General features: G+C 38.7%; 7 protein-coding genes, 1 long non-coding RNA gene and 1 pseudogene across 15 annotated transcripts in view; 6 read left to right on the top strand and 3 right to left on the bottom strand.

Annotated features, from left to right (window-relative positions):
* The window catches only part of LOC131328999 (uncharacterized), a 20,813-nt gene extending 17,884 nt beyond the window's left edge, over positions 1-2,929 (top strand). The window contains exons 3-7 of one of the 4 annotated variants that reach the window (XM_058362007.1): positions 47-85; positions 199-231; positions 1,360-1,538; positions 1,569-1,910; positions 2,025-2,929. In XM_058362007.1, coding sequence (XP_058217990.1) covers positions 47-85; positions 199-231; positions 1,360-1,538; positions 1,569-1,910; positions 2,025-2,726 — 1,295 coding nt within the window. In that variant the 3' untranslated portion in view covers positions 2,727-2,929. Of the gene's footprint in view, positions 1-46; positions 86-198; positions 232-1,359; positions 1,911-2,024 lie in introns of all 4 variants that reach the window. The other 3 variants (XM_058362005.1, XM_058362008.1, XM_058362006.1) reach the window with 3 other exon arrangements.
* Positions 2,930-23,056: 20,127 nt separating this feature from the next.
* Positions 23,057-25,775, top strand: LOC131328998 (ethylene-responsive transcription factor ERF053-like). The gene has a single exon (XM_058362004.1). It carries the CDS (start codon positions 23,780-23,782, stop codon positions 24,995-24,997), a length of 1,218 nt encoding a protein of 405 aa, XP_058217987.1. The 5' UTR covers positions 23,057-23,779; the 3' UTR covers positions 24,998-25,775.
* Positions 25,776-28,771: 2,996 nt separating this feature from the next.
* LOC131328997 (protochlorophyllide reductase, chloroplastic) lies at positions 28,772-32,934 on the top strand. Of its 4 annotated transcripts, none has more exons than XM_058361999.1 (5): positions 28,772-28,979; positions 29,072-29,167; positions 30,598-31,129; positions 31,975-32,333; positions 32,598-32,934. In XM_058361999.1, the coding sequence occupies exons 1-5, from the start codon at positions 28,926-28,928 to the stop codon at positions 32,751-32,753; spliced, it is 1,197 nt and encodes a 398-aa protein (XP_058217982.1). In that variant the 5' UTR covers positions 28,772-28,925; the 3' UTR covers positions 32,754-32,934. The 4 variants fall into 4 exon arrangements, with proteins under 4 accessions (XP_058217982.1, XP_058217983.1, XP_058217985.1 ...); XM_058362000.1 differs by having other exon boundaries at positions 28,828-28,979; positions 29,052-29,167; XM_058362002.1 differs by lacking the exon at positions 28,772-28,979 and having other exon boundaries at positions 29,066-29,167; positions 30,584-31,129.
* Positions 32,935-37,773: 4,839 nt separating this feature from the next.
* Positions 37,774-41,162, bottom strand: LOC131328995 (protein STABILIZED1-like). The gene has a single exon (XM_058361998.1). The coding sequence runs from the start codon at positions 41,063-41,065 to the stop codon at positions 37,994-37,996; it is 3,072 nt and encodes a 1,023-aa protein (XP_058217981.1). The 5' UTR covers positions 41,066-41,162; the 3' UTR covers positions 37,774-37,993.
* Positions 41,163-44,429: 3,267 nt separating this feature from the next.
* Positions 44,430-47,729, top strand: LOC131328994 (probable polyol transporter 4). The gene is made up of 2 exons (XM_058361997.1): positions 44,430-44,861; positions 46,060-47,729. Exons 1-2 carry the CDS (start codon positions 44,630-44,632, stop codon positions 47,424-47,426), a joined length of 1,599 nt encoding a protein of 532 aa, XP_058217980.1. The 5' UTR covers positions 44,430-44,629; the 3' UTR covers positions 47,427-47,729.
* A 2,413-nt stretch (positions 47,730-50,142) lies between these two features.
* On the top strand, positions 50,143-53,815 carry LOC131328993 (uncharacterized). The gene is made up of 5 exons (XM_058361996.1): positions 50,143-50,429; positions 50,850-51,061; positions 52,390-52,560; positions 52,661-52,896; positions 53,480-53,815. The coding sequence occupies exons 1-5, from the start codon at positions 50,360-50,362 to the stop codon at positions 53,724-53,726; spliced, it is 936 nt and encodes a 311-aa protein (XP_058217979.1). The 5' UTR covers positions 50,143-50,359; the 3' UTR covers positions 53,727-53,815.
* Positions 53,816-55,587: 1,772 nt separating this feature from the next.
* Positions 55,588-61,622, bottom strand: LOC131328991 (lanC-like protein GCL2). 2 transcript variants are annotated; one of them, XM_058361994.1, is made up of 6 exons: positions 61,402-61,622; positions 57,548-57,741; positions 57,300-57,411; positions 57,088-57,204; positions 56,651-56,965; positions 55,588-56,064 (listed from the first exon to the last, which is right to left on the bottom strand). In XM_058361994.1, exons 1-6 carry the CDS (start codon positions 61,558-61,560, stop codon positions 55,726-55,728), a joined length of 1,236 nt encoding a protein of 411 aa, XP_058217977.1. In that variant the 5' UTR covers positions 61,561-61,622; the 3' UTR covers positions 55,588-55,725. The 2 variants fall into 2 exon arrangements, with proteins under 2 accessions (XP_058217977.1, XP_058217978.1); XM_058361995.1 differs by having other exon boundaries at positions 57,300-57,440; positions 57,535-57,741; positions 61,402-61,603.
* LOC131328992 (uncharacterized) lies at positions 55,600-56,266 on the top strand. The gene is made up of 2 exons (XR_009200591.1): positions 55,600-55,680; positions 55,715-56,266. It is a non-coding gene; the product is annotated as an uncharacterized LOC131328992 (long non-coding RNA).
* A 3,009-nt stretch (positions 61,623-64,631) lies between the features above and the next one.
* Positions 64,632-69,971, bottom strand: LOC131328990 (disease resistance protein RUN1-like; annotated as a pseudogene).
* Between the last annotated feature and the right edge of the window lie 739 nt (positions 69,972-70,710).

The following is a 70,710-nucleotide window of genomic DNA, read 5'->3' as shown; positions in this document are numbered from 1 at the left end:
TTTCTAGCATGTATCAGAAAGTAAAAACATACTGGTTGCTTTTCAGGTGTCTTGACTGAAGAAATGTCTACTGCTGCCGGTGAAGGTATAATGGGACATTTTAGTATGCATGCATTAGCAACCTTGCTTGTTCAACTATTTTTGTCAACACATTGCGTTTCCACCTGTTTTCTGATAGAAGAATTGGTTGCTTTTCAGCTGAGTTAACTGAAGATATAACTGAGACAAAAGGTAATGGGACATATGTGTTTATATATATACATATACATATACTTTTGCTTTTCAAGTATTTATACATATACTGCTGGTTGTATATTGTCTACTCTTATTCAAAGATCTCTAGCCGAAATAGCATACATCTGAGAACATTCTTACATTTTATATACGTATAGTTACATACATGTATACGTATACTACCAATATTTTTCTGTTTTATGTATAGGCCAGTGCTTGAATACAAGTCATGGCCAGTAACATGCGTACTAGAATTGTCTTTGTGAGGATGCATTTGTCCTTAACTAAGAAGCACAGACACTTATAAGAAGCTTGTGTGTCCGTGTCTGACACGTGCCGGACACAGACACTCTTCGGACACGTATCCCTTACTATCTCTTTTTGTGTCCATAACTAAAAATCAAAATCTTAATTCGGACACATATCTGACACTCTTTGTGCATTATGTCCTACTCTTCTTTGGTGTCTATGACTAAGAAATAAACATGTGATAGGATGATTCTGTTGACACTTGCTAAGTTGTGCCTACCAAAGATATCGAAATTTGACATATCACTACGATATACAAAGTTGGAAAAAGTAGTAATTGTTCCAAGTTATACCATCTTAAAGTCAATTGGAATTTGTTAAGGATTTCTATATTTCGAGTCCCATGTCAACTAGATTCTTCATTACTTATTGTAACTTTTTATGCTTTTGATGAACATGTACTTATGGTGATATATTCACATAACAATGTGTTTAGGTACATATAATTGGACATATCGTCAACGTGCCCGTGGCCTATAGTTAGAGAATAATGTATTCGCGTGTCCTTGTCAAGTCGTATCTATGTCTCGTGTCCGTATCGGTGCTACTAGGTCCTTAGGTATGTTCAATACCTTTGACCCTGGAGGTGATATGCAGATGGTAGTTCTACTTATCCGCATTTGACACCAAATCTGATCGGATTGTCCTTTTTTCTTTGCAAACAAAAGCAATTAAAGAACACAGCCTAACATGCTGAAACTCCAAACATTTTTTTCATGTTATGGGTTTACATCACCGACCCATCTCAAATTCATTCCATTGAGATGCCTAATTAGATCGTGTATTAATAATATTTAGAGTTGTGGTAAGTTGCAGCTGGGTGTTGGAGAGTGCCTTATTGGGAAACAATCCAGGAGGAGAGGGAAACATATGAATGGGCTGTGAAGCTTGCCAAGTTCTTAATAAAAGAAGATAGATCATGGATAACAACTAAAGCAGTGGAAACCCGGAAGCGCCCGAAGCACCACCACTATGAGATTAAAGATTCCTCCTCAGTTCCCTCTGAGAAGAAAGAGAACGAGCAGAAACCGGTACCAAGTGCTGTAATTGCCGAAACGCCATTGTTTCTGGCGACCAAAAATGGCTGTTTGGAGATAGTTAAGGAAATACTCAGAGTGTACCCCTGGGCAGTTGAACACATTGATCATCAGGGCAGAACTATTCTGCACGTAGCAATAAAGTACCGCCAAATGAAGGTTCTTGATCTTGTGGAGCAAATGGGGCTGTTGGTGAAGCGGCTGGAGCGAAAGGTCGATGAGAAGTCCAACACCATACTACATATGGTTGGAGAGAAGACAGAAGATTGTATTGCTCCCGAGGTGCGAAGCCCTGCTTTCGAATTGCAAGAGAACTTGCTCTTGTATGAGGTGAGTGCTAGCCCTTTAAAATTCATGCTCAATTCAAACTGGTTCTTGATTGCTTCAATCTATCTGAAAACAGTTTTTCTTAAGGTGGGAGCTTTATGTTTGCTTAATTTGCAGCGCGTGTGGGACATATGCCCTGGCAGTTTACTAAATACACTCAACAAAGACAAGAAGACTGCTCGAAAGCTGTTTGAGGAGGAGAATGAACCTCTTCGAAAAAAGGCCAAAGAATGGCTCCAACGTACAGCAGAACACTGCTCCCTTGTGGCGGTGCTCATTGCCACAGTGGCCTTTGCTGCAGCCTACACAATACCGGGAGGTCCCAACCAGAGTACCGGTTTCCCAATCCTCCTCAACCGGCCTTTCTTTGTTGTTTTCACCTTGACTGATGTCCTTTCCCTTACATTTGCTTTGACATCAGTGATTATTTTCCTTCGAATCCTCACATCCCCATTTCGCTTAAAAGACTTCAAGCAGTCTCTTCCGCAAATCCTAATGCTAGGTGTTACGCTTCTGATTTTATCTGTGTCGATGATGATGTTTGCATTTGCCGCGACTGTGATCCTTATGATAAACAAGAGGGAGGAGTGGACGAAAGTTGCCCTATACACTGCTTCATTCCTCCCGGTCACCATCTTCGCACTCTCCTACATGCCTCTTTATTTATCCCTCATGAAAACTTTCATCTACTCACTCAAGAAAGTGGCAACAATCTTTCCCAGATTCACTGGTTACCCCCATAAATCTGAGCCCAAAAAACTTGAAACCTCAAATTCTACACACCCACCAAAACCTCAAGCCGCCCCCAACGTAGTTTAAATGGCTGGATCATGAGAGTGTTAAGAGTTTGTTTTCCCCCTGAACTACCTCGTGAAAATATGTTATAAGTAAATATTGTTACTAAGAATAGCAGTAATGGTGTCGTGGTTCATGATAAAAAGAATGATGGTTATGGTGTCATGGTTCATGTAACAGGAGCCAGATTTGTTGGCTATTCAAATTGGAAGCTAAACTATTTGTTTCATTGCCAGCACATGCTAATGTTGCATCGTGATATCATTGCACAGAGCTTATGGCAGATGCCGGCGTTAGTGTTTCTCGGATGCAACCCAGATTATGATTATAATTGGCTTGCTACCGGCATGACCCAATTAATAGGCCTTACCTGTAAGTTATTTTTCGTCATTTTCGACCAAATTCATACTATAGAGTTTCCCATGTAAAGGGATATTTGCCGGTTCTAGGGTTACGACAAGAGAGATACGGGATACAACTGACTCATTATATTCTCCTCTTGCATAATTAGATCGATTAGCATGAAAATTTATGGTCTAATTTGTGATGTGTTATTCTCATTGTCTAGTTGGTAGAGCTGTACATTGAACTTGTTTTCAACGTGTTCTGCAGTGGATGGTAATGATTATCTTTATCTTAGGAATGGGGGCTAGACATCCTGGCTCAAAAAAGGGATCCGAACCGGTCTTTTTATTTTCAGCTCGTCAAGTACATCGCTTATGGCGGATCAAAAAAAAAAGAAAGTACATCGCTTATGCAAAAAAAAAAAAAAATCACTTTAATCGCACGTTGATATCAACTTAAACGAAACACGTTTGTCTCGAAAAAAATCTCCTATTTTTGTTCATTCCCTAACCATATCTACTTTTGGAATTTATTCGGTTTTGCGCTATCAATCGCTTATTCAATTCACTGTTTCCTGCTCTTCCAAACTCTTGGAGACGGAGTACAATTTGGATTCCTTGTTTGACTAATACATCCATCTACATGGAGAAAGCTGCAATTTGTCATGTATCTTTCTGTAGTGGGCTGGAATATCAATCATAGCCCAATGGGCTTGTTGGGCCCATGGTCCCTTGAGACTACATGTATCGGATAAGAATAAAGAGCATAGGGATTCCCTATCGGTTTAGGGGACATCCGGGTCGGAGCCATGGCCCGGGTCATGTCCAGAGACTACAGTGAACCTCAGGTGCTCCAGCACAGAACATATCGGCTCGGCCACGTGGTACCAATCTGGTTCGGTCACGTGGCATGGACAAATAGTAAACAACGAGCTTGCTGCACAGTACATGTTCGGTCCGGCCACGCGTCATCACCCAACACCAACATAGCAACATGTGGCGTGGTCCCCGATTGGACCATGGTACGACTTTCAGCGGTTGTCGGTAGAAGCGCACTGGTCCAACTTGATGTGACCACGTAGCTCGACAATGCGCCGGCCGACAAGCTCAAGGGTGGACTACAACCTGGCTTTGCGTCGAGGCAAGGTAATGGTGGTCGGTGAAGTCACTTTAGCACGCGTGGAGCGTGCTCCCCCTACAACTTGGCCCCCAAAGCAGGTACTTCTCTATATATACTACAGTGATAAACTCTACCAGGTATGCTCTCTTCTTTTCTACTAGGATTGATTTTTCTCTTCTTGAGTTGGAACTTAGTCAATGGAGTGCCTGTCGCCCACTAACCATTTGCTACTTGTGCAGTGAACAATAGAGAGAGAAGTGGGCTAGTAGATCAAACCACTGAGAGAGTAAGGCCTAGTATAGGAGAGTGATCACCCCTCACTTTCCTATCTTTTTTCCCCTTCAGTAAGAGGGTAGAGGAGACGCAAGTCCCTATAGATGTGCACCGCCCCACCGAGGCCGGAGAAGGTAATAGGCAGATCATGAGAGTCAAATAGTAGCGAGGGGGCGTTGGCACGCCTCAAATCCATGGCCACACGAGAGCCACATCCAATGGAAGTAACACATTTGCCATCTTGGCCACCACCTCAGGTGGTCAATTTGTGATGCATCCACTACAAACAAAAAAAAAAAAGGCATAATTAATGAGATGATGATAACGATGATGTTAATCTGTCATCAAAACAAATCTGAGGTTGACTCCTTATCTGTCCCAACCGGCCATTAAGGTTAAGTTCAGGAAGTTTAATTTAGTTTATTCATATGATTGGTTTCGACAAATCCTAATCCGCTAATTATCTCTATGTCCAAAGTCAACCTATGGCTGCACGACATCTTCGCGACTCTTTCAAAGCATGCTCTTTAAGCTTTAACTAATCAGGCTCTTATCTAATCATTATCCAGTTCTTCCAATGAGTTTTTATTCTTATATTGGATTCCCCGTTCTTATGACAGAGATTACTAACACACAACACTACACTTCTCTACGCCGAACACGCTTTGTGTCCGGAGCAGTGTCTCGAATTTAACCCGCTAGATACTTATTACTTACAATCGGTTATCCAACCCGTATACTAGTTCCACTAGTAGTAGTTTTCGACCCGATTAGTAAATCTAATGGTTTTTCCATATGTAGTAGTATTTGGGGACTCTAGAGTTGGATCTTGTGAAAGCTACAGGAAATTTCATATCTCGTTCAGGTCAGTAATTGCTTGAAATATGTGGATCTGATGTACTGGGGGATTAGTCGGGGCAGAATATTCTTGTATTCTGCGTGATTATTCTATTCTTCAGTTTTCTCGATTTTGGTTTTCGCTTTAACCCTTTGTTTCTTTATGATTTTTTTTTCCTGTTATTTGTCTGATGATGATCCCCAGGACTAGATGGGTTCTGTTGTTTTGTGTCGTTTGATGATGATGCTCTAGGTGCCATCAACACAACTGAATATGACCCTTTGACTTTGTTTAAATGGGATGAACATTAAATAATCAGATTACTTTAATTCGATGGAGTTTGGTAATGGATTGCAAATAGACCAATGCATGTGAAGTAAACCAATAACAGCACGACAGCTCAAGCTTCTTAATTATAATCACTGAATAAATAAATAAATAATGCAATCTCTTTTTAAGTTTTAACATTATTAGAGTGGCTTAAGTGCTGGCGTGATTGTCACATACTATGTGCTTGGAATCATTGCTTTTGCTATAATAGCAACCTTATCTTGATAGAGAATGTTGTTAACTACACAATAGATGGTACAATTAAAAAGCAATTCAACCTTAAAAAAAAAAAAAAAAAAGTTCAACCCCTAATTTACTTTTTAAACATGCACGATCGAGGGAAAAATTTTCAGTGTCGGGTGGGTACCACGTGGTCCCGCTCAGTACATCCGAGCCGTCCATTGCGTTTTTGAACTGCTCGGATTTGGAGACAGAAAAAAGGAGAGAGAGAGTTTCAATCTAAGCCGTCCAAAAGTGTATTGGATTGCCCGGATGTGCCGAGCGAATACCACGTGGGATATACTCACCTAGCACCGAAAAATTTCTCACGATTAAGAGATCCAATTCGGATATATTCAGTGGCAGACACAAGGGATGCGGGTGGGTGCCTAGACTCCTTCACAACTCCAAATATCCGTACTAATTGTACCAAATTTTCAAGTTAATTTAGAAAAGTTTTATGAGAATTGGGCCTTGCAAGTTACATGGGTGAAAAATCCTTTAAAAAAATTGTATAGATGCTTGGGGAAAAAAACTCTAAAATTTTAAGTTGTTAACTATCCCTCCGTCCCTTTTTAAGAGTCCTATTTCGTAAATTCAACTTTTTACGGAGATATTCTTATTACACTTTAAAAGTTATACCAACTTTCCAAATTCACCATCTATGAAAACATCATTATTACACTTTTATCTACTAACTTTACAAAATGGACAATTATTAAGGGACAATTTCAAATGAAATACTGGATTCTTAAAAGGGGATAGGGGGAGTATATATATTTTTTATAGTCGGCAATTGGCATGAATGTACAATCGAACCTAACAAGTAATAACATGTACAAAGTGCAAACGGAATAGATTTTTTTTTTCTTTGTTTTAACATATAATCTATGTCTTGAAATATACGGATGCAAATTTCACTACATGTGGTTCGGATCCCTGCTAATTGCGATTCGTGCCTCATTCACCGTGGACAACATTTACTAGCGTATGGAATTTCATGGCAGATTTGGGGGGGAAAGTGAAATCAATTACAAACCCACTTTTTAACTTCTCTGAACATTAGGAATTTAGTTAACATTTATGTAGGTTTTTTCCCCTTGGCCGCATGAAAAACGGATCCGGGGGTGCTGTAGTGCACCCATGTGTAGTGCGCCTATAGGATAGCCCACAGCCGTCAATCTCATCAATTAACGGTTCAGATTAAAAACAAACTTTTCTAGAGAAGAGTTAAACTCTTCCGGAGAAGAGTTTGTTTTTAATCTGAACCGTTGAAAACACTTTTGGACGGCTACAATGCCGCACTACAGCATTTTCTAATCCATGAAAAACAGCACCTCTAGTTAATTCTCTGTGTGACAAATTATGAAACTAAGAATGATAGTGATTTTCACCCTTCTTTTTCTTCATATTCGCACTTTCTTTATTATCTTGATGTACTCATGTAAAACTATAATAATACCCTTTTTATTAGTGTACTTTTTCAAACTTATATGCGAGATTAATATAGTATATTTACTTGAATAATGTCGATAAAAAGTACATATGGTGAAATGGAGAGTGCGACAATTATTTTCAAAGTAAGAAAGAAAGAAAAAAAATAAGGACACGGAATGAAGGATGTGTTGTATAGTTTAATTGTGTATGGTTAGTCTACGTTCACAAGATAAGATTCCCAATGAAATTATTATGAATAAAGAAAATACAATGGGCTGTGAATTTGTATCTATCGCGCAAGATAAATTCTTAGGACTATAAAAGGGAAAAAAAAATTACACACATTTTATGTAGGAAAATTCTAAAATACAAATCTCATTGAAATTACCATAATAGTGAAGGAGACGGACCTAGTGGCTATTTGCTGATTAATTCGTGGGGCCGTCGGCCAAGTGGGTCATGAACGGCTTACGAACTTCAAACGGGTTTAAAATTGAAGACATCTTTCGCAACATTACTTCAAGCAAATTTAGTAGAGTGATCACTGATCATGGATCACATAGTTCGCCTACTTTCCAACATTACTCGAGGAGAGGCTGCGCGTTGAGCTATTAAAACCAACAAACCAATCTCTACCTCTAGGGTGGAGCTATGTAGGGACCCGAAGGGCGAAGGACATCCTCTACTTACTTCTCTTTTGCTTAATATATAATATACAGTAGATATTAACAAAACTTTCATTTCAAACAATGAGGATAGTGGAGTGATTATTTATATAGAGTTTGTTCGGGTAAAGGGATATAGATGAACAAAGGCATTCCCCAGTAATTAACAATGGCTTCTTCATAAATAATGACTTTTCTAAAAATAGAAGCTGGACGTGAATGGCCCAAACTTTTGCACAGGTGTGAGAGTGGCTCTGTCACACCCCAGTTGCTCTATATGCAGGGTTGGTTTACAGGATAGGCTAGAGAAGCATGCGCTTCGGGCCCCAAAAAAGAGGCTATATACAAAGACGGAATCAGAATTTTACCTTAGTAGTGGCAGAATGTATACTAAAAAAATCTAGTGGTGGCGAGACTATATAATATATACACACACACACACTGAGGATCAGGTTAGGATGCCCTAATTTAGTGTTAGGTCCGGACTTTTGATCTCAGCAATTGGATTGTGTTTTCAATGGTCCGAATCTACGGAAAGTTTATAACCGGTCACAATTAACTTTTCCTCGGAAAAGTTTCATTAAAATCCGAACCATTGAAAACACGATCCAACGGCGGAGTGGTGGTCCGAACCTAAGCTCCGGTCAGGACGCCCTGATAGGAACCGAACTGTGTGTGTGTGTGTGTGTATATGTATGTGGCCCCCAAAAAAATTGCTCTAAGTCTCATTTACACAAAATAGGCACATTTGAAATTTAGGAGCCACAAAATAAGCCCAACTGTGGAATACACTGATTATCAACTCTCATAGGTCATAACCAATTAGGGTACGTTTGGTTCGATAGAATGGAATAGACAATGAAATGGAATTGAGAAGATTAATTCTCAAATGATGAATTTTGAGATATTGTAATAGTTGCATTTTTTTGGATAACTATATACTTATATTTTGTAATATATATATATATATATATGTATGTATGTATGTATGTATGTATGTATATGTGGCCCCCAAAAAATTTGCTCTAAGTCATTTGCACAAAATAGGCGCATTTGAAATTTAGGAGCCACAAGATAGGCCCAATGGTGGAATACACTGATTATCAACACTCATAGGCCATAACGCATTAGGGTACGTTTGGTTTGATAAAATGGAATAGACAATGGAATGGAATTGAGAATATTAATTTTCAAAGGATGAATTTTGAGATATTGTAATGTTTGCATCTTTTTGAGATAACTATCTCTATTATAAAACAGAAGAGTGTGGAGACAAATTGTTGGAACAGCTTAGATTCATTTAATCTAAAGGCTGTAGTGCATCCTCTCACTTCCCGGTTAAGTGCCTATGGTTTCCACCTAAATCACACAACTGTCATCCCCTTTCAACCGGGATGTGTAGTGCCGTAGGCACGGGCTAGCACTAGTATACTTATATTTTGTAATGATTTTTTATGAAACTCTTTATTGACAAACTTTTGTATGGAACATATAGGAAGGTCTCATTCAAAAGGTTTGCTTTCGGCCTCCAAAATTTATGAGTCGGCCCTATATATTCGAAACTAACCACACAAGCAAACCCCGGATATAAATGTTTCAAAATGAGTTATATATGTAACAACCGTAATTTTTTCATTAATATCATTATAGGTATTATTAGTAATAATATTATTACTTTCTTAATACTAATTTTTTTTTTAAAAACATGCATGCAATTATGAATGAATGCAATATTTTTTTTTCCCTACACAATGCATGCATGCACATGCATACACCTCTTCATCCCCTTCACCTCACTCTCCTGCAGCCTCCTCCTCTCCCACAGTTCCATCTCTCTTCTGTAATTACTCCCTCCGTCTCCTTAACCTCCAAGAAAACCCAAGTTCATTCCCCCTTGCTCCAAACTAAAATTGCTTCACCATCAAGTATAATCCGAGGTAAATTCGTTCCTATCCTCCTCATGCTCCCTCCCTGGCCTTAAAATTGTTCTTATCCCGTCCAATTCATTGCCCAAGAGATCAAACCTTCATAAATTCAATCTTATCACCTTTTCAAAATTTACCTATAAATACCCTACCACTTTGACCCACAAGCACGCCATTACAACCACCACCCTCCACTGAGTAAGAACCAAGAGAACATCGTGGCCAATTGAAGCTCAAACCATGGAGTTTTAGAGAGAGAAAAGTGAGTTTGTGCTCTAAAACCAACCGAAACCCAAATTGACCATTCCAAACACTTTTTACAACTCAAAGCATCCCTAAACAACCATCAGTTCGATCCCAAGGTCCCCCGATCAAAAACCCGAAGTCATCTTCTCAAAAGTTCAAAGTTTTGATTTTGAATCAATTCAATCCAAACAAAGGTATTATAATCCATTCCAACCACTCATATATGCTTATGAAGTGTTTTTAAGCTTAACCCTATGCTCCAAATGGACCCATGCATCAAAACCTTCGCGAGACAAAAAAAAATTCGTTTTTGCACCCCAAACTTGCGGCCGCAACCTTGGGGCCGCAAGGACCAGTAAAAAAATTGCGTTCCACAAGGTTTGACCCGGTCAGACCTTGCGTCCAGATCTCCCACCGCAAACTCCAATGGATTTTCATTAAAATTGGTTCGAAACCATTTTGCGACCTTCCAAACCTCATTTTTGACACCCGAACTATTTTTTCTAGACTCCTCACACCTCAAAGATCATATCTTGTTAAGATCATAATTTTTTTTATTAATTACTTTTTTATGAATTATTTATTCATTATCTTTCATGATTTTACAAACAAAAAATCTTTGCGACCTTCCGAACTACGTTTTTAACACCCAAACAATTTTTCCTGGACTCCTTGCATCTCAAGGATGATATCTTGTTAAATTCATTTTTTTCATTTAATTAACTATTTACTATTATTTTCACGATGTTTCCAATCAAAAATTTCTTATGACATTATAAACCATGTTATTAATGCCCGAGTAATTTTTTTTAGATTCCTTACACTCCAAGGATGAAATGTTGTTGATCTCAATATTTTTTTATTTATTAGATTATTTACTATCTATTTATTTTACTTTCGGCAACTTTCGTTAATATCTTTTTTTTAAATCATCCCGCGACCCTCCAAACCCAACTTTTGACACTCGAACATGTTGCATAGGACCTTTAGGACTCTTATTAAGGTCATGTTAATTATTCTAATATTTTTTACCTAATTAATGTATTTATTTAGTTTTTAATCAATCTAATTTATTAAAAATAATTGATGAGAACCTAGAAAAAAAAATTTTAATTTTTTTTATAAAAGTTCTTACTTTATTATTGACATCGTGGCCATACAAGATTAAGAGCAACAACCCACTCATAAAATTTTACGTGGATTTTGTTTGATATTATCTTGTTATTATTGTTCCAATAAAATCTTACCTTTTTTTTATCTTATTTCGAAATCATGATTGTTGTGCTAGATTGGACCCTAGAGACATGGGATGGTATGCGAACAGAATGTATCTAGATGATGCTAGGTAATAGATGAATTGGAAAGTTTTATTCGTAGATTGCCTGCAGGCGGGATTTTGAGATAAGATGAGTTGGATATGATGATTTAGAACTGGCAAAGTAAGCCCAGTGATGATTGATGAATTGAAACTGGCGGGAGTCCAGTGATGATTGTGAAGTGGTGAGTAAAATAGGCGAACCTTAGTTATATCACGGCATGATAAGCTTACCCTTTGTTGTAGTTATTGGGGTGCACACTCGGTACATAACTTAGGTGTATCTGCGACAGCAAAAGGAAGTGATCTCATGGGATGAGACATGGCTAGCGGTTGGGGTGGAAAGGTCTCATGGATGAGATCTTAGATCACACGATAGGTTAATGGATAGTAATAAATCAATTTATGTGAAAAATCCTTGTTTTATTTCTTCACATTATTATTATCCTGTTGATTGTTATCTGTAAAGTAAGAGGGGTAGTTGGGTTAGATTATATTACGGAATGAACTCTATCACTCAGGTACGGATTGCCTAGCATCCGTGCCAGATTTTGCAGAAAATCAAGAAGAGACACAAAACTCCGAAGGCAAGCAGTTTTATGCAGAAGAGAATCCAGAGATGAGAGTCGAGCAAGAATATGCTTGGGATCCATATCAAGCCTAAGAGTCGGCTCTGTACTTTATCTATTTCTTTACCACAAAGACTATTTTTAGTATTTCCACAGTACGTGTTTGTAATAAATGAATTTTTGAGTTGAATTATCTGTTTGGATTTTGAACTTTAATTTAATAAATTTTTGAGAAACTCATATTTAATGCCGCCGATTTTATTTCCAAAAATCGGGGCGTTACAATAAAATTAATTTAATTAAATTTATAATTTGGGAGTTCAATCCAAAAAAAAAGGTAAAGGAGAGTTTATGACTCAAAATCTTTCTCAGAATAATAATGGAAAAATTATAGCCATAAGAATGGTAAGATAGTTTCCATTTAGAGGAAGGACACCAACAAAATAATTTTCAATGGAAGTCCTTCAATTTTTGAGTTTTTTAGCTATAAGGCCAAAACATGTTTAAGCACTTTCATAGGGTTTTAGGGTGCATTTTCTTATTATAGAGTTTTAGTGATTTAGACATTTTCATAAGGTACCCTGAGGTTTTAAACACTTTCATATATAGGGTACCTTAGGGTTTTAGGCACTTTTATAGATTACATTTGTCCTTATATTTGATTGCAAAAGGTGTTTGTCATTAAGCTCAAAAAAATATAAATGTGGAATTTTTTTTGGCTAATTAGTCTCCCAATAATAATTCTGGAAGAGTAGGAAAAAAAAACGTGGAATATATGGTCGATACGGAGCCATAGGATTTTCGCTGCCTATGAGTCTATGACCCCTAGTTAACAAACGCCAAACGGGCCCTCGTAGGAGTACATGGTATACGTTATTATACCAATAAATACATTAGCGACTGGAACAATCAATGCAAACAAATACTACTCTGTCTATGCATGCATGATTAATGCGGTGTAATAATGAATAGACGTGAAAGGGCCAATCACATGCATCTTGTTTTCAATTCAAATGTGGTGGGTAGGAGAGAGAGAGAGAGAGAGAGCCAAGACAAAAATTTTCCACAAAAAATGTACTATGGACGGAGGGAGTGGGAGAGGGTCAGAGAGAGAGAGAGAGAGAGCCAAGACGAATTTGTTGAACAAAAAATGTACTATGGACGGAGGGAGTGGGAGAGGGTCAAAGAAAATGACTTCCCAAACTTTGTCACCATGCAATTGATTGATTGATTGGATTTTAGGGTATCCCAAGGGTCATGAGTTCCTGCCGAAAACAGAAAAGTATTACAATGAGGTTCATCTCATGCAATCCTCTATGAGCCCAACTATCCCAGTGATTGTTCATGACAATGGAGAGAGAGAGAGAGAGAGAGAGAGAGAGAGAGATAACTCCTTCCATCAATTTAGTTAAATACCATTTTAAAGTTTCACATCAAGATTCTTCAGACTTGAATTATGTCAATTGGTATTTCACCACTTTTACCCTCTTATAAACGAGATCAGATTAAATACATCGGGGTGAAAAGGAAGGTAAAAGTTGCTAAATCGTAATTGTTCTTCAAATTCAGTTTGTAAACAAAAATAACTTCATATTAGTTTGCAAGTACTTATAACGTCCATAGATGCAACGATATAAAAATAAATAAATAAATCAAACAGAGCTCTAGAAATCACTTCGATATTTACGTCTTTTACGTACGAGTATCATAAATAAATTTATAACGAAAATGAAGAATTTAAGGTTCACGACAATTTGAGTTTCTGAAATGAACATATCCTATGTCCAACTTCTAAAACAAATATCTATTGCTCGAAATCGGTTGATGTGATTAAGGTTAAAGAAATGAGGTGGCAGAGAACTTGGGTTTTAGCTGTGATGAAATTATTTGTTACTTAGTTCACATTAGCAGTTTAAATCCTCCTAATTCCTATAACTCCTTGTACATATCGACCCTATAATGTTTTCCCCTTTCCCAAAAAAGACTAAGGTAGAAGAAAGTGAAATTTCTTTGCTAGGTTTTTACAGGATTAAATCTTTTGTATCGAAAAATTCATATGTACCTCTATTCTCGTACATTTTCAGCAGCAGGACAGCAAAATAATATCCTGTGACTGAAAATATATGGCTACAGAGATTCAAAGGATTTTTGGTAGAAGTGATCAGTGTGCGCGTTTTTTACTTGGATGGATGTGATTAACCTTGATATGGGCAAGCCCGTGAGAAGAACCATGAGGTTGCCCACACCAGGCCTTTTTTCTAGAACTCTGCTACAGGTACGGCACTTGCTGCACAGCAGCCATGCACAGATCTGTTTTGCGCTCGTCTCGGGTCTCGCAAAGATGATCGGAGCCGCTCATTTTGTTCCAAATGCGTCGATTATGGTTCCCGTAAAAAATCATCTCAATCCGATATTGGGAAGGGTGTTTACGAATCATCCAACTTTGCTTCAAAATTTAGCTAAATTTTGAAGCAAAGTTGGATGATTCGTAAAACACCTCTCCCGATATTGGATTGAGGTGATTTTTTACAGAGACCATAAACGACGCATTTGGAACAAAATGAGCGGCTCCGATCATCTTTGCAGGACCCGAAACGAGCGCAAAACGGATCTGTGCATGGCTGCTGTGTAACAAATGCTGTACCTGTAGCTTTTCTGTTTTTTCTATTGGAAAGAGATATTTATCAAGCAACCAAGTGTCAGCAGGATTGGATGACAAGTGTGAGCATGAGCGCAGGACAAGTGTCCACCAATTAAGTGAGGCAGTTTGTCTGTTTGTAGACAAAAGTTGGGCTTCTTTTTGTTACGTATAATTTTCGCTCGATAGATGTCTAGTCTATTTCTAAAGAGACAAGAAATGACACAGCTATATAAGCGGCATATGGGGTGGAGCAAGTATAAACGACATCAATCACCGTACAAATTACTCGCATTTTTGACGAGAATTGAACCCTCACGTTTTATGCGGAAGAGGTGAGAAAGTGTCTTCGGACCACTAGCCCGAGTAATTTAATGGGGGGGGGGGGGGGGGGGGGGGGGGCCGGGATAATTGGACGACTTTGACAAAAACAAAACAAGGAATTGAGGACTAAAAATGATGAGGGGGGTGGGGGAGTGAAGTGACATCCCCGTGAGTGGACCACCGACACGTGCCGATTCCCACCGACCCTTTACAGACACCGTTATGCTGTTTGACTTTTTCCCCCTTTGCTTGCAACTACGACAGCAACAACCAACAACACAAGAACTTATCTGGCAATTTTGAATTGAGTTTTTCTCCACCGAAAGTGTAACATTTCCCCTTTGTTATGGAGTAGTAGTAGTTTAAAAAAATAATAAACACATGCCTATCTACTGCTCAAAGCCCTCAAATCTTTTGCGAGGGGTTGGTGTGCAGCATGGTGTTTTGTTCATAACTTAGGGGTTGGGCCCTATTTACACGCGCTTCGATTAATTTTAAAAAGTCAATTCCACAGCTAGCTTATTTGTAAGGAACCCAATTTAAGCCGGAGTAAACTTCTGTATGGACTGGCTATTAAGGAGTTGATAACGGCAAGGAGGTATCGAACAAAAGACATTAAGTGGGAGGAACCCGTAATAAGTCTCGAGCCTTAACCGTGGGGTCAACCTAAATCTTTTGGGAGGGCCGGGACAGTGTGAAGTCGGAGACTTTATTTTGGGGTCCAAAATTTTGAACCCTGTGATACATTTTATAGACACATTATTTCTCTTAAAAAAAAAAAAAATTCAAGTGAAGTGAATCAAATATATGTAATTCAATCATCGAAATACATTAATCAAAGTAAAAACCAATGACAGTACGATTTTAAGAATCCACCCTCAAGACAAATTTTATTTTTAATTTTATGACTAAACCTGGAGCAGACGTTCACGCTTATTGTTCCAGAAAGTCTACGCCCACCTCTCTCCATTTATCGCTCCCCAAATCGCTCCCAATCTCACCGTCCAAAAGTGTTTTGGACGATCTGAAATTTTAAAATAACTCTTTCAAGGAAAAGTGGAAAAGTTCTTTTAAAATTCCGGACCATTGATTGCCGAGACAGACGGTAAAATATTGAGCGATAAAACAGAGTGGTGGAGGTAGCACCGCTCTGTATTTGTTGAGTTCAAACTCCAAACCCACCTGAAATTCAGCAGTTTCATTGAAGTCGCTAGCTCTAAAGTCTAAAGTTTCTTTTGTCTAACTAGGTGACACCTGAAAGATATTTTGAGTGAGAGTAATTGAGAAGTGATCAACTGGAGATATACAATAGTGAAATACACCACAACGTAGTCTTACCACATACTAGACCATATCATAGAACCCATGAATATATAGGAGCTGTTGCTGCTTCTTCTTCTTCTTTTTTGTTATAATCGGATGTCCAGACCAATTTGCGCGCATGAATAGAAGCTTGCAGTCATGTTTGATAAGGGATGTACGCACGAAAGAGGATTGGACTAGGAATTTCATAGGTGACTATTAATCCATTGTTTGGTTGCATTTTCTGAGCGAGGACTATTAATCCTACGCACTCCGAATCTCCCAAAATGGGGAGATTGGAAAAGCGATGGAGGAGGTTTTGTCCATAGTCCAATTCGCCCGAACTCCTCCTCCTATCTATCTATCAAAATAAGCATGGTTATAACAGTTCCAATTACTCCATAGATCCACACATCCCATTAATCCCCATAATTAATATCATCTTTTTCAATTCTTCCAAAATAACAATTCGGCAATCAAACGTGCCCATATTGTTTCCTTTTATCAATGAGGAGGGTGTATGGGATTTTTTTTCCCCTCTTGAATGTGTGTACTCTACCATTTCGCACACACTACATATTGAGATTCGTTAACGTTATCATCCTGATTATTCACATGATGTAAGATAGGGCACATAAAGATTCCATTTGATAGAAAACAAAATCTACAATGTGAACGGAACCGTTCATTGAACTAGGTGTGCCAAGTGGCCGGAAAAGACCCAACTGCTCGGGGTGCAGACAGTGCAGTTCTCGGCAAACTGGTGAGAAGCCGTTTCCTACTACTACTATAATACAGTAACCCACCCATAGATGATAAAAATCCTTACATACAGTTCCAAAGGTAATCATTCCACGTTGGATACCCCCACTAAAGCACTAATGACTAAACTAAACAAGTCTGCGGATTAGATTAGGTTCCTAGCTATTTACTACTAATATTGTTTCAATATGGGGGGAAAAAAGGCTATCATCAGCTTGGGATAACGTTGTCTATGACTTTAGGAAGTTTTTGTTTTTCCAAATTAAGATTATTAATTAATTAATCCTCTCTAAACTAGATGAATAAAGTTAACCTAATGTCTGAGATTCGTGCACGGAGGGAAAGAAAATCGAGAGAACAGAAAAATCAACTTATTCCTTGTGTTGGGCGCTAATTAAGAAAGTGAGAACGAAAAAATATGGAGAGATGTAGAAATGAAGGAGTTTTTAAATATCCATCCTTAAACCTCATCCCTCGTAAGTTTTCATTCGGCACTTTTTGAACAATTATATTTTCATCCCCACTTTTAAATAATCCCCGGATTGCCCTTTACATATATAATATATGTATATATAGGCAGGGATTTTGGGGACTACAAAATAATCTTAAAGGTCTTCTAGCCTAATTTTAGGATAATCATCCCTAATTTGAATACCAAAAATCTCGGCATTGAATTAAAACCAACCCACCCCTAATTAGAATCCCAAAATTTTGGCACAATTAATCCCTCCCCCCTTCAATTTGCAGCGGCACCCATTTCAATTTGCAGCGGCGAGAGGCGAGCGGGACCCCTTCGCATCCCCCGGCAACCTCCGTCCCTCACTCCTCCCATTACCACGTCGCCGATTAACTAGTCGTCATTGCTGCTGTTGTTGTACACCCTTCCTTGATCTGTTTTTCATCGCCGATTCAGATCCAGTCGTGTCGACACCACGCCACCGCCGTCAATTTGATCTGCCTGTCGCCTGCCTTCCTCAATGGGGTATATCTAGTGCTTCCAAATGTAAAGAACAGAGAGAAGAGAAACTATTCAGTGCTTCCAATCATGTATATAAGTAACTTATTTGTCATGTTTTGTCGTAAATTCTTCATGTGTACAATAATACTGTTGTGGTAAAAAATAATCTTGGGATTCAAATAAGGGGCTGTGAATCATGAAAAAAATGGTGTATTTATGTGTTTTCATAATTTTCATGATTTTCATGTTTTTTCTATTTTCATGGATAAAACATGGTGTATTCATGGTTTTCATGGTGTATTCATGAAAAACATGGCCGATTAATTCATTTATGTTTTTCATGGCCAATTAAAAAGATGTTTGTATTCATGTTTTTCCGTGTTTTTCAATTAATTTATTCATGTGTTTCAAGAATAAAAATGGTGTATTCATATTTTAAAAATAAATCACGAATTTTCGTGAAATTGGTCGAACCATATTCGCATAAGTTTATAATATAATACGACCAATTTACCAAAACTCATGAAAATTAAGGATTTAAAAATTCACAAAATTAAGGAGGAATAATGGTTTAGAATATATCCATTAAAGATTTTAAAATTTGAAAATTCCCCCCATTTCTATCCATTAATCAACCCATGATTTTAGGTAACTATAATTATTAGAATCCCACTAATTTAGGAAGGAAATAGACACCTACATATGAATATCTTATTAAAAGGGTAATAAAGGTAATTCACTATCTAAAAGGATGAAAACATAACTGTTCAAAAAGTGCCGGATGAAAACTTACAAAGAGTAGAACCCGAGGACTATTCTTTAATTCTCCCAGAAATGAATACCGTTCTATCTGATTGCCAAGAAAAAGAAATATGAATATCCGATACCTCTAACTAGGGGTGGCAAACGGGCGGGTTTGGGTCAAATTGGGTAAGTTGTTAGTGGGTTGGGTCTTTAATGGGTCATTGACCCATTTAGACCCATTAACTATGAGTCTAATTACCCATGCCCAACCCGACCCATTTATTTTAAAGCAAACCCGACCCGCCCATTAACCCAATTACATATATACTAAAAATTATGATCGAAAAATTAGAAAAGTAAAAAAAAATTATGATCGAAACTCATAAATTTTTTCAAAAAGACGAGAATAAGTAATTTTTTTTGTCTTATTGATTTTTTTTTGTTTTTATTCAAAAAATTTAAGTTTCGATCAAATTTTTTTACTTTTCCGATTCCTCTCATCAAAACAAATTAATAAGTCACAAAAATATGACACAAAACAAAAAAAATGCAAAAAAAATTTGAAAAAGGACAAAAAAATAAGTCAATTTTTTAATCCAAACCCTTTGCGGGACTACCATGAAAGAAATTTATTCACGGCGGAGCACAATTTCACGGGTCCATTCGCGCAATTAATGGATGAGATGTGTTTTCAATTTTGACTGGTCAAAATAATTGTTACCGGTCACAATTGATTTTTAATTCGGACCATTCAAAATATTTTTGAACGCGTGTAATTTAGAACAAAATAATTGAATAAAATAGAGAGAAGGTCATGATACTGGGGGCAAAGGAGAGAGAGAGGGGGGGCTCCTGGGGGTTTGGGGGGGGGGGGGGGGGGTGGGAGAGCGAGGGGGGGGGGGGAGAGAGAGAGACCAATTGATGGGTTTGGGTTTGGAAAAGAAACCAATTAAGAGATGAAATTTGGTGGGTTACTTTCATTGCCCATTGGGTCATTTAAGTTGATCCAATTGATACCCAATTATGACCCAACTAATAATTGGTCAACTGGGTTTGAATCCATTCTTACCCAACTAATAAATAGGTTGGGTTGGGTCTATTTTCTAGTTGATGGGTCTGGATTTGTTAATGGGTCTAGGTTCAATTTGCCACCCCTACCTCTAACTTCCCTTATCTCTCAAGATTAAAAATCGTAGTGAGAGTTGCCAACGGATGCAGGAATTCGATATATAGGGCTAAATTTGAACTATCCAAGTTCAGTGAGATTTACGGTGAAAATTTTAAATTTTGAATGAGCCACAACACTGAATTTTAAATAGCGAAAATTTCATTAAATATACTACTCTCTCCGTCCCTTTTTAAGTGTCCTGCTTCGTAACTCCAACTTATTAAAAAGACATCATCATTATACCTTTCACATCAACTTTTTCCTCAACTTTCCCAACTTACCCATCATTATTACACTTTTACTCACTTACTTTTCAAAAAGGAATCTACTTTTAGGGACAAAATAGACAATGCATCAACTTTTACCCACTAACTTTACAAAATGGACACTTATTAAGGGACAGCCCAAAATGAAATACTGGACTCTAAAAAAAGGACGGAGGGAGTACTAAAGTTTGAGAGTGTCGTGCCCACAACCCTTCAGTCTGCCACTGTTAATTTAAAGTAGATTCTTGATTTTCAGGATTGTTCACACTAATGAATAAGTTGTGTACATTTAAAAAAAAAATTGCATTTGTTAGTTTTATGTCAAACTTTTATGTGATATTGGTTCATCTCAACGAGAAGAATCAAAAAAGTAAAAAATTGGCTTTTACACAGATATTTTTGAAAATATCCAAGAAAAAAATCCAAAACTGACTTGTTGAGTTTTTCTTTGAATATTTTCCAAAATACTTGTGTAAAAGTCATAGTAATTTTTTACTTTTTCGATTCCGCTCGTCAAGATAAATCAATATCACATAAAATTTGACATAAAACTAACTAATGTGACAAATTTTGAATAAGGACAAAACCAAAAATTGTGGTGCACAATTTATTCATTAGTGTGAACAACCAAATGCTTCTATTGCCCTGAAAACTGTGTCAATTTCAATTTTAAATAGGTAGATGGAGGGTCAAAGGGAACATAAACCAAAAAATTGTAGTGCACAATTTATTCATTAGTGTGAACAATCAAGATGCTTCTATTGCCCTGAAAATTGTGTCGATTTTAAATAGGTAGATGGAGGATGAAAGGGAACATAAACCAAAATAGTATAGGGTCAAAAGGAACAAATGAGATTCACAAAGGTTGTATGCCCATATCCATGTTAAATAATACTATAGTTCAATATGTGCACAAAATAAATAGTACTAGTACTAACATTTTCCACAAAACCAAAATATCTTAGAGCGAACGGTAGTAGCAGCATCAATGATTGAGCAAATTAAATTACTTAACACTTCAACTAATCTATAAGAAAATTAAATTGATTGGATAGCTACCTACATGAAATGACTACGCATGTCAATTAAATAAAAATTTCATTTAATGATCAACGTAACGAAACTTCCAAAATCAAAGGCTTAGACCAACTCAATACAAACTCATAGAAAACCCTGTGGCTGTTTCCTATGGATTTGTATTGGTCTTCTGGTCTTGAAAGATTCGAGACAAGGCATGTCCTTGCTATAAATACGTATAGATTCTCTCTTTGGGAAATAGTAATATGCACCAAACAGAGTCTTCATTTTTCATGCCAAGGCTGTGTGCTATGGTAAGTAGCATCTATACAGACCATTTGAAGACGAACTCCATAATACTGGCTCCGTTCCAGAAATCTTCTTAAAAAATAAGCAGCTTATTTCACATTTTCAAACTCAAAAATAATGTAAATAAAAAATATTTTTTCAATTTTTTTTGCATCGTATAAAAGATCTCATCGAGATCTTTCAAACAAGATCCATATTTCATATTTTTAGATTTCCCTAAGTCTATAATTTTTGAGCTTGAAATTGCCTTCTTAAAAAATAAGGGTTTATTTTGAGTTGCGGAACGGGACCTAAAATATAGAAGTAGTTACCTTCTTGTGGTGGAACTACACAATTTGCTGAGAACCCTAGCAACATATACCTCAATTATCCAATCACCATATGCCATGTCATTGTACGGATTATACTGTTTAGAGGTTCCATGTGGTGCTGGTATGTTATTGGGCAGTGAACAATATTTTGATGCTTTAAACCAATAAGGCTATTGGAATTTGAGAGAGAGAGAGAAGGCTATTGGAATTTGAGAGAGAGAGAGAGAGAGAGAGAGAGAGAGAGACATAGAGAGATGCACACAGATATTTATTGAGAGAGAGAGAGAGAGAGAGAGAGAGATGCACAGAGATATTTATCCATACATCTTCAAACTAGGTCCATTTTAGCACCCGAGATCTTCAGTATCTAGAAATTGATGTACCTCTATGCCGAGATATTTTGAAGTGTTAGATTGTGTGAATGTTTTTTTATATTTCAAAATATTTATGCAATTCAATGGTCGAAAATGCACCGGTTTAGAGAATTTTGATATAGAGGATTTGATTTCCCATTTTAGACCCGCAGAGAAAAACATAGCTGAAGAAATCAAACTCATTTTTTCTTTTTCTTTTTCTTGTTTGAAACAGACAAGCAATTCATCTCACAATACTCAAAGGTAAAAGGCTACAAAAATTTCATCAGAAAATATAAGAATAAATCAAAACTACCAAAACCTAGCCACCAGAATACATCCACCAGGAGGCTCCAAGAAATCAAACTCATTGACTACCGGTAGTACGCATGTGGAAACTTGCATTTTGGTCTGTAAAATTGATGGGAAAATATATTTCAAAGTTGTTTACATGTCTTTCGATAACCGACCAAATTGAATGTTTACCAACATTTTTTTTTGTAAATTCCACGATAGAATGGTTTGGATTAAAACCATATGTCCATGATGAGCTTACAAAAAGGAAAATTTGGAGTACGCGTAAGCAGAAGAGCTTATCCCGATTGAGTACCTATTGATATTCGATCAACTTAATTTCTGACAACAGAGGCAAGGTTGATTTACTCGTCAAGCTCTACAAAATAAACGATTTCGATGTTCAAAGCGGGCCCGGCATAGCCCATAAAACGCAAAACTGCACAGGTACGGTTTCTCAGCCAACTGCTGAGAACCTAGGTCCCATAAAGAATGGTTGGAGTGGAAGCAACGGAAACTGGATTAAAGAAGAAAGCCGTGTGGGCCTCCCGCAGAGCACAGACCAAACAAGACTTTCTACACTTCTCTCTCTAGAAAAAACTCATAAACAAAGGTTCCTCTCAGTCTCAGATCTTTTTCTTGCCTCTTATAAACCCACCTCCCCTTCCCCTCCCCACCTCAGTATCTCCACACAAGCGAAACAAGCCCCCACCCTTTTCAGCTTCTGATTCTGTTCCACCGTCTTCAAAGCAAAACCACTATTGGGATTCTCTCTCCTCCTGTTCAAAGCCGCTCGATCCCGCTCTCGCCCAACAGTCGCTCTCTCAGTCTATTAGATTTGGTTTCGATCGGAAAATATCTACTAATAGACTTGGGATGAGCTACTCAAAAATTGATTGCTTTTTGTGTTCTGCTCTGTTTGAAGACGTTAGCGATTGAAATTGAACTCAGATTCTGAAAATTTCGGTCTTGCGTTTTTACTTTCGGACTAAATTTCAAAAAAATTTACTGCTTTTCTCGATAGGGTGTTCAAGAAATTTGTTCTTTGATCTTGCTTCTATTGATTTGGGTGATTCATCTCCCATTTTTCTCAACCCGGATTCAAAACATTTGGCGCCGTCTTTTCAACTTTCGGACCATATTCTGATCTGGGTTTTCAAAATTTACAAGGTTTTTCCAATTGGGTTCTCAACCAATTTCAGTTTAGCCTTCTGTTCCTTTTCATTTACTGACCCCTCTCAACCAAATCCCTTGTTTATTCACCTATCAGGGTGACAATTTTTCGTCCATAATCTCAACTCTGTATCGAGAGAGCGGACAGCGAACTGTTTGAATTCAGTTATTGTATCAATGGCTTCGTCTAGAAACAGCGGCAAATCGAAAAAGGCAATTCAAGAAACAGAGAAGATAGCTCAGATGGAATGGGAGAGGCAACAATGGAAGCCGGGTTTTGATGAAGCTTCTAACAAGTCAACCAGGCCTCTCAAGAAAGTCAGAAGCCCTGAACGCCAACACCCATTTCAAACCTCCTCTTCTTCTTCATCTCAACCACCTCTTCACTCCTCTGTCCCATACACCACACCCCCAAATATCCCTTTCCCTTTTGCCTTGGATGGGTTCCAGCAACCCACAATGGAAAACCTTCACCAGTTCAGAACCAATCCCATTCCCCTGCCCCGCCCGCCGCTGCAACATCAACAGCATATGATTTCCTTCTCTCCTCATCAGCAGCAGCAGCAGCAGCAGCAACAGGCATTGACTTACCCGCCCTATTTCTTTGCGGGTGATACTGCGGCCGCGTTGCAACAGCAGCAGCTGCTCCAGTATTGGAGCGACGCGCTGAATCTGAGCCCGAGAGGAAGGATGATGATGATGAACAGGCTGGAACAGAGCAGCCGCGGCGGCTTGTTCAGGCCGCCGGTGGTGGGGCCGCCTATTAGCCCCACCAAGCTCTACAGGGGAGTGAGGCAGAGGCATTGGGGGAAATGGGTGGCCGAGATTCGCCTCCCTCGGAACCGGACGCGGCTCTGGCTCGGCACGTTTGACACTGCCGAGGACGCCGCTATGGCGTACGACCGCGAGGCGTTTAAGTTGAGGGGAGAGAACGCTCGGCTCAACTTCCCCGAACTCTTCCTAAATAAAGACAGACCAGAGTCAACAGAGCAGTCTAGCGTGGAAATGCCGCCGCCACAGGCGCCCACAGAGGTGCCGACGCCTCGACAAGAAAACCCAGATGAGGATTCTGGGCTGGGGTCTAGTGAGGCCACTGGGAGTGATGAGGTTCAGGCAGTGGGAGGGGTATCGGAGACTTCTTCGGAATTGGTTTGGGGGGAAATGGCTGAGGCTTGGTTGAATGCAATTCCAGCTGGTTGGGGTCCAGGTAGTCCAGTTTGGGATGATTTGGACACTTCCAATAATCTTCTGTTTCCTTCCAATCTTTCTTTTCCTAGTGTAAGTCAGCAGGATTTCAGTGGTTTTGATCCTCAGATACAGCAAGATACCACGGCCTCGGCATCTTCTTCTTCTTCATGCCCTATGAAGCCCTTCTTGTGGAGGGATCAGGACTGAAGAATAGCGACAGCCCTCTCTCTCCCTCCCTCTCTCCCTCTTAGACAATCTCCTAAGATTTCATCACTGGTTGCAGATTTTCAGAAAACCAACCTGTGATTTCATTACTTCTCTCTCTTTCTTTCTTCATCTCTTTCCTTGCTCACTTGCCTCTCACTGGTTGCAAATTTTTTACAAAACAACCCGTGATTCTTCTTTGGAGCATTGTTACTTTCTTTTTCTATTGAGAACTCTTATCTCTCTTAAATCTTCAACCTGCTCTCTCTCTCTCTCTCTCTCTCTCTCTCTCTCTCTCTCTCTCTCTCTCTTAAATCTTCAACCTGCTCTCTCTCTCTCTCTCTCTCTCTCTCTCTCTCTCTCTCTCTCTCTCTCTCCAATTTTTTTCAGAACAGTTCTAGAACGTCTCTCCCTTCCTCTCTCCACCCCATCTGCTGCACAAAGGCTGCATATTTTCAGGCCTTTTTGCGGTGGCAGCTTCATTTACATGCATTGCAGGGGCCATGCTGATTGGCCAGTAATAGTAATAGTAAGCTTATCTTTAGGCAGTGTTTTTAATGTCTGGAGAAAGTATGTTTTTAGTTGTATCCATAGTTCATAGTGTAAGGCAACCTCAGAAGGAGACAGTTTTGTGATCTCCTCCGTTGACTCATCCATTACTAGCTCTGTTTTTTCCAGCTAAGGATGGGGACAATTTATGGTTATGTAAATTTGATAAATTTATCGTCCTATTATTGTAATGGCGTGTTCCTTTTAGCAATACAATTGGTCATTCCAATCATTTGAATATTTCTCTCTAACGATCTTTAATGCTTACTAGATGTACATTTACTGAGGATACGAGTTTGGCAAATTTAACTAAACACGTGCTCTGACAAGCGGAATGGCAAAATAGGACCCATGTACTCAACCCAAATTGCTTGAGATAAAGGCTTGGTGTGGTTTGGTTCGATTTGACCTGTGATACTTAACGGGGTGCTTATAAACACTTGGGAGGATAGCAAGTTAAACTCATCTACTTTCTCTCTATGAAAGGGGGTATATGGTGCACAAACATGCTATCCCATAATATAGCAATCATCACTGACAAAAGAAAATTGACAGACTCGTCTCTTATAATGCAGACATAGTTCCTAGAATTGGCCATTTTGTATAACTCGGTCATCTATCACCTTAGCGTTATGATGGATTCCTTGAAATCCCAAGCAAATGGCATTTGACATGGAATGTTGCAAGTTGCCAACGGCCACGTGGTACTTCATTTGATGCAAGTCGTACATGTGGGTGGATTGGGCTCTAGCTTACAACAAGGTCTAGGAGAATCATAGGTCAACAGATTTACGAAATTTTTGTGTGTGGAAAAACTGATTCCCCTGATCATGCTAAAGGGCGATAACAATTGCTAGTGTACCCAAGTCACAGCATCATTTCATAGAAGTGAAAACATTATGTTTTTTGACACCCCCCCCCCCCCCCCCCCAACCCAAAAAAAAAAACCATTATGTTCGACTTAAAAACTCTTGAAAATTTTCGGATGGGATTGCTGATTAGGGGAATGGTTTAACAATGAGCTCTCTTCAGTTCACAGAACCACTTCCTGTTTTGGAACCTCTTATCGGTTGTGGAATTGCTAATTGCACAAATGAAGGACTAAAGAAAGAGAGGAAAATTAATTAATCACCTAATGGACAGTGGTATAGCTTCATTAAGAATATTGTAGTTTATCTTCTACGACATGTCATTGGTTGGACCCAGTGACCGGCCCATGATATCATGCATCTCCATTTCTTATCTGCGACGGCAAGATAATGACAATCTACTTGATAAGGGAATTATATTGTTTTAAAAATACTTGGTCAATAAATAACGTAAAAATATCTAAAGGGCATTGAGGTTACCATGGATTAGGAAGTCGTTAATCCTTTCTTTGTGTACCAAACCCAACATAGTGTGATGTCATGGTGTGGCTGCATCAATTGTTTTCTGCATATATGAAACAAACAAATAGTTAAACAATGAACTTAGTTGGAGTACTTTACAGCCATAGAAGTCTTTTTTAGTTCACATGCGAGGAGGACACATTTGATTTTTTTTTTTTATGGATGCACAGTAAAAAGTTCAAGGCAAAGTAGGCTGCCAAAAAATTAGTCAAATTGTGGTCCAAACACTTGGGGAAGGATCAGATCAGGGTTTAAATAGCAGTGTCGAGATACATAACGGTATCGGTGATATGTCCATATATAAGCCGACATCTAACAGCATCGGCCGAGACATAGGTAAAAACGGTATTGGAATTGAAAAAATCTCATTACATAGTGGACGATAGGATATGTAAGAACCTATATTTAGGACCCTGAATCAGATTATAGGAGCATTTTACAACTTCTGCACTGCATTCCAACATACCATCCTTTTCCTAACAGAAAAAGAAAACAAAAAGTTATACAATCAGCTAAGTTCCAGAGTTGCACATATGCAAACTCAAACCGCTGACATCGGCCACAGCTTTAGGTCATAGGCGTGGAGGTCACTAGTGTCAACACCATAAAATCAACTTTCAACATAGTAAAAAAATGTAAATGGTAGAATCATAACCATAGAATGCAAGCCTGTCGAAATGCGTACATTTGTCTCGTACACTATGGAGATGCTGAGAACACAAGTGAACGGTAAGTAAGAATCCAGATAGCTAGGTTATTTTATACACAAACAAGTGGTCCCCCTGCACTGTCCAAATCTAATTTATTAGTTAGGCTTCTCTTGGCAGCCTTGCTCCCAAATTTGGCCCTTGTGTGTGTGCTACTTCCAATATAAGGAGAAAGCTAAGGGTCATTTGGGGTTTTAGTGGTGACAACACCAATTAGACATTTGTTTAAGATTATTCTATCTCAACTTTAAGGACAAAGCTAGCTCCTTTGAGAAGTGGCCGCAGCCATTCTAAAGTCCCTCGTGGGAACCAAGATTTTAGCCCAGGTTTTTAGGGAAACAGTTCTATGATTTATTTATGGTGTCCTCACCCCACCACCATTGCCCCGCACCCAAAGCACCTCTCCTCAACCCCAACCTGACCGTGGTGGTCATCCTGCAACCCGTCCCATCTCACCTCATACAGCTTGAGAGCAGAAAATATAGGTGAAAGAAAGTAATTCGCTAGCATTTTATAGAACACCAAGCTACTTAGCACACATATTCAAAACTAGAGGACAAGACTTGCAATTAAATTCCTTCCATATAAGTAAGAATAAAGGAGGTTTTGCAGCAAAATATAATACCAAATGAGAAAATTTCAGGGTCTCGTCTGAAAAAAAACTGATATAAGGCTAGGTTAAATGGGTGTTAATCAAAGAGATTTGTGGCTGCTAACTTGTTAACAAAAACCATTTAGACGTGACGATTGTGTCCATTGAAGTTATGGGCTTCCCTTTCCACCTAATAATCATTACAAATTTGCAACAAAGGGCCAACCTTCCCCCTAGACATAAGCCCATGAACTAGCATAAAGGCCCATTTTGATATCAAATACTATTTTCAATAACTTGACAGTTTAGATTACTGACACCCACCATCTACCACCTAATTCAGTCAACCCAACCATAACCACTTTAATTTTTGGTAAAGCCCAGCCCAGCCCATTACCATAGATAGCAGTGAAGAAGCCTATGGATGCGATACCATATTGCCCCTATGGGAATCCGAAACTCAAACACTGATTGGCTAATGTGTAGCTGACGTGGCATAACCCATCAATACCCCCACCATAACTCTCTTCATTATCTTCTGGTGAGTTTCTGACATACATATACATGATGAAATACAAATCTTCATTCTACATATCACCTCAAAACTCCTCCAAAACCCATTGAAAGAAAAATTCTTATACTTAAAAATTCCACCAGGGCAGAGATAAAGCTTACAAAGACCAAGGCAACCAATGGCTCTCCAAGCAGCTTCTTTGCTTCCATCAGCTATCTCAATCTGCAAAGAGGTATAGCAACCAATGGATGTTATTCAACTACTTTTTCTGGGAATCAATTTTCTTCTTCTAATATCTATTTAGCTTGTATCATATTAAAACAGGGAAAGTCCATTGCTCTTTTCAAGGAATCTAGTCCTTTCGGAATATCGGTGTACAAGCTCAAAGCTGAATTCAACCCACAACCCATGAAAAGCAAGGTAACACATTGCTAATGATACCTTTTCTGTTTCTTTTCGCCACCGATTCTTTTTGCGGCCAAGGTGGCAAATGAAGTTTTTTACCTTGTGGAAAAAAAGGTATCTAGCATGGCAAGAAGATTGTTAGATAACACCAGTTTACACATGTAATGAATTCAAATTGTGTAAAGAGTCTCAAGAAAAATTTCTCCAGAAAAGAAAAAAAAAATTTGATCACTGTCCAAATAAAGCAAAACTGTGCCAGAATTTGGCTCAAGAAAATCTCCCTGAATTTGAAATGAAACGTCATGACGGGCCACAAATCCAAGTGAAATATGACCTTTGATGCTGAAATCGGGGAGAGTTCCTTGCTCCCAACTCGGCGACCGTAGCACTGCTGCAAAATAAATACAAAACAAGAACAGTGAGAAAAATTCATTCCTTCCATTCATGCAGAAACCAGCTGAAGCAAAAGTTTCAAATTAGGAAATGGTTTCAGAAACATAAATGCTTGTATACCATGACGTGAAGTAGTTAACACCATAGGAGTCTGTAATCAACAAATGGCAGTGAATAGAAGTGGAGTATGAATTCCCACGGGGTCTAGTTGAACATGTTGTTCAAGCCATTTTAGTTTTGCTTCTGAAAGGTCAGATTCTCTTTCATCATGAATACAACAAATTGTAACAGAATTCACATAAAATACCATACTGGAAAATATGTAAATGATACATGATTACATTGATTAGTAAAGATACTCAAGCCATGCAGACCATCTAAGGCCCAATTTTAATCCTGTATGAATTGAATTGAAGTCAGAGTACTTCCACATCCCTAAAGATTTGAGAAGATAGTGGATTTGATTCGTAAAACCCAGTCCAGTATCCCACCTCATGTGGATACCTATACCCTATTCCTTCATTTGAAAATTTCAGGAAAACAAAAATATATAGGAAAAAGAAAGAAGGAAATTGTTTCAAGTTATGTCATCAAGCTTTCTTTGGTTCTTGGAAATGTTTAGTGAAAGGGAAGTTCTAGAAATGGCTTCCTTCTTGCACAGCACCTTTAAGCATATGTTCTCTCACTCTTTCAAAGACAGAAACAAAACATAAATGCCAGCAAACAACATCGACTAATTGCTAGAGCGTTTGCAAGTAATTTCATCACGTCCCTACAACGAACTGTAGATAACATTAATGATATGGAGCCAAAAATAGTTTTTGAAATTCTAAGTGAAACTTTCCAATCCTTGGACATACTTTAAAGTGGATAACATTAATGGCAAACATACTGCAGATGCTGTCATACAAACTGGAAATTCCAACGAACTGTACCCTTGAAACTACAACAACATGAGCCTACTTAAAGCCTAAGAGTTTGCAGAACTGATCACTTTGGAAACAGTCACTCTTGAGTAGGCAATTCATATTTTTGCAGTGCAACACCTGCAGGAATTCAAAAGAAAAGTATCAATTGAACCTGTTATAGCCCAAGCAGCTACTACCACTCCAGAAATCAATCAAGCAACACCGGAAGCAAAGAAAACTCTAAGAAAGGGCAATGTAATAATCACTGGAGCCTCCTCTGGGCTAGGTTTAGCCACAGCAAAAGCCCTAGCAGAAACAGAAAAATGGAACATAATTATGGGCTGCAGAAATTTTCTCAAGGCCAAGAGGGCTGCCAAATCAGCTGGCATTGCAAAGGAGAACTACACCGTTATGCACCTTGACCTTGCTTCACTTGACAGTGTCCGCCAGTTTGTGAATAACTTCCGCCAATCAGGAAGGCCACTTGATGTGCTGGTTTGCAATGCTGCAGTATACTTGCCTACTGCCAAGGAGCCGACTTGCACTGCTGAAGGGTTTGAACTCAGTGTAGGAACTAACCATCTGGGGCACTTCCTCCTGTCAAGGTTACTGCTGGATGACATGAAGAAATCAGACTACCCGTTGAAGCGTCTTATTATTGTGGGATCCATCACAGGTACAAACTAGGACTCAGAATTGCGACATTTTTAACTGGTCAAAACATCAGCGAAGTGACAAATTACAGAGTTTACAGAGAATGGGATAATACCGTTGAATGTGGAAGATAAGGGTAAACATGAAGGCAAACCATAGTGGGAACAACAAGGGTAAACATGAAGGCAATGGCAGCTAAACTCGTGGAAAAACAGCAATAGTTGAAGTCTAACTAAATGTGATGCGCCCTTAGGTCCAATTAGATTAGTGCAAGTGTCTTGAGTGAGAATGCAGACCTAGTTTTGTGCTAATAGTCTTTCTGCATAAGTTGCAGGACATGGGCCTAATCGTCTCTCATTTTTGCTGCTTGTGAACAATAAATGGGACGAGTTCTGAGAGCATTTCCAGCGAATGCCTCAAATATCAAATGTCAAAAAACTTTTAAAAGTTTTGAAAGGTTATGGGTCCTCCAACAGACTCAACAAACACCAAACCACCCTTCATATTCTTTTTCTCTCAGTATCATACTTCAGTACAAAATCATATTAGAAATAATAGTTTCGGCATTTGAAGAGTCTATTTGAGTACACTATGAAAGTAGCAAAAGAAAAAGAATAACAAAAAAGTTAGGAGTGCACAAAAATCTACTGATGCTAAATTTTGATATAACTGCTGGAAACGCTCGAAGGCTCTCGGATTTAGCCAGAGAGGGGTTAACACAAGGCAATGAAAATCCTTTCCCTGATTAGCTTATAATAAGGAAGCAGGGGTGAAACTCCTGACTTAAGTCTATGTTCTATGGCTTCTCCCTTTATCTTGATGCCTTCCAAATTCAGAAAGTTCCAACTTTATATTCTGGAATTTCAGGAAATACAAACACCTTGGCTGGCAACGTACCTCCAAAAGCTAACCTCGGAGATCTAAGGGGACTTGCAGGAGGCTTGAACGGGATAAACGGCTCACCCATGATTGATGGGGGTGACTTCGACGGGGCCAAGTCCTACAAGGACAGCAAAGTATGCAACATGCTCACCATGCAAGAGTTCCACAGACGTTACCATGAGGAGACAGGAATAACCTTTGCTTCCCTCTACCCAGGTTGCATTGCTACGACAGGCTTGTTCAGAGAACACATCCCCTTGTTCAGACTCCTATTTCCTCCGTTCCAAAAGTACATCACCAAAGGTTATGTCTACGAAGATGAAGCAGGGAAAAGACTTGCACAGGTCAGTTATGAAAATATCTCTCCCTCCACCCCATTCTTAATCCTCCCTCCATTTTTGGGGTTCCCAAAAATGTAAGTCCTCTTTTAAAGTCGAGAGAAAAGTGTATAAATTTTCCAAAACTACAGTACTTACGAATCACAAGTGTATGTTCCCTGCAAAAGTTGAAACCCCAAACAAGGACCAACATTGCGGGACAGAGGGAGTACGGAGAAAGTAGTTATTTTTGTCTAAGTTGTACAATAACATAATTACTCTTTGATCCAGGTGGTAAGTGATCTAAGCTTAACAAAGTCGGGAGTATACTGGAGCTGGAACAAGAGTTCTGCCTCATTCGAAAACCAGCTCGCTGAAGAAGCCAGTAACCCAGAGAAGGCACGAAGACTATGGGAGATCAGTGAAAAGCTTGTTGGATTGGCTTAACCAGGAGTGAAAGACAAAGAGTTCAGCCATAGAGTTGTTTCATGGGAGAAAGACTACTCAATTGATCTGTAAACACCCCCCATAACTGCTAACTATAGAAACTTTACAACGTATATGAGACATTAGAATTATGCATCCCCTAGTAAAACATTTTGAAAACTCAGAACCTTAAGAGATTCAACCTGGTATCCTTGCTCCAAAATGATCTGAACCGGAATTTGACTGAAGGACTTTTGCAATATCCCTAGGAAGGATAGGCTCACTAGCACTCACATGAAGGCACTGATGGATAAACTGACATATCTTTATGATCTGCAGCTTTTTTTTGTCACCAAAAATAACCCCAATGAACTTCATCACACATAAATAAATAAAAAAACGTAAGAACATGGCAAGCAAGCAAAACATCAGTATTGAAGGTCTATAGAACAAGACTACATTCATGATTTTAAAAACAGACCTAATGTGAGAGAACTTTGCAACTTAATCATCTCATAAGCAGCATGTATAAGAAGGGGCTGTCAATGACAGCCAAGTTATTGGACATTGTTCAAAAGACTATCCTCAGGCCCTAAGCGCAGATGGAACAGTAATGCTCCATATCAAAGAGAGAGCCCCCTCCAGCAGAATGCAACAACAGAAAAACAAAACAAACAAAAACTTGGCATAATCTAATCGTGCACTGTCAGAGTGACAAGCTGAGAGTAAAGATACACAGAAAACTGTATAACTACATTTATTTTGTTTCACCCTATCATTTGAAACGAAGTAAAAGGACATGTCATCTGCCAAAAGGCAATCGTCTTGTCTGGCCTGCCCGCATTTGAGAACACCAACAAAGTAAGAATGTCAACAGAAATAAGCATAAAAGTTCAAGGAATAGCAACTAAGCATGAAAATAGCTATTATCAAACAGCTTATGGGCTGGAGGAAACAAAATATCACAGACCTCATTAGGTCCTCGGGATACTTCAACGGAGCAAGAAGCCAAAAGCTAGATGTACACGTCTACAAGCCCCCATCACCAGCATCAAACCATGCAAACAATGTATCCAAGTCCAGCATCACTTCATTGTTTTAGTATTCACATTGAAATCTAAGACTGAAGTCATCAACAATAGCATCATTAAGGCTTTTTAATTTTTTGCTTTTTGCAATTGATCAATCTCTCACCAAATTGAAAGATGTGTTTGAGATCAAAGAAAAGCATATTTTATCTTTAGTAATCATTCTTGCCACCTTGCAGAAGTAAACGTCATATTGAAAACCTCATGGACTAGTCATCCTCAAGGAAACAACATATACCCCATATAGAATTAAACAGCGAGAACATCAAGAGACATAATGATTCCATCTTTTTCAAGTCATAGCAAGTGGTGCAGCAGCAGAAAACTCATCGAAAAACAATAAAACCTGCTAACAGAGTAAAGCACCATGGAACATTGTTCCCTACCGCAAAAAGCAAATTTGTCCCTCTTCCATATGTCCTCTGTCACACCCTTGATTTTCAACATAAATATAAAGTATTTTCATAAATAAAACCTCACAATAATTAGTGCAATACCCCAAAAGATATTAACATTTCCATTTCCATAATTACACCTCAACATTTGATAATTCCCAAAAGATTACATTTTTGCTCCGAGGCCCAAATCAACGTAATAATCAAATACCAAGAGAGTTAAGAAATTACAATATTACTTAATCAAAAGATTTACAAATAGAGTTACAAATACATCTTTCAAAAATAATTTACAAAGATGGCTTGGTAACTCTTCAATGTTAGCTCTCAAAAGAATGTCCACTTCCATGCACTCCAAACATAAAGCTACTACCTAGGGTTAGTACCCAAAAAATAATGTACGGTTTGAGCTACACTAGCCCAGTGGAAAGCTCTAATTTAACAATGTATGCATATGAAATGTAGGGATGATCACAAGATGAATAATGACAACCAGATCCGATGAATGGACAATAATAGCAATTCAATTCCTAACCTTTCATTTCCAGAACCAATCATGTGTCTCAATGAATAACCTTTGAAAGCACCATGTGTCATACGTGTCTTGTACAAGTGTCATGAGCCGTAACTCCTGTCGGGCCAGTTAAAGGACCCCGATATCCTCTGTCAGGCACCTTACCCATTGGGAGATCCTGAAATATCAAATACGAGCATATAGCTCCTACCGGGCCAATTAAACGACCCCGATGTCCTCTGCCAGGCACACACTCGTCGATGAGTCCTGAATGTCCGCGTTGTGTCCGTAAAGTTCCAAAATCCTCTTTACCGTCACGTTCGTATCATTCAAACCCAACTTTGATACATAAAATGATTCTTGTAAAATCATGTCCAAACGAGCTTTAAAGTTATGAATACGTTCAACAAAATCATTAAAATACGAGTAACCAAGTTAAAAGTCATTTGGAAAGTGTTTGGGTAGGTTGGAAGTGATTGGAAACCAAAACGATAAAAAATGAAGCAAAACAGTAAAAATTGGAGATAAGCAACAGATATCGATACCAAGGGAAAATGTATCGATACCTTTGGACTAAGAAGTCTTCCAGACACAAGGATATCGATAACAAGGACAAATTGTATCGATAACAAGTGATTTTCTGGATTTTGGAACACAAAGGTATCGATAACAATACGAATGGTATCGATAACAATTCATTTCGAGCAAATTTTCTGCAAATTTTCATGGGTTTCACAGCAACAACAACCTCAACAACAACAATCAATGGCAAGGTTCAAGCTCTAGGAAACAAGTCACAAACATATATTGAAAATTAGAACTCCCTACCTCAAGATTGAAGAACGATTTCAAAGGATCCTCCAAGCCCTAGCTCCAAACTTCGAAAACGGAAGGAATACGCCTCCACCGAGCTCAACCCGATGAGAAATGAGCTCCAATACGCGTAGGAGTGAAAGGTTGAAGGTAGTTTTAAGTGGGTTTTGGGTTATTGGGTGAAATTTGGAGAGAGAGGGAGAGAGCCGAGAGGGGGGAACGGGAGATTGAGAGTGAGGGGTGTGAGTGTGTTTCTCACACTTCTCCCTTATATACTCACACAAATGCATATTACCCATTCTCCTAAATCTTTCAAACTCTTACACATTGAACCCCTCAAACAATTTTCCAAATAATATTCGCAATGATCATTTACTAAATAAATTAACTTTATCAAACGAAATTATGGGTCTTTACATCTTCATTACACTGAAAAAACAAAACTAAACCAAACAAAGAAAGAAAGAACAAAACTAAATGCCAAGGCAAAAGAAGGAAATAAGGGGAAGAGAAAGAGAGCTGACAAAATGTAAAGAAATAGAAAACCATCAACCAATACGTAGACTGATCAAATGAATGCAGGAAGAGTACGCAACAGAAGAAAAAAAGTGACAAGAAAATGAATCAACAGACAACTGAAGAATGAACATCAACCAGATCTAACTCAATAGATAGAGAAAACATGCATTAAACACAAAACAAATGCTAATCGACTATAGCTGAAATGTTTGTTGTCCCTCTTCCACGTGTCTTTAGTACCAAAAAACTAAGCCAAAAAAGGAAATAAGGAAAAGAAATAGAAAGCAGACAAAATGTAGACATATAAAAGCAAAACCATTACTAAAGACTGATAAAACGAAGGTAGGAAAAGTAATCAACAAGGAGCTGAAAGCTGTTCAACCACAATCTTTATTACCAAGATAATTCATTCCTTTGCTTTCCACCATAAGCATTACCTACACTAACAAGCAGATGAACTCATGAACAACTGAGAAACTAACATTAATGAGATCTGACATCTAACAAAACTGAGAGGTAGAGCAAATGTGTCAAGCACAAAAAGAATGCAAAAAATATTATTTCGTCCCTCTTCGACATGTCATCATCGCCCAGGGAAAAAAGTTTTAAAAAAAAAGAGGGGGGAAAATGCAGAAAGAGGAAATAAGGAAAAGCAAAGGAGAGCAGACAGAATGCAAAGACATAGAAAAACGTAATACTATACAGTATACACGACTGAATAAAGGAATGTATGAAAGCAAGTAAGTGAGCATTATACTGACAAGCAAATGACATAACAAACAACTGAAGAAAGAACATAATCAGATCTGACCAAATTTGTAGATAGAGCAAAAATGACAGCTATTGACAACAAAATTGAGAGAGAGAACAAATATCTGTAAATCAAAAATGAATGCTAAATGACTATAGCAGAATTCTATCTGTCCATCTTCCACATGTCCTCATTGTCCCAAAACTATGGATATGTGTGTGCGTGTGAAACAAAGCAAAAAGAACGAAAACCAAAGGGAAGCAAACCCCAAAAAAAGGTGCGTAGCAAAAGTAGTTAAGACAACAAGGACAGTGACATGCAAACGTGTAATAAAATTTTGAAAAGTATATTAATCAGATCTCTATATATAGAAAATGTTTAAGACACACAATGATAGCTACAGAATGCTAAATGATCATAACACAAATTTTTTCTTGTCCGTCTTTGACATGTCTTCTTAACCAGCATAAAATAAAGCAAAGCCAAAGAAGGAAATAAGGAAAAGGAAAGGAAAGGAAAACAAACAAAACAAATAAAAAACAAACCACACAGAAGAAGGGATGCAGGAAAATAATTAACGGAACAATAAAATGACAGCAACAGTGACAGCAAACGAAGAAATAAACCACTGTAAAACAAACAAAATTGATATCTAACAAAAATAGAGCAAATATGTCAAACCACAAATGCAGCTAGTTAACGCTAAATGATTATCACAAAATTTGTTCTTCCTTCTCACCGTCACAGAAGTTACGCAATTGAAATTGAATAACTGCATTCAACCAACTACTGACAAAAACCTACAAAAGTTAAATAGCAATTTTGTGGGTATCAGTGTGCATTTTTCCTGTGTCACCTTGAGTACACAGGTACCCCACTACTAACTGGCGCCTTCGAATGCTTTCAAACAGAAGAAATATGTAATCACGACATGTGCTCCAATAATCGACCATACGGTAAATGAGAAGAACAATCCATAATTGTACTTTGTATTCATGCCAACGAATGCGAAACACGCAATCGAAGGTAAAATACAATAACCAACAGTCCCCACCCAATATAAATTAGTGTATGAAGAAATACATATAAACCAGGATATAACTGTGAACACCAAAGAAGCAAAGCTGCTAAATCACATAGTAAGAAGGCAAAAAGTAGTACTTTCCAAAAAGAACAGGCATCTATTGTTTACTACCCTCGGCAGAACTCTCTTCCTTTCCAAGTGCAACAACTACTTTCTTCAAGATGGCTTCAGTTGCTTGGTGAGAATTCTCCACAGCCTTGGACACTGCTTGCCATTTCTCCCCATGCTTTGGTTCTGCAGCAATGCATCTCTTCATTACATCTGCCTGAGTCTCCTCGGTCCCATGCTGAAGTTCAAATTTGTAGAATAACGCCCAAAAATCCCCAACGTCTGGTCCAAGTGTCACCGCCCTATTAAGCCAACTCCTTGCTTTGTCTACCTTCCTGTCGTGCCAAAATAGCTTAGCAATCGCAGCAATGACATGTGGATCGTGATCGCATCTCTTGAGCGCATCCATGCTCCTTGTCCTCCGTTGCGGACGCGGGACCATCTCAATCGAAGCTGCCCACAGTATACCACTATTAGGGCAGACCTGCAATGCCTTAGCCATCAGAATATCCGCTTCCTTCTCGTGCCCATGCCTTGATTCAGCTCTTACAGCAGCAAGCCAGAGTTCAGGGCTCTGAGGATTCTTCTTTCTAGCCATTGTGAGGACAGCTCGAGCTTTACTCAACCCATTCATCTTCTCCTCCAGCTTAGCGAGCGAAAGCCAAAGGGGAACACAGCTGGAACAGTGCTTCAAACCTGACTCATACACTTCCTTGGCCCTTTCCAAATAACCAAGGCGTTCCTCCAATTGTCCAAGCATCAACCACAGCTTGAAAAACGAAGGGAAGCGTTTCAGCCCATCATCGAGTAACCTCCTCTCCTCGTCAGTGTTTCCCAATTCTCTCTCAACTATGGCAGACTTCATCCACACTCTTTCTGTGCCTCCTCTTTCTCGCGCTTTAGCTAGAAGCATTCTTGCTCTCTCTGGCTCATGGTTCTCAAATTCAAGCTTGAATGCAGCAAGCCAAATCTCCTCAGAGTTGGGAATCGCAGCATAGGCTTCTTGAAGAATTGCTCTAGCTGAAGGCACATCACCAGCAAGCCACTTCTCTTTCGCACCCATTAACCATAGAACTTCAGCCTGTGGCCTGTAAGTCACTGCTTTACGAAGCAGCGCATCAAGAGATTCCCTGGTCCCATAAGTCTTCTCGAGCTGTGCTGCTTTGAGCCAGATACTCTTCTTAGTCAAAAACACTGTAAGGGCATGAGCATATATGGCTCTGGCTGTCTCAATGGAACCCCTTTTCTTGCACTCCTCTGCATCAGCAACCCATGTCCTTTTCCGATCTTCTTCCTCCACTCCAACCCCTATAGTGTTATGAATAATAGCCTGGCAAGTGGCGACAGATCCAGCCCGTTCAGCGGCCTCCGCCTCCTTCATCCAAGCTTCTCTGTCAATCACCACATGTTCCTTTTGCAAAGTTCGAATACCCCTTTCTATAATCCTTCCCACCATAGCATTATTCTCATTTGCTTCTTCCAATTTCGCAGCAGTGATCCAAATTGCAGGTTCCTTGGGGAGACTCAACCTTGCCTTATTCAAAACCTTCTTTGCACTTTCGTAAGTTTCCAACCTGGCAAGAGCAAGCCACAACTCGACATGCAAAGGGCAGCATTCCACAGCCCTCATCAGCAAAAGCCTCGCATCCTCCTCATTGGCAAGCTCCACAACCGCCTTCCATAGCCTGACAGAATCAGGAATATGCTCCAGTCCTCTCCTTAATACCCTACTCTTGTTCCCGTCGTCATGCTCCAATTTCGCGGCCTGCATCCACAACTTCACAGAATTTGGGATAGCCTTCACTCCCCTAGCTATCACGGCCTTTGCTTCATCAGGGCTAGACAACCGACACGCCTCTATCCAAACATCCTCATTCTTCGGACACTCCTCGCAACCTTTTGTTATCAACTGCCTCGCAGCCTGAATCTTACCGGCCACTTCCTCCAACCTAGCGGCAGCAATCCAACCGGGCGGGTGTTTGGGATTCGTTTGAATAACTGATTTAAGCAAGAGCCTAGCCTTCTTAATATCCGATATCTCCGCGTCACTTGTAATCTTCATACTCTTGAGATCAGTCAAATAACCCTTGGGATCCACAACAGTTAACCCTGATACCGAATCCGAAAGCCTATCCAACTTAAGCGAAAGAACGGTCCCTCTCCCCTCACCCACCGCAGTCAAATCAGTAACCGGGGTTTGCGCCCAAGGAGTCTCCGTCCCTCCAGCCGCCCTACTCTTCGGATCCAAAGCCGTGACGTGTTCTTTTTCTTGCCTAGCCTTCTCAAGGAGGGTATCCGGAACAGGCACGTAACTCTCAAACCTCCTCTTCTTGTTCCTCAATGAGTAATCACCGATCTCAGGGATACTATCCCACTCAGAAGTCGACATCGTGAACAACTTCCTTTTCAAATCAGCAAACTGCTCGGTAATCTTAGGGTTCGACGCCCTGTACTTTTCAATCTCCTGCTTCAACCTAGCTTCCCTCCTATCCTTACGCCGCGAATCCATCCTCTTATCGATCTCATCCCACACCGCGTCCGCCTCCGCGTCCTCCTCATCGTACTCCGCCGACGCAAACAGCCCCACGTCGTTCCCTTCAAACTCATCAAACTTCTGATTCTCATCGTACCCTTTCTCATTCTCCTCCTGCTCCTCCTCCTCCTCGTCTCCGCCCGGGCCTTTGCCTCTCCCGCGACCCGCCCCCGCTGCCGGGCCGACCGCCGCTGCGGACCGGTCGGGGAGGTCGGGAGCGGCGCGGGCGGGACCGATGTCGGACCTGGTGGTGAACCCGGTGGCGCCACGGCCCAGGCCGGCCACGTAATTGGGGGGAGGCTTGGTGTTGAGGAATTCCAACCTGGGCTTGGGTTGCACGGGGGCTTGCATGCCTCCGAAGAGAGGGACGTGGAGGGTCAGCGTCGAGGCGGGCCCCACGCCGAGGCGGGATACGGGGGTGGTCCCGTCGGCGCAGATCAATCGGCGGGAGGAGAGGAACAGGCGTTGGTGGGAGGGAGGAACGCCTGATTTCCGCTCGATGGCGAGGTGCAGGGACTCGAGGGAGGTAGTGGTGGGGTCAAGGTCTAGGATTAGGGTTTTGTTGTCGATGGATTTGAAGAACACCATCTTTCGCGATGAAACTAGGGTTTTGGGGACTACCTGAGGGGAGGACGATGTTCGTTCCTTCAGTAGCTGTGGAGATATTTTAACTGCTGAATTTGGTGTTTAATTTTAATGAATTTTAAAGTCGGTTAATTAATGGAATTAATTAAGAAGATTATTATCGGTGGTATTTTGGGCTGTGGGCCGGATTTGGTGAATCGTCTCGACTATTGGGCCTAATTGTGACCCGATGGCTCAAGATTCAGGCCATAGCCAGCCACATTTGAGTTTTTTTTTTCCTTTTCAGAAAGGAAAAAAACAAAAAAAAAGGAAGGAAAAGGTGTTAAAACCTTTATTTGACCGACAATGCTAGAGACACAACATTCCACCGCAACACCGACCACATCCGCCTACGTGGCACTATATGATTGGTGGTTCAAAATAGTTTCAAAGTGGTTATTTTCCTATTACCAATCATGCAGTGACACGTAGGCGAGTGTGGTTAGTGTTGTAGTGGAGTGTTTTGTCCCTGACATTATTGTTATTGTTATTTGTCGGTGCATCTCTGGCCTTTACTCAGATTTTTACTCAAATTTTAAGTAAAAAATTGATTAATAGTTTCATTTAGTATGTCGCACTACAATGGCAAACCCACATTTGGGCACACCTTTAAATAGAAATTTTATTACTTATTATATGGTTGTAAATTTCAGGGGTCTTAAAAAAATTGAGTAAAACTCGATTTGGTATATGTTTGAGTCAATGATTGGAGACTTGGAGTGGGTTTGAGGGTTACTAAAATTTTGAGTTTGAGTGAAGTGAGTTTTGTCATATATAGCTGTTCAGGGTGTGTGATGTGCAAGAGAGTGCAACACGCATGTTGTCATGAAATCCGATACCGTTTTGGATTGTTTCGGTTCACCAAACACTTGTTAAAAACAGCACCATCTTGGACTCTCTCTCTCTTTCGCTTGTTTTTGTGAAAGGTGCCTCAAAAAATGCAAATATATATCATGTGATCTGGTTTGAGTGTCTTGAATATTCTTAACAGTGAGCAAGGAGTGGAATTTTTACCGTTATAATCAAGGGTGAAGTAAAAATTTGTCACGACCCCAAATTGGGGCTAGATCGAATTCGTGACTGGCCATTGAGTTTGACTTACCGCATGCCTTTCATGATACTACTAGCAGTTAAGAGACTAACTTATACAATTAAAAAAAAAATTGAAAACAAATGATCGAACAATTGAGGATTACCGCAAGAGACTAATTTATACTCAATTTTGTGGATTGCATAGGGTCTTAAATCGTTCTGAATCTTTTGTTTCGCTACCCACTACACAAAAGAATATTTTTCGTGAAAAATCTAATTGGTCGGACATACATAAGAAGGCGAATTACCTATATTTTTGTTGGATATGAAAAGTATAATATTGAATTTAAACCATCTATTTATTTGATAAAGTGAAATAAGATTTGTCAATCGATGCCCAAGAAATTCAAGTAGGATGATGCCTTTATAGTGGGTTTCACTTTCCACCCACGAAGATATTACTTTTAACAATCATGCAATTGGTCTTGGTAGTAATGCTTCATCCACTATGGATTTGTAATTAATGAGATTAAATAAGTAAATGAAGGAACAGGAATGGGAATTGATATCCACGCTTCCTTTTTTGTTATCCATTTATGCCCCTTTTTTTGTCTTTTAGCCAAAAAAAAAAATACATTTTCAACACTAAAAAAAAGGAAGTTTGTGGATAACAAAAAGAGTGTGTGAATATCAATTTCCAAAGGAATTTGAATGAGTGAACTATGGTACAATAGAATTTTTACCCTCTATTATCATGAGAAAAAAAAGTCCCTCAATTTAAGTCGCAGTTATCATGAAATATTCAATTTTCTATATGATTTTACCACTTCAAATTGAATATTCTTCAAAGCCATATAGAAAATCGAATATTTGATGATAGTTGCCACGTAATTCGTGGATTTGGTTTGTTTTATTCAGTAGTATTCTTTAAGAAAGATTCACTTTTTCTTCAAAGAACCTTCTTTACTTTTGTATCTCACTTTTCATGAAAATTTTTATTTTTTATTTTGTGAAAATTAAAAACTGAATGTTGAACTAAAATCAGTAAAGCATCACAAAAAAACCTCATAAAAAGCTATTTGCCAGCTTCTAGATATAGGAAAATATATCTATCTCAAAATCTTTTTCTAATTCCTTTCAATTAGAAGTTATCATGAAGGTGACCTCTAATCACAAAATCCTTTTCTATCTCTAATTAAAAAAGAAAAGTTAATCCTGAAGGTGACCTCTAAAATTGAGACATGTCTACTTCTCCATTTCAAAATTGTTTGGGATTTGGGTACCCAAAATATCTTTGGTGCCTGAAAATATCTAAGTTGATCATTCGAAAATTTATTTGTCATCCCAAATTTCTAGCCAAATCACATCAAAGAACATGGCCGAACACCAACATATGCCCGTTTGTTTTTTTAAATGCTTTTAAATCGTGTTGGAATAATTCGTTGGCTCCGGGAGATACACGTGCTTCTATCTACGCCTGTCACGCTATATTGTAAAGAAGTACTAGTACTTTTTTTAAATGATTTTCACGTTTTTTTAAATGCTTTTAAATCGTGTTGGACTAATTATTTTGGACTAATTCAATTCAATTAGATGTAATTATTTTCTTCATTTGCTGACTAAAAGCATAAATATTCTTATATATGATTACTTGTAATGCAAAATATTAATAAATATCTTAAAAAATTAAGTACAATAATTGAATTGAAGACCAAACTAAAATTAGTTTAGCGAAGAAATTTTAAATTTTATTTTTATATTTCAAAGAAGATGAGTTTATTAATTTGAGTACGTCATAAATACTTATATATGTATGAACTGTAACAAAAGGCACATAACAAACAATTTTCGGTGCCGGCAGGGGTGCAAACGAGCCGAGCTTTGTAATGTTTGAGCTTGCTCATTAACTAAACGAGTATAAAACTCGATTTGTTTATAAACGAGTCTCTTGAAACGAACTAAGTCTATACAAATAAGACAAGTTTTTAATTGTTTAGCTCGCTTTATTTAATAAATGAGCCTAAGCTTAACTTAATTATTAAACAAATCAAGCCAAAACAAATCTTTACGAACCGAGCCAGAACCAGCTCGGTTCATTTGCAACTCAGCGATGCTCTCCCCGGCCCCGACAATATCCGCCACCAAGGAGTGTTGTTTAATGTTATCGTTAACACTTCAAAATAAACTCCATTTGTTTTTTGTCATCGCCAAATCAGAAAACTCCACTTGAACGGAGAAAAGTGAGAGGTCAATACCGCGTGAAGTAACTGTTAGTAATTCTTTATTTCAGTATACCATTCTCCTTGTTTGCTTACATGAATTGAAAAGGGACCAACTTGTTTATAATAAAGTCTTCGTGTACTCTTCTCAGATCTGAATCAGACCCAATTCTCTCCTGGGTTTTTCACCAAGTTTGAAGGGTCAAAAACCCCATACAGATTCCTTGTATTCTTCTGTATTTCACTTGGACACGGGCAGAGAGCAAGGAAAGGAGGGATGGGGTTGGTGGGTAACCAAGAAAATGGGAATGGAGAGGTGGGTTTGTCTGGTATTCATCTGGGAAGCAAGAACAAGTACAGGAGGATGGATTCTGAGCTCACTGATGATGGAGGTTTTGATGAAGCTTCACTCCAGAAGCAGCAGCAGGAGGAGAGGAGAAGAACCACCAGGAAATATGTGTTTGCTTGTGCAGTTTTTGCGTCTCTCAACTCTGTCCTCCTTGGCTATGGTCAGTCCCTCTCTTTCAAATACTTTGAGGGTTATGTCTTGTTTGGTTGAATCTCAAACTTCGTAAATCAAAAAGGGTATTGCTTTATTTGTGGGTTAAATTCACAAACTTTGATTTTAAATCGTTCATAGATAGGAAGGGAAAGTTAAGATTCGTATGGGTTTATGCATCTACATTCTTGAAAACCCTTTGTTGACCCCAAGGATTAGTACGGTTGGTTGGTGGGTTCGCTACTCACACAACAGGTTCGATTCTTGGGTCAGGTCTCAAGAAAGAAAATTCTTGTGAATCTCTCGGCGTGGATGGCCTGGTTTTGACCGGACCGGGAAGGGAATTAATTGAGGTGTGCAAAAACTGGCGCAGACACCCCAGCCGTCGAAAACACCCCGGCCGTCGAAAAAAAAAAAAAAGAATTCCCTTTTTCTGGGCTGACTTTGGTTGCTGCAAGGATGTCATCTCTCAGGAAAACATCGAATTCAGTTGGCTGATCGTTGAATGTGAGCAGTGAGTGAGTATCAATGGTTTGTGGGTAAAAGGGTATTCGAGAAAGAAAAGAAGGAGAAAATAAAATGCTTCCTTCAAAAATAGAGACAATTAGCACACAGATGCTAATACTTCTCAAATTACGGTTTAATGAGCTATGTATTTACGGATCAGAAAATTGTAGAATTGCAACTTCTAGGATGTTATTCAGCATAAATATTTTGGACAATCTTTATGCAGCCCCAAAAGAGAAAGAAAGAAGAAGCCACTCACTCTCGTTTTTTTATAAAAAAGAAGAAGAAGTAGAACAGCTTATGAACACAACTGTGTTCCTATGAAATTAACAAGTTACTGTTTTTTGCAAGTTTCTGTGGTTGGACATTGAAGTGGTACAAAATTACACCTGCCTCCTTGAGAGGGATATTTAAAGGACTCCTGTACTTAAAGCTAGTGACTTCTTATCGCGCCCCAGGATCTGTGTTAATTCTAAACACTGTAACTTGAGTTCATGTGCTGTAAATATGATTTTTGTAGTTGCACCCGTAGATAGTTTAGGAGGTTTTTGTACCATTTAGTTCATGTCCATACCGAACTCCACAACACCTAGTGGAAGATTCAGTAGAGGCTTGATAAAGGTGTGATGTAATTCCTGTTTTCTGGAGCAGTTAGTCAAGGAAAACTTAAGTTACAGTTATTCGGTGTTTTCAACTTGCAGATGTGGGTGTTATGAGTGGAGCAATCCTATTCATTCACGAAGATCTAAAGATAACAGAGGTGCAGGAAGAAGTACTCGTTGGTTGTTTAAGCGTAGTCTCTCTTTTTGGCAGTTTAGCTGGTGGAAAAACAGCTGATGCCATCGGTAGAAAATGGACAATGGGATTAGCTGCCATTATTTTCCAAACAGGTGCGGCTATAATGACTCTCGCTCCTTCTTTCGAAATCCTAATGGTAGGAAGACTCTTAGCTGGGGTTGGAATCGGGTTTGGAGTCACAATTGCTCCCGTCTATATAGCCGAGATATCACCCACCATTTCCAGAGGCTCACTCACTGCATTCCCGGAGATTTTCATAAACATTGGGATTCTTCTTGGTTATGTCTCAAACTACGCATTTTCAGGTCTTCCATCTCATACAAGTTGGAGGATAATGCTTGCTGTGGGAATTCTTCCCTCAGTCTTTATCGGATTTGCTCTGTGCATAATCCCTGAGTCACCAAGGTGGTTGGTGATGCAAAATAGAGTGGAAGAAGCAAAAACAGTGCTATGGAAAACAAATGAGACTGATGCGGAGGTGGAGGAGAGACTTGCAGAAATACTATCAGCCGCTGGAACCACCAACGGTGAAAAGTACGAGGACAAAGCTGTGTGGCGTGAACTATTGAGCCCTTCTCCTGCGCTTCGCCGGATGCTGGTCACAGGTATTGGAATCCAGTGTTTCCAGCAGGTCACGGGAATCGATGCCACCGTCTATTACAGCCCTACAATCTTAAAGGAGGCCGGCCTTGTGGGTAACTCAAAGCTTCTTGGAGCAACTGTTGCTGTGGGAATCTCAAAGACAGTGTTCATACTAGTTGCTATTGTCCTCATAGACAAAGTTGGAAGGAAGCCACTTCTATACGTGAGCACAATTGGCATGACAGTCTGCTTGTTTACTTTGGGTATTACTCTATCTTGGCTAAAGGGGGGACCTTTCGGGATTGATTTGGCAGTGTTGTCGGTTTGCGGAAACGTTGCTTTCTTTTCTGTCGGGATTGGTCCAATCTGCTGGGTTTTGACATCCGAAATCTTTCCGTTAAGGCTTCGAGCTCAAGCAGCAGCGCTTGGAGCCGTAGGGAATAGGGTCTGTAGCGGTTTGGTCGCCATGTCTTTTCTCTCTGTCGCCCATGCGATTACCATGGGTCGAACGTTCTTCGTATTTTCAGCAGTTTCAGCCGTTTCTGTCGCGTTTGTCTACGCTTGTGTTCCGGAGACGAAAGGAAAATCTCTGGAGCAAATGGATTTGTTGTTTCAGAGTGAACAGGTGTGGGAGGGGAGTCGGGCGGAGCAGGAGTTCGGAGATGTTGAGCAACTAGTGCAGAAATAAGTAACTTCCTTTCGGGGTTCTTTCTGACCTTATACTCGTTCTGACCTTATACTCGTTGATTTCAAAGCAAAGGAATTTGTGCTATGTTTCTGGATTGCACCATGGAAGAATGCTGCTGTTGCTGTTTCTGATCTGGCTTACAGAAACTCCATGGAGAGATGTTGCTGGCACAGAGACTTTTGTGTAGTGTTTTCTCATTTGTGCAGCTACAAGCTTACCTTAAATTATTTGGAAAAAATTATGTAAATTTATTTTGGGAAAGTATCCAAGTCATTAATAATCCTTCAAATTTATTTTGGGAAAGTATCGAAGTCATTAATAATCCTTTTACATAGAAAAAAGCTCTCAGATATTATGGTCAGGTGCAAAGCAGATAAGGACCTGCCAGAACTACTGGCTCTGTAATTTGTGCTTGCTACGTGCTTTAGGCAAGTCTTTTCTGGTTTAAGTGGAATCCAGCTCTGTTTATCTATTTATTGGAGTATATTTTTTACGGAAAGAAAAGTATTCATATATCTTGAGCTACTACGAAACCAACGATGGAGCCAGCGGAACAAGTGATGGCAGCCGTCACGATTTTTTTAAAATTCTTATCGTGGCGGCCGCCATCTCCAAAAAATATTACAAAATTAAATTTAATTGGCCAAAGTGAAATATTATAAAAGATGAGGTCTAAGAGCCCGTTCTAGAAAACAAATAAGAACTTATTTTTTGTTCAATAATAAGGATTGTTCCAAAAAAATAAAAAGGTGGTATTTATTTTTTCAGAATTTACATAGGTACCAATGGGCGCCAGGGAGGGAAATCGTACCGACGGCCGCGCCGGGCCATCTCTGGCCACCGGACGGCTGATCCGAACCGTCCAAAAATTCTAAAAAAAAAACCCGAGGGGGCTTACGCGAGAATCAACGACATCCGAGTTGTGTAGGGTGCTTGATCCGAGCACCCTTTTTCAATGTAGGGTGCTTGATCATACATACACGGAAATGGGGTGCTCGGATCAAGCACCCTACATACCTCGGATGCCGTTGATTTCCACTTTTGCCCCCTTTTTTTTTTTTAGAATTTTTGGACGGCTCGGATCGGTCGTCCGGTGGCCGGAGATGGGCCGGCGCGGCCGCTGGTATGATTTCCCTCCGCCGGCGTCTATTATCATAGCAACAGTCTTATTTTTTGTATAAGGTAACTTCAAGCTAAAAAATCATGTGTTTACACAAATAATTTTCCTACCGCTATGGATCTTTTTTGATAGATCTCATTGAAATCTTTAATACAGTGCAAAAAAAATTGAATTTTTTTTTTCATTTATATTATTTTTGAGTTTGAAAATGTGAAATGAACTTTTTATTTGGATTTTGAGGAATAACCCTTCTTATTTTTGAATGAGAAATGGAAAAATAAATATTTATTTTTTAAAAAAATTTCTGGAACAGAGCCTAAATTAAAGGGGAAACAAAACTTCACACTGCTTTTTTGTAAAGTAATCTTCAAGAAAAAGACAAAAAAGGAAAAAAAAAGAAACAATAACCTAAAACAAACCAAGGTGTGCACAACTCTAACGCATGGCAGTGGATGTGTGGTACTGAGCGGCGCCTCAGGTCAAGACTTCCTAACAATTAAAAAATTATTTATTGTGTTGGCAATTTGCTGTGAATTTCTCAAATTTTATTGAAAAAATATTAGCCGCCTTCAATTTTTTAATATTCAATTGAAGTTATAGAAATTATAGAATGGTTTGAATTTCTTGTTGAGTTTGTCTTGAGCAATAGATGACATTTGCACTATATGAAAAAGTTATAGGAGCGTATAATCATGGTAAAAAAATCAATTGACTCATTCTTTAAGAAAAGAAGTCCACAAAAGTGTAACATCGTAAAACGCATAACCTTCACAAAGTGCAATTGAAACTTCAGCAATTGAACCTGAAACTCATCCTCTTAAAAGCATAGAGTTGAATTGAAAGAATTTGATTTTTCTACGTGCATATGGCATATATCACTTAGTATAGTTTTTATTAGGTTATTTTATTTTATTTCTACAATAGATGACTATTCATTTGGTGATTCATCTTTTTTATTATTTTAGTATACATATTTCACCTTTGTTAAAGTAAAATTCTGCCTCCATCCCTGTATGAAATATTACAACAGAATGTAGAAAATACAAAAAAAAATTTAGAAAAATGATTTTGACACAATAATTGACCTTTTGAACTTTTCTATAGATATTTCTCAAAATACTTGGGTAAAAATTAATTTTTTTACTTTTTCGATTTCTCTCGTCTTTACTCACCCATATCACATAAAAGTTTGGATTAAAACTAGCAAATGAAAAAAAATTTGAATAAAGATAACTAAAAAATTATTCTGTATAAGTTAATCACTAGCGTAAATGTCTTCGTGAAGAGGTCTCTCTTTCATACTCTCCACTATGTATATATTCATATATACTTATATATAGGAAATTGATTTTAGCATTCTAGTGTTAGATACTGGCATTCCACTTTGTGTGTTAATCATGTGAAAAAATAAAACTAAAAAAAGGAGTATCATTGATTAAAAATGGAGTGCTAAAATCACATTTCTATATGTACAGGCATGTACATGTACGAATTTACAACTCAAGGAGTTGACGAATTTACGACTCAAAGAGTTGGCCAAGTAATCAAAACTGACTGTCTGCGTCATCGAAAAATCTCAGCATCCACAAGCACGAAAATAAAATCTCAGCATCTACCCGAGAAAAAACCAGAAACGACAAAAACAAAAACCTCGAGGTTAGACAAGCAGATGATGGCTTTGACTATCAGTCTATCACCACTCCCCATCATAAAAACTTAAGAGCAAATCTCTACCATCCTTCCTAGAATTCGCAAGCCTCGGCTCACATCTATTTTCTTCTTCCCCAAACACCTCTCATCATATCACAGAGAAATGGAGAATACCCAACACAAGTATGTTGATGTAAGAGGGCTCAAGCTTCATGTTGCAGACATCGGAACAGGTACACACAACCCGACCCCTGTTACACACAAAGCCACACACCACACGCATACGGTCTTTTTCTTCCATGTCCGGCCAGTTTGCGCGCACCTCAGACTAATTACGGGACTAATTACGGGACTCTGAAGTTCAGATCAAGCAAAACCTTCAGTGGCCCAAAAAGGGTTAAAAGTGTTTGACCCATGGATATGAATATGCGATGAAAGATCAATTCCTGTTAGTTTTCTCATGCCTACTTGCCCAATTCGTGTACGGTAGCCTCTATTTTTAGACTTATAATTACACGCAATACAAGTCTTAATGCGCACAAAAAATGGCAAATTACTTTAGAATGCGTCTATGAATAGGTGGCGTGGGAAAATTATTACCTATTATTTTTCCTGTACTGTAACATATGGTGCGAAAGAGTATGTGTAATCAGGTCCGGCGGTGGTTTTCTTACATGGGTTTCCGGAGATATGGTACTCGTGGCGGCATCAGATGGTGGCGGTGGCCGGTGCTGGGTTCCGAGCAATTGCACCTGACTGCAGGGGATACGGGCTCTCTGATCAGCCTCCTGAGCCAGAGAAGGCTACTTTTAGGGACCTCGTTGACGATCTTCTTGCCATTCTCGACTCATTTGGGATACCCAAGGTTAGCATTCAGGATTTCTGATTTGCTGGATTTTGGAAGTTTGAATCAATATTAATGGGTTTGGCATGATGAATGAACCACAAAGATATGGTTAGATGAATGGGATGCTTTCCTGAAAATATGTCCCGCGCACACTATGGATGGAATGAGTCGAGAATGTTAGGATCCAGGAAAAGTTTTCCCTCAAATGTATGAGAAAGTGAAATTAGTGATCAAAATTCACTTTGATTTGTAGGACCCAAACATCAAAGTGAATCTGAACCATTCATTTCTTTTCCCCGGACATTTCGGGAAAACTTTTCCTGTACCCTAACATTGCTCAATCCTGATCCTTTACATGGTAGTACCGAGTTCGAGAAAAATTCTAATTCCACACACACTCACATGTTCTGTTGGGTCCGCATAAATATAAATTGTGGGCTCCACACAGTCGGGACCGAAGCTAAGGTCATACCATGTGTGGTAGCATTAGGAGTATGTTTAGCTCTAATAAGGGGCTTTAGGAACTCGAACATGGCATTGTCCAACCAAGTTTTAGTTTTCACCACTGAACCAACCCCTTATTGGTATTTCGTACTAACTACAGATTGCAAAAAGAAACCTAACATTATCTGTTAGCATGAGTTTCTGTCTCAATCAGTGGTTTGGTGCTTGAAGTGTCAAATTTGGTAATAAGCCTTCTCTTTTCCTATTTTGTTGGTTCTCATCTGAGAGTATCTGTGCTTTTGCTTGAATTGCTATGGCAAGATTTGTTTGATTCTTTATGGGAGAAAATCGTGCAAGACTTTGATACCAAGAAGTAGGCTTGAAAAATGAACTCTTAGGCCCTGTTCAGATGACAAGAAAGGATGGGAAAGGATTGAAAAACCAACTTTCCCATAAATTTTGACATGTTCAGTTATCAAAAAAAATAGTGGGAATCTCATAAATACTTTTCCCACCAGGACTCACTCTTGCTACAAGGTAAGAATATATTGTCCTGGGAAAGTTCTCCTAGGACAATAAATTTTCCTTTGTCAAGTGAACATTCACAGGAAAGTAAAATTTTATTTTCCTTCACTTAAATCACTTTTCTTGGGATCAACTTTCCCGCATTCTTGGCAAATGAACAGAGCCTACTGTGAGCTAAACCCAGGTTAAAGTCTACTGCTGCAACTTCTCCCTCCCGTACTTCCTCTCCTACCAACTGCAAAAGAAAGTTCTTGCTTGAATTCAAGTTCTTTAATTTGTGGTTTGTGTTACACCCATAATGAAACTGGTTCATATGTTCTAGTTTTAAGTACTTTTCTGGGTGTTCATTCTCGTAAGTTTGTTGTTCTTGTGAGCAGGCTTTTCTTATTGCGAAGGACTTCGGAGTTCGACCAGCTTACCACTTTGCACTTCTTTACCCAGAGAGAGTTTCAGGAGTCATAACACTAGGTGTTCCCTTCCTTCTTGCAGGCCCAGAAGCATTTCCTCGTGAATTGCTTCCTAAAGGTTTCTATATGCTGCGGTGGCAGGCAAGTTCTTCTATTTTCCCTGTTTTTGAAACTGAGATTTATTTTCCAAAACAGTGATCTCAGTAGCCAACTTGATTATTTGGCTCATACCCTTTTGCAGGAACCAGGGCGAGCTGAAAAGGACTTTGGCCGTTTTGATGCCAAGACGGTGGTGAAGAGCATTTACATTCTTTTCTCTGGAAGTGAGCTACCTGTTGCTAGGGAGGACCAGGAGATAATGGACATGGTTGACCCGTCCACGCCGCTTCCTCCTTGGTTCTCCGAAGAAGATCTTGAGAACTATGCAGCTTTATACGAGAAATCTGGTTTCCGAACTCCATTGCAACTGCCATACAGGTAATGTGAAAATGGCGACAAGGGAAATTTTGAATGTCTTGCGAAAATTCATTAGATAGAATATCAGAAAACTAAGAAACAATTATATTAATGGAATGGGAAGTAGCTGAGATGAGAACTTAAATAAATGAGTATTGAGAGTAGCAGTGGATCTGTCCGTGGAATGGTAGGAATAGCATTTAATCCATTATGTATTGAGAAACATAATGACCAGATACAACAGTGCACAGTGAGAAGAGTGCTAGAATTGCTACTGATGACAATAATAGGGATGGGTTGGACTAAATTGAGATTGGACGTTGTAGTGAAACTTGATGTGAATTTGTTGAAAAAACTAAGCATAAAGGTCTTGACTAAGAATGGCAAAAAAGAGAGATAAATTGACTAAACTGACAGTTAACTAATTACTACATTAATCCCAGTTTGATTTGGTTTCCCTTGAAAATCTTTTCAATGCTTGTGTATAATTTTGTACACTATTCCAAAAGATGAAGAAAGTAGGAGACATGTCAACCTTTCAGGTGTAATCACAACAAATTCCAGGAATATAGTTCTCTATGTATTGACGTATAGAAATGAACAGGGCTTGGCTGGAAGATTATGGAGTATCTGAACTTAAAGTGAAAGTCCCTACGTTGCTCATCATGGGCGAAAAAGATTACGTCCTGAAATTTCTGGGCATAGCAGAGTACATAACAAGTGGGAAAGTGAAGGAATATGTACCTGATTTGGAGACCATATTCATGCCTGAGGGCACGCACTTCGTGCAAGAACAGCTCCCTGACCAGGTGAACCAGCTCATCATCTCCTTCCTCAACAAGCATACTTGATGTAACTGTCTACTTATCCCTGGAGAGAAATAAGTTGTGTTGTATGTATGGTTCCTTGATGTTGGAGTTGAAACTGGGATTGGTTTGTCTTGGCTAGTGGTATCAATAAGGTAATATACTTATTGTTGTGCCTTAGATCTATCTGTTGGTTCAATACATGGGTGATGACATCTTAATGGTTTTTTTTCATATGTCAAATGGTAGGAGAATTTCATCCAAGAAGTTACAAAGGCAGGATTCTAAATTATACGAGGACAGGAACAACTAAATCAAACTCAATATAGAACAATCTAAGAAATAACACCATACGATGGAGAATTGAACTGACAACGAAAAACTCTTAACGATAGAACTGCTAATCAATTATTGCCGTTGACAAGGTTTGACCTCTTGACCTTTCTCACTGTAGAGTGTACAAGTGTGGCCAAAGCTAGCCCTAATTTGTGGATGACATCAAACATACTAGCTGAACACTTACCCTGCATTCTATGATGACACATGCATTCTATGATGACACGATAAGCATAACAAGAAATCCGAGGAAGTGTATAACCATACTAGCTGAACACTTGAGAGCTTTTCCCTTTGTAATTTGTTAAGTTGGTAGTCGAGGAAGTGTAAACCAACCCCGATCAATTTCTTGGCATGTTAAATATTTTGGTGTTTAGAGAGGTGTATAGGTTTTATTTACTAATCGGTACTCTTTTTTTGGTATTGTCAGTTGTTGGCTTTTGTTCTTCACTCTAATTCGTACATGGGGGCATCCCATTGATGATTTTTCGATAAATTTATTACTTATATTTTAAAAACATACCAATAAATCCGACCTGAAGTTTTTATTTTTTTGGGTAAGTAGACATAAATTTTTTAGATGTGCCTGCAAACCTTTGAGGCATATGTAAGATAATCTGCAAAAGGCTTCTGGTGTTTTGCTTATAATATGCTAGTTCTATGTCAGTGCCATTCAAGTTAACTGGCTAGCATTTACCTTGTCAAAACCTCCACCACCATTTTTTGATTGCAAATTTCTACATCTGTGAAAATTGGATTTTTCTGGGCAATGGGTTTTGGTTCAGCATGAAGCTTATGAGAGTATTAAAAAAGCAACCATAAAGCAGACAAGGCATAGTTCTCTCTATTTAAAACCATGAGGCATAGTTCTCTTCATACTAGAGAATCAAACTACCCACATTCTCTTCACATTGTACTGAATCAGCCCTTCTAGTGAAAGGCTGAAAGCCCTAAATGTACAGGGAAAGCTTAGTTCATCCATTAACCACATGGATCATACAAAACAGAACACCAGAAAATAAAACTGACAAATGTGTAAATTATTTTCCAAGGGAATCAAGCCCCGTTCTAGATTTTCAAATAAGTACTTAAAAAATAAGAACTTATTTTCAAACTTAAAAATAATAGGCTTACAAAAATAGTTTTTCAAATTTTTTTCATGGAAACAAGATCCATATTACATATTTTTTGATTTTAGTAAGCCTATTTTTTTTAAGCTTAAAAATTAGAAATAAGTATTTATTTTTTAAGGGGGAAGGGAAACACACCCTCCCTATTCCGCCAACTTTCTAAACTTTCTTTTTCAAAAACAATGAAATTTCAAGCTCAAAAATCATGTGTTTACGCAAATAACTTTCCTACTAATATGAATCTTATTTGATAGATCTCATTGAAGTCTTTTAAACGATGCAAAAAAAATTAAAAAAATCTTTTTAGTTTTGTTATATTTGAGTTTGAAATTACATTTTTTTTTGAAAAAGAAGGTTTAGAAAGTTAGCGGAACGGGGACCAGTCCCTTGCAATACGGTACAGAGGCAGAAAACTGTAGGCAATCACATAAATAAAGAACTGGCAAATACAACCTCATATACACACTCAGAAATGCAGTAAATCTTTTCTCTGTTTTTCTTTCTGTCATTTTTCTTTTTCTCACTTAACTACGGTACATCTTCAGAGCTCATAACCAGGGAATTTAGGTACAAAATGTTCAGAGCTCATAACCAGGGAATTTAGCATCTGTCGGTTTAGTCATGTCTAGGAGAAGATAAGCCATACCCCCAATTCCTTCAAATAGAGAATAAGGATTATCTCCTCCATGCATCTCTCCCTCGGCTATAAGCTTGGAAGCTCTATCAACAAGAAAGCAAGCAAATGCCTTGGCTCTGTACAAGAACTCCTTATTACCCGTCGCACGGTAAAGTGAGAGGAAGATGTATGCATTTCCACTTACGCCGTGACAAATGCCAACCCGTCTGAGCAGGCCACGATTCCAGACCACCTCTGCTGCATTTACGGCTGCTTCCAGAAACTCTTCGTCACCAAATACCTTAGCATCAGAATTTTTTTAGGGCAATTGTGAGCAGGACAAGTAAAAGAAGAATATTAGAGAAAACACAAGTACAGTTAACCTAATGTGCAATTCCTCTACCCATGATAAAAATGTGATCGTCATACATATTCCTTATAACGAGTTGGCCTATTACCACATAATGGAGAGGAAGGACTTCTAATTTATGGTAGTTCTACAAGCTTGAAAAAGATGTGCTAGTTTTTTTGACTTGATAGTTCCATCCTACTGGTATCTGGGGAAGCAAAGTCGAGACAGCTCATATTATGCATTAGCTATGCAAGATTCTACATAAGGCGTTCAAGCACCTTCACTAACAGTCCAAATAACAAAGCAGGTCAATAGGCGTGTTGGGAAAAAGAATCGCTTCTAGAAACTAGAAATAGTTCTCTGCCCTATGTGCATAGTTTCAAGCAACATTTTCTCATCTCCACAGTTGATCCCTGAAAATTTATGCCTAGATGTAAAGTTGGTCAATTCAAAGTTGTAATCATGGATCAACAAGAAATGGTCCAAAAGTAGGATTTATGGTACCACCATTGAACTAGATTGGCAAAATGATAACCTCAGCTGCTTTCAGAAATGTGAGGGCGATCCCAGGAGCACTGTGACACCAGTGCACAAGATCATCTTCGTTGTCCGCTGCTGCTGATGGGAAATTCCCACTTGGAAACTGTTTTTTGATAATGTACTTGAGAGTATGCTTCACCTCCTCCGCCTCTTCTGGATTCAGTTTCACATGCATCAAAACATGCATAATCCCTGCCAATCCATGGGCCGCTCCCCAGTACCTTTCACTACCATATTCAAACATCAACGGGCATCTTGCTATCACACCCAATCTTCTTCCTCTAATGAGAATGGCTTTCACAAGTGCACCCTATAGCATAAATAGCAATTCCCTCTTTAGATCACAACATAATACCACTGCTCTTATAAAAAAAACGCAATACCTCTACTTGAACTAACTTGACATTATGAAAGTGTTTACATAAGCCTCACAATGTCATTAGAAGGAATCGTCCCCTCGCCTACATGTTTATTTATGAATAAACATGCCCATAAGAACCCAGCTCTTCCAGCTAACAGCTCATCAGACATATCTTTTGGCAGCTTAATCTGTTATCATCACTCGTATATATATACCATCCATACAAGTAAACAAAAAAGTTGGTCAACCAATTTCACCAGAATAGATCAATTGTGATCAATACCTCTTTAAATTGGGATAAGTAGTATGTTAGCAACTGCACATCGCTCAACTGCTTTGCTGTAGCAGCACCAAGGGCACAAACACCAGCTCGCCCACATAAAAATGTCCCATCCCTACCATCCTCAATACATTGGATAAGCACCTTAGCGCTCAATCACACACTAATAATTACTGAGTCTATAAGCTTGTAAAACATGACGACATAAAATATTAACCAAATTCCGCCGAGGAGAGACAACAAGAGAGAACCTGGAGTGAGAGAACCCAGAGCAGGAACAAAGGGAATCACACGCCTTAATAATGTCAGAGCATAGGTTGAGATCATCTTTGTTGTTAGTGAGTTGATAGGCTTTAAATTGCAGAAAAGCTGTCCCAAGAGCTCCGCAGTAAAGACTGAAGTCTCTCACACGTTGTCCACCGAGTCCCCATGTCTCCACCACTACCTGAAACAACACCACAGACACACATAGTCAGCACTCTGATCGATAAACATGGACAAAGTCATAAATATTATTGTGACAGCAGGCAAAATTTGTAGCAAAACAAAAGGTTGGATTGTATAAATCATTTTGAGGAAAATTAACAAAACTTGGTTAGTCGTTTCCGACTAGTCAGGCCAATTCTTTTGCACAAAATTTTAAGCTACGTAATTAAGATCCTAGATCAGACTGTTATTAAAGGCATCATATTTTCTTCCTTGCATTCAATAGAAGGAGAGAGGGGGAAGGGGATGCTGCAAGCCTGCAACACACCAAGCTAGTTAGGACCAGTGGCGGCCGCATACCCTGAACACCATAGATTTTATTTGTGAATTTTACTAGTAGTAATTTTTGTTTAGGTTTAATTTGAACACTCGGACAATAAATTATGAACATCCATCAATCGAGGTAATCAATATTTGAACACCTAATATATTAACTCAAACAAAGCTCATACTCATAAAAAAATCTTAAGAAATAAGAGAGGAAAAAAAATCTCCTGATGTAGGTATCGAGCTCTGCCTTCTCTCCATGTCTATTGCCGATGATCCAAGTACTACTTTAGTGTTCGTGACATTGACTAGATTATTACGTAGTATTTTTGTTTGTTTAGCTTATAGAATTATAGATAAGCTTGAAAGAAATTCAACTGCGTGGCAAAATCCTGTTAGCTTGGACAATTTTTCTTCGAATGCAGGACTACAATTGAAAATCTCGTCATATCATCCTAAACATAGAGACAAACCCAACCTATTTGCCACTCTTTCACAGGATATTAGTAGATTCATACGCCAGTTTAACATTGTTCAGATTATGAAAACTTGTCTAGGACAAATGTAAAATCTTACTACATTCCCATTCCCAAAAGATTGTCCACTTCAGAATACAAAACTTAACAAAGGTTGAGTTACTATCCCAAATATTATGTAAATTCTTATTTTGCGTGTATTGACAAATCTTTGTGAAATGGAGGTTATGCTTTTGACCCACTATTTATACTAATCTATGAGATTCCATGTGTATATAGTTGGTTAATATAGCTACTACACTCATGATAATTTCTGAAGATATAAATTCTTGGAGCTGCCACTGGCTAGGGCTCAAATTCTGGCACCACTTCTGGGGGTAGGAGTGTTTCATCCACTAAGCCAGCCTTTTGGTCTTAGGCATTACATTGGACACATAATCTAGAAGATAAGTTTATGCACATTGTCTTCTCCTTTCTCAACTGATTGACTTATTCTATAAAAAAAGTACATATACATTGCAGTATTTACAAGACCAACTATCCAACCAAGGATGTCAAAATTGACATGGCATGCCAAGTGGAAGAATTGGCATGTGAAGCAACTCCAACCAAAATGTCAAATGCTTATGTGTCATTTGACAACCCCTCCCCATGCCAAAAATTTTCTTTCATTACTTTACTCCAATACTTCCTAAAATAATACATTTGACATGTTTGTTGGAGTGGGTACCATGAAGATGTCAAATTCTACATGGTAGCAATAATATTGATATACGAACTCATCAGGGCCTCTAAGCCAGAAATTTTGTTTCAAGGGTCCATCCAGATCAGATGGATTAAAACTACTTACATAATAAGGATCTTTTGCAGAAAAATATTCGAAAGTATATAGCTCCGTTTGATTAGTCAGACAATGATAAAGGACTAGGCTTCTGTCAAGTCCTTGAAGGGACTTGAAGAAGCTTGAGGGGCGTGCGGAGTCTACCATACAGATTTCATTATAAATTCAAACCATTCATTTTTGTAGAGCCCTACAAATAGATCATCTTTACAAAAAATTGTTTGATTGGATAACGGTATATATCACATTGGACTCGTACCATTTTCTCATAAGAGAATATTATTCAGTCAAATAGATATTGATGTCCGATTCAAGCTCGACACATATAGAAGTCACCAAAATCAACGGTTCATTGAATGAGAACTCGAGGTGGGCTCTATAATATCTCCAAGTTCCCTCAAGTCCATTTCAAGACCGCAGATTGTTCCGGTACGAGGAACGGAAACGGGAATGCATTACGCCACATGCTTAAATTGTGGTATGCTAGGGGTTGGCTTCTATAGATAACAAAACTAGAACTTACTCTTCCAAGCAATAAACATCTAGTGAAACTAAATACTGTTTGTCAAATTTATCATACAAAATACATTTCTAGGAGCATAACGACTAAACTTTTTACAATACCAAACCCCCCCCCCCCCCCCACCCCCCCCCCGCTCTATAATGGGATTATACAAACCATACATGACTATATCACCGGCTACAATATTTACCATACATGACTATATCACCGGCTACAATATTTTCGGATCTGCACCAATTGGGTCTTAGAGAGAGACTAATCTAGGGACGAACCGAGGGACCTCAAGTTAATGACCAGCCCCGTGAGGACTCAGACTGACAACTCTTCGAACCCAAAGTTACAATCCAAATAGTCTATGCATCTTCAACATCTCTTTGTCGGAAAACACAGTTTCAAAAGAGGATAGCACATTCCTCTTGATCCCATATGGGTTTATAATTATACGAAATAGGTTCTGTAATTGGACGGAGCCATTTTACAAATAATCTCTCATGGTTCGGGAACACAAAATCAGGGTCTTTATCCCCGTCAAACTAATTCCCCAATCAAACATCAATGTCGCATTTCAATGAATCACATATATTATGTTTTGTGAGATATATTTCATGCTTAGTGAGAATAATCAACAAGTGTATGTATAACTCCCATGAATATAAATTCTCCCGGTAGAACTTGCACGCTTGCCCGTCGGATCCGGCCAAGTCTCTCCGAACCAAATTCGTCCATTTGTTGAATCGTGGCCTTGTTCGGATTAATTTTTTTAAAAAATATTCAAAACACCCGAACAAATCTGGGCCGTCCAAAACACTTTTGGATGGCCACGATTCAACAACAAATGGACGGAACTGGTCTGTGGAAGACTTGACCGGATCTGACCCCTGAGTGCTCGTTCCAAGTTTATCTATTCTCAGGTTCGACTCTTCTAACCCTGCTATTATAGGTGGAAGCAGGAATCCCCTGGGCTAACTCAAACTTTAATAGTAAAATATATATGACAAAAAGGAGTTTTATAATTAATGTCCAGTAAATTTGTGCAAAAGTAGATAAATATACAATAATAAACAAAAGAAACATACCAAAAAAAAAAAAATACACAATTGAAGTTTTACCCTATTAAAGTTGTGCCCCAGGTAGTTTTAGTTTTAGAGGGTAGAAATAATTTATCCTTGAATCTGAGTCAATATCTTCAATACTCTTCTAATAAAAATATTCAGATAGGATGGGTTGGGATAAAAAAGAAAAATGAGGTGAGCTAAAATTTATTGGACTAAAATTTTACGTATAAATTTTTTACTTTTTCTAAACTCAACTGGGCTAGCCCATCTTGAAGAACATGTAATTCCGCCATTCATACCAACACTTCTTGCCTTTCCCAAAAAAAAAAAAAAAAAAAATTTCTCCCAGTATGGTTGAAGTCAAATTCCGAAAATGAGCGCCGATAATCCAGCTAAGCAAACACACATACACGTACATGTGTACATAAGTGGAGAGAGAGAGAGAGAGAGAGAGAACAGTATCCTTGAGGTCCAAACCAGCGCGTTTGAGTCTCTCAGAGAGAGCAGAGTAAGGCATGGAGAGAAGCTTCATGAGAGAATCATCTTCGGTGGCTATCTCTTCTTCTTTCTCCTCCACGAAATCCGGCATTTCATTTGGAAAGAAACGATACCCCATTTTCTCCCCTGCTTCTGCTGATCAGTTCAACTCTAGAGAGAGAGAGAGCTGCAAGTAAAAATAATGGCTGATCCACTTGTCAATTCTCTTTACCCACGGGACAGCTCACTTGGGAGGCTCCGTACTGCCGACACGTTACACAATGGCTTTTACAGAGGGCGGATAAAAAAAGAAAGAGAGCTGCTATTCCCCCCTCCCCTGACACACACCCCTCCCGGCCCCACCACCCCTTTTCCGGAATTACCCCGCCCCTTTCTCTCTCTCTCTCTCTTTCTTCTTTTTCTTCTTTCTTTCTTTACAGTTTCTTTCTTTCTTTCTTTCTTTTCCTTTTCTTTCCAGTTTAATTTTTTTTTTCATTTTCTTTCTTTCTAGTTTGAATTTTTTTTTCTCTTAATAGGTCGAGTCTAATTTTAGGCTTTGTAAAGTAATTAAGAAAAAAAAAATGTTTCAATTGATCATGTTTATACGACTGTTTTTTTTTCTTTTTTTGTCCTTTATAGATTAAAAAATATAGTTACGAAAATAAGTATTTCAATTTTCAATCCGTTTGAATCAGTACAAAGATGCTATTTTTTCTGATCATTTCATCCTAAATGGTCGTAATAAATTTTTGGTTCCAAAGCCTTTCAATGGACATCCTAAGAGAGTCTTAGAACTAAAAAATAAGTCTTAGGGTGTTTTGTTGAAAGGCCTTAAAAAGATATGAGTAATTAAATAAAGAAATAAATTAAAATAATATGATCAGAATAAAAAAATCTTCACACCCGTTCAAACGCATTAAAAATTGAAGCACTTAATTTTTTAACCATATTTTTTAATATATATAAAAGGTCTAAAAAAATTAAGTGCTTAAATTTTCGCTCCGTTTGAAAGGGTGCAAAGATCTTGTCAATATAATAAGAATAACAAGATCTTTGCACCGATTCAAACGGATGGAAAATTTGAGCAATTAATTTTTTTAGACCGTTTATATATTAAAAAATATAATTAAAAAATTAAGTACTTCAATTTTTAATGCGTTTGAATAGGTGTGAAGATCTTTTTATTTTGATCATATTATTCTAAAGAGACATAATCAAATTTTGTCTCTAAGGCTCTCATAATTACGTTTTTGCTCCATAGGATTGCAAATTGATGGTGAGAATTTTTTTTTAACCCAAACGTCGCCGTTTGGGGCTAGCAGAGCCCAGACCAATTAAAATGGCGGAGAGAGGTAATTAAAAGGGCTGAGGAAGGGTAAAAGAGGAAAAAAGATGTGGGACCGGGAGGGGTGTGGTGTCAGGGGGGGTGGGAAAAGCAATTTACAAAAAGAAAACGGTTTGGAATGAGATAAAATTGGAAGTACTTAATTTAGATGAAGGATAAAAAAAGAAGAAGAGATAAAGTTGTTTTGTTGTTAGAAATAAGGGGAGGGATGAGTAGGGCCTCGTCTACCGAGCCTAATTATGGATCGCCTCAAAACAGTCCATAAATAATACAGTACAATATCCTGGACCGCCTCACATACATCCCCGAGTTTACTCTTTAAAATGACAATTTGACGTTTTGTTTTGTCAAAAAATACAAGACAATTTGACCCATTTTTTTGCCGCTCTTAAAAAAAAAAAAACTCTTCTTGTTTTGTGTCAATTTTTGTGAATTATTGTTTGTTTTGGCAAGAGGAATCGGGGAAAAGTATAAATTACGATGGGAACCTAATTTTTTTTGAAACAAGCCAAGAAAAAACCCAATAGGTCGGCTTTTTTCTGTTTTTTTTTGGATTTTTTCAAACAAATTTGGATTTCGGTCATAATTTTTTACATTTCCGGCTCCTCTCATCAATAGTTTTTATGCAAAACTTAAAAACTCGGAAAAATTTGAATAAAGATAAAAGACGGGGGTGGGGGGGGGGGGGCGGGGGGGGGGGGGGGAAGTTAGCTTTTTTTAGGAGCCCAAATGGTATTAGGGCAAGTTTCTCCTATTGACTAAAGCCAAAGTTTGCATGAATTTTTAGGTAAGTCATTCCACTCACATACATCAATTAAAATACCATTTAGTGAAAATATCTTGATTATTATCTCCCTTTTTTTATCGGCAAAAACATTTTATTAAGGAAAATAGGAGGAAAGGGATTCCAACCAAAAGTTAGAAGTACAGCCAGTTGGGAATAAAACCCAAATACTCCTTTGATAGGAACAAAGCCCAAAACACCCGTGGGCGTAAAAACCCAAATAAAAACAATAAAGCACATACAAAAGGCCTAAAATACCCAAATCAACACAATAAAGCCCATCTCAAAAGCTAACCCTAGACTCAACCGTAGATCACCAACCACCCCAGATTAGAATGATAGGTCGAAAAGAAAAAAAAAAATTTAGAATAGTGAAAACTCACCCTTAACTTGAATTCAAGAATACATTTTATTTCCAGAAAATATCAACTTTTTTATTTTACTCATGGCATCGCACAATGTAGTATACAATAAAGACGCATTCGGAAAGTAATTACAATAAAACGTAGGAATGATATTTGATCATATTTCTAGTTTCCGCGTTGTCGTTGTTGTTCTGCAATTTCTCGGTCTCTAGTAATATCCTGCAAATTTTCCATTTCGCAATCATTTTAGCAAATTTTCCATTTCGCAATCATTTTATCTTGAGGTTGCAGGTATACATCCTCAATAGCCACTCTACGAGCATCACGATATGTAATATCTGGGGAAATGTAGTTCTCATTTTCCAAATAAGCTTTCCTAGAAAAGTTGAGCCTCTAGAGAATTTTGTCAAGGGTTCGAGCCATGGTACCTACTCTCGCACCAAAAAAAAAAAAAAAACTATCCGCTTATGTAAACATATGGCTATGATTCTGAAAGGGTTTAAACATTTCAACGGGCTTGAATGACTTCACTTTGTAATTTACCAAAAGTTCTCTTTCTGTTGCATATAGAGAATTCATAGCCAAGTCATTTTTCCATACTTAAACAGATTTTCAGGGACCGACAAGATCTTCTTTAGTTCCTCAGGTACTTGGACACACTCGACCATCCATGGTGTCAAAACGTGCCTTATTCACACGATTTACCTGAAAAACACTAAAAACATACCTTACATGCAATATCAAAAAAAACTCTAACTTTATAAACGTAAATACAATAAAATTAAGGACTTAAGCACCAAGAATATGCATTATTGGGTGCTTATTAGTAAAACCTATAATGAACGATTGAAATGGGAAACGAATAAACTAAACGCCCACATTGAAGAGTTTTGGCTATGTCAACGATATGATCACGACCAACAGCATAGACTTGTGTATTTTCTTGATCATATGAAGACGCATTTCCAGGTACAGCAACTCCGTAGCGAAATATTTCTTCTTCTGATACTTCTTCACTTGTTGATGGAATTTCTTGCGTAATCTCCTCTGCTTTCTCCACGTCAAAAAAAAGACGGACTCCTACCTCCTTCACCTGAAATCCTTTCGTTGCGAACACGGAAATATTCATTTCGTCACCACCTTCCACCTGATTTTTAAACTTCCAATAGCTTAACCAAATCATATCCTCATCAACTTCTGGAATGCCAGTTACATGTGGGCAATGGCTCCAAATCAATCTCTTGGTGGTATTACTGATAACGTTATTCAGGAGCAGTTGTTGATCATCTGGATCACAAGAAAGTGCATACACAATGCACAAACTCAAGCATCGGATTCTGGAATTATGATGTGGTGCAGTAAAAGATAATGAAGTTCCTTTATTAATAAGATTGAACCACCCTGGAACCTTGCTCCCCGGAAGGTAAGTGGAGAATACATGTTCTTCATGACATCCCTGTGCCACAAAAAGGCAAAAGTTAGGGAATTACAGAGAGAGAGAGAGAGAGAGAGAGAGAGAGAGAGAGAGAGAGAGAGAGAGAGAGAGAGAGAGAGAGAGAGACCTGTAGAGAATGGCTCATTTCGGCAGAGAAGGGGATTGAAAGTCTAACTTTTAGGTTTAGCATGGATCCCAAGTCGAACAACCCCAAATTATCTATTGTCTCTTTATCAACATCTCCTAGGGGTTCCAACTTGTATATACCGGAAAACTCTACCAGCATGTGACTCCCACCATGCCAAGAGTCCAGTATCCTGTTTTCTCCGGGCGACATCAATTTTTTGATGCAATCTGCGAGTATTATCTTCTCCAACGACCAACAACACGTGAATTGCAAAAATTTTAAATCCTGCCGCATTACAAGTGACCGGAGCCTTGTGCACCAGCTTACGCTAAGGAATTCGAGCCCAGTAAGACCTCTGATGCAATCTGGGAGGCTAATAATAGGATTATAACCAAGGTCTAATTCCCGCAACAAGGATAGGTTGCTCAGATCTTTAGGGAAAGCATCGTCTGATAGATTGCAGCCCACAAGACTTAGTTCAACCAAGGACCTAGGTAAAGAAGATGCCCATGAAGTTTCAGGATTTCTTTTCGGTTTCAATGGCAAAATGAACCACAAGGCTTTGACATTCTAAATTGTAGAGGGGGATCGAGTTATGCTAGTAACATATTCCGCTCGTAGCACTGTTAGAGAATCCATATTCCCCATCTCAGTTGGCAAATTCTCAAGATTTGAGCAACCAGAGATGTCAAGTGTTCCCAAAGATTTTAGCATACCAATGCTTCTTGGAAGCTTCCTTAGATTGCTGCAATCTTTTAAATTTAACAAAACAAGTCTCGCCAAGTGTCCAAGGGATTTGTGAATCTCGACCAAACTTGAACAATCTTCAAGTATCAGTTTTTCAAGATTAGGAAGAACTATGAAGTCAGGAGTTCTTGCAAGGCTATGGGAGTGACTGAGATTAATGATTTTCAGTAAATCAAGAAACTGACAAACACGAAAAGAAAAAATCAGATTTTAATGCTTCTGTCCATTTCCCTGGTACAATAAGACGAGAGAAAAATGACAATGCAATGTACCTTAGTTCCGGCCGAAAAATGCTTCAAGCTGCTATAAGGCATCTCAAGAGCTACCAGGGCCTCCAAGGGGAAATACCTCGGTATGGATTCAAATGGGAAGCCATGCCAACACAGCCATCGTATTTTTTTCGGAAAGTTTTTATAACTCCCACTTATTTGTACATGACCGAGTTGCAGAAGTTTTAGATTCTCCATTTTTGCAAATGCATTAGTTTCCAAAGCTATTTGATTTGAAAATGTTGGAGCAATGCCAAATGAGTTCTCGGAGAAGATGCCCGAACAATATGTCTTAAGCGAATTCCCTATATTTGACAATAATGAATTGTCCAAGAATTCTTCCGAACTGCCTTTTCTATTGACACCAAACACTGTCTTGGCAGACTTATCCGCCTTCAATAAACTCATATCAAGAATGAGGCCTTCAATTTTTCTCGTGCCCTGGCAAAAAAATGGGGTGAGGGGTTTGCGAACAATTATAAGTAAATAGCATAGCAACTCCTATATGTGCAACTACAAATGTACATGAGAAGAAATTCTTACACTATTATGTCTTAAAACATTAAAGGAATCTTTGTGACAAAACAATCTGCTGCGTTCTCCGGGCTCATTGGGTGATTCTTGACGGACTATTTCTCTTCCCATTTCTTGAAGCAAATGATGAATCACCACCTTGTTGTATTCATCAACTGTTACTAGACATCTGTCAATGAGATTTTCAATCCCAACCGCTGTGTAAAATTCACATTCATCCATGATTGCAATTGTAAAGTCCTTATCTCTCCTAACAAAGAAACACGCAAGATGGAGGAATAAACTTTTGTCATGATCGTCTTGTAAGGAATCATAGCTTATTTTGAGTTTTTCAAGTATTTCGCTATTAGGGATTGCTTTCAATTTTTCTAATTGACTTTTCCATACTCCTATGCTTTTTCCAGATAGAGAAGATCCCAAAACTTTGATAGCCAACGGAAGCCCTTCACAATGTTGGACCACCAACTCTGAGATGTCCGCATAGTCGTCAATGGGATGGGTTTGTCCAAAGGCATGCAAACTGAAGAGCTCAAAGGACTCATCAAAATCCAATTTTGTTAGCCAGTGCACCTTGCAGCCTTCACGAGCTCTTAGCAAGTGCTCATGCCGAGTGGTTATGATGATTTTACTCCCTTGACAAAGCCAATCATGCATTCCAAGCAATGCATATAACTGGTTTGGCTTATCAACATCATCTAGAATCACAAGAACCCTTTTGAAACGCAAGGCATCTTTAATCTTGACAATACCTTCATCAACATTGGATATCTTCTCCTTCCTTCCCTTTAAAATATCTGAAACAAGCTGTCTTTGTAAACAAAGTAAACCATCCTGTTGTTTTGAAATTTCTCTCACATTTGCTAAGAAACTGCTACCATCAAATCTTAAGAAGTTTAAATTATATAGGAACTTGGCGATGGTAGTCTTCCCTATTCCACCCATCCCACAAATTGCAACTACACCAACATCAGCTGATTCATGATCTTCTAACCAAAACTGAATTTCTCTTGCACGAGAATGTATTCCGATCACAAAGGGGCCGATGTCCAAGATTGTGCGACTTAGTTTGTTTCCAACTATTTTGATAATTTTCTGGATAAACCTCGATTCATGCCTAATATTTGCAATCGAGATGAAAAAATTAGCACAATAAGATTGATGACCCAGACTTGAAGTAAATCTCAAATTCTCAAACAAAATGGAATAAAACAAATCTGTTATTGTCATTGTTGAAAAACTTACTAGTTCTACATTCGAATAAATGTCTTTGACAAGAAAGACCGAGTTTCTGTACAATTACTGTGATTGGAAATGAATCTACTAGGCATTACAATTTCAAATAGCTTGAATCAGGAGAATGTTAAATATAAATGAAAAGACAGCTTCTCCAGCTTTGCTCTCAAACTCCAACGTGATCCTCTCAACACTCGAGCTTTCAAAATTTCCCAATGTAGTCCAGTTTGTTAAAAGATATGGGAAAACCTCTAACAGACTTGCTAAGATGTTCACACTAATGAATAAGTTTTGCAATACAACTTATTCATCCATAATCACTTTACACTAATGAATAAGTTGTGAATGAAAAAAATGGGGATGCGCAACTTATTCATTAGTGTGAACAACATGAAAATTCGTCACAACTCGTTAACCAAAAAGATTAGTAGTGGAAACACCTAGTATAGTTTTGAAACTACAAATGGTAGCATATATATGTGGTATAATTAATACGGAAGATGGAGGGCGATTATCACATAGCTTCACATCAAAAGGAATAAAAATGTCGTCTGGGAATATCATTGGCTTATGAAACCTCCATCTCAACAATGGTAAACTGGAGATTTAATAAAAAGGGTAAACTCCAACCGAAAAAGGTCATGGCATGAAACCAATACACCCAGCAAGTCCCATGGATATCATTTTCATATAAAACCTCCATCTAAAAAATGAAAAACTTCAACCCAAAAGGCCCTGGCATCAAATAATTTCATCAAGAAAATCTCATGGATATCATTTGCTTACGAGATCTCCATCTCAGAAAACGGGAAACTTCAATAAAAAAAAAAAGGTCCTAGAATGAATCAATTTCATCGAAAAATCAAACTCACAAAACAGATGCTAGAATTGTAAATAGGAAAAAGGACTTGGGAGGAAATTACCCATCAGCTGTATTTTGTAAGTTCATCCCAGCTAAAACAGCAACGTCTCTGAGCGCAGCCCTCCATTCTTCCACCTTGCTCATCCATTCCTTTCTCCTTTCACCACTTTCTGCTTCAATTTTCCCTTCATGTCGCGCAAATGCCTCTTCGAAACTTCCCGTTTGCTTCTTCACTACAGTTGGATCCACGTCATAGAAAACGGGAAGAACGACTTGTCCAGAGGTACTCCTGCATTTGAGGATCATCACAAGCTCATCAAGGCACCAACTTGAAGATGCATAGTTCTTTGACAAGACAACTATTGACATCCTCGACTCTGTAATTGCCTTTTGCAGTTCTGACTTGATCTTTTCTCCCCTCTCAATCCCATCATCATCTCTGAAGGTGCGAAATCCGGCATAGTCCAACGCTGTGTAGAGGTGGTCAGTGAAAGACTTCCGAGTGTCTTCCCCTCGGAAGTTCAAAAACACATCAAAGCTACTAGGTGAAGTTGAAGAAGAGGCTTCTTGGGATCTTGTGGCAGCCATTGAACAAAACTCAAGAGAGAGCAATGGATTCTAGGACCAAGAAATCATACATGCCCCTGCAGTGCTAAAAATATTAGGGATGAATTGATTAAAAAAAACGAGTAGATGAAATTAAAACCGTGTAAAAAGCACGAGATCGAGAAAAGGAAAGAAGAAGGAGGTAGGAAAGTGAGGTTGGTTGTGACCCCACCCACCAAAGTAAAAAGCATCAAACCAAGTAAAGAAAATGGAAGGACTGGAGGTGGGTGTGGATGAAGCTGAGAAGAAAGTGAATGGTAATACAAATGCAAGGCCAAGAAAATACCATGAAATTTAGGGTACCAACAGCCATGGGCACACAAAAAGCCAATCTCACAGTATGTTGCAGTGTCTAGAAATACAAACTTCTTGTTAGCTTTCTCATTGACCACATTTACAAGTTATCGGACCATTTTCCATATCTCTCCATTGGTGTTAGGAACGGCTTTAATTTAGTCTTGCATTCGATATCGCACCTGCAAGTCTATTTTTACAACGGTCGCAGGGAATGACATTGTGTAACCAAATTTATGAGGGCACTCCGGACCCAAAACAAGTTCCTTTTATTTTTTGGAAAACGGAAATATGAACTATAGAACAGCTGATGGTATATTTAGGAATGCAATATTCCCATACGTAATGCAGAAAAAATGTAAAATTAGATCAGTTACCCGGGGGGGGGGGGGGGGGGGGGAGGGGGGGGGGGGGGGGGAAGAACGGATGATTATAAAACTCACACCTGGGAGAGTTCACAACAAGGTCAATAGAAGTCAACCGCTCCACATATAATAACAAACACAAATGAATAAATAAATAAAAAGTAGAGGAAAAATCGGGTAGAGGAAAGAGGGACGAAAGTTATTTTAGTTGGGGGCTCATCATCAATTCTGTAGTAGTACCATAAGAAAAGCAGAGTCAAGTCAACCAATCGATTCAATTTTTTTCCACACAGACTTCATATTTTTTTCTTCTGAAAACAAAT

This window comes from Rhododendron vialii, chromosome 6a (assembly GCF_030253575.1).
Source record: "Rhododendron vialii isolate Sample 1 chromosome 6a, ASM3025357v1".
NCBI lineage: Eukaryota > Viridiplantae > Streptophyta > Magnoliopsida > Ericales > Ericaceae > Rhododendron > Rhododendron vialii.
The sequence above is the reverse complement of the archived record's forward strand: the minus strand, read 5'-3'. Positions and strand labels throughout refer to the sequence as shown.

Coding starts and splice junctions, on each gene's coding strand:
- LOC131328998 (XM_058362004.1), top strand. CDS start 23,780: ATGGCTTCGTCTAGAAACAGCGGCAAATCGAAAAAGGCAATTCAAGAA.
- LOC131328997 (XM_058361999.1), top strand. CDS start 28,926: ATGGCTCTCCAAGCAGCTTCTTTGCTTCCATCAGCTATCTCAATCTGC. Junction 28,980..29,071: donor CTATCTCAATCTGCAAAGAG/GTATAGCAACCA, acceptor ATATTAAAACAG/GGAAAGTCCATTGCTCTTTT. Junction 29,168..30,597: donor CACAACCCATGAAAAGCAAG/GTAACACATTGC, acceptor CAACACCTGCAG/GAATTCAAAAGAAAAGTATC.
- LOC131328993 (XM_058361996.1), top strand. CDS start 50,360: ATGGAGAATACCCAACACAAGTATGTTGATGTAAGAGGGCTCAAGCTT. Junction 50,430..50,849: donor TGTTGCAGACATCGGAACAG/GTACACACAACC, acceptor ATGTGTAATCAG/GTCCGGCGGTGGTTTTCTTA. Junction 52,561..52,660: donor TCTATATGCTGCGGTGGCAG/GCAAGTTCTTCT, acceptor ACCCTTTTGCAG/GAACCAGGGCGAGCTGAAAA.
- LOC131328994 (XM_058361997.1), top strand. CDS start 44,630: ATGGGGTTGGTGGGTAACCAAGAAAATGGGAATGGAGAGGTGGGTTTG. Junction 44,862..46,059: donor CTCTGTCCTCCTTGGCTATG/GTCAGTCCCTCT, acceptor TTCAACTTGCAG/ATGTGGGTGTTATGAGTGGA.
- LOC131328995 (XM_058361998.1), bottom strand. CDS start 41,065: ATGGTGTTCTTCAAATCCATCGACAACAAAACCCTAATCCTAGACCTT.
- LOC131328991 (XM_058361995.1), bottom strand. CDS start 61,560: ATGGGGTATCGTTTCTTTCCAAATGAAATGCCGGATTTCGTGGAGGAG. Junction 57,742..61,401: donor GTTTGGACCTCAAGGATACT/GTTCTCTCTCTC, acceptor GTGTTGTTTCAG/GTAGTGGTGGAGACATGGGG. Junction 56,065..56,650: donor CATTTCTGAAAGCAGCTGAG/GTTATCATTTTG, acceptor TCTGATGCTAAG/GTATTTGGTGACGAAGAGTT.